The sequence below is a fragment of the Vitis riparia genome, chromosome 3 (genome assembly GCF_004353265.1).
Source record: "Vitis riparia cultivar Riparia Gloire de Montpellier isolate 1030 chromosome 3, EGFV_Vit.rip_1.0, whole genome shotgun sequence".
NCBI lineage: Eukaryota > Viridiplantae > Streptophyta > Magnoliopsida > Vitales > Vitaceae > Vitis > Vitis riparia.
The window spans coordinates 9,053,916-9,126,004 of NC_048433.1; the positions used below are offsets into that span (position 1 = coordinate 9,053,916).

The 72,089-nt window shown below is 35.1% G+C and overlaps 1 protein-coding gene and 1 long non-coding RNA gene across 14 annotated transcripts; one reads left to right on the top strand and one right to left on the bottom strand.

Annotated features, from left to right (window-relative positions):
• The first annotated feature begins 4,422 nt into the window (after positions 1–4,422).
• LOC117909352 (MADS-box transcription factor 23-like) lies at positions 4,423–44,224 on the top strand. 4 transcript variants are annotated; one of them, XM_034823388.1, is made up of 10 exons: positions 4,423–4,517; positions 4,694–4,925; positions 19,901–19,979; positions 39,967–40,028; positions 43,167–43,266; positions 43,376–43,417; positions 43,502–43,585; positions 43,681–43,713; positions 43,813–43,862; positions 43,968–44,224. In XM_034823388.1, the coding sequence occupies exons 2-10, from the start codon at positions 4,744–4,746 to the stop codon at positions 43,981–43,983; spliced, it is 648 nt and encodes a 215-aa protein (XP_034679279.1). In that variant the 5' UTR covers positions 4,423–4,517; positions 4,694–4,743; the 3' UTR covers positions 43,984–44,224. The 4 variants fall into 4 exon arrangements, with proteins under 4 accessions (XP_034679279.1, XP_034679273.1, XP_034679256.1 ...); XM_034823382.1 differs by having other exon boundaries at positions 43,681–43,894; XM_034823365.1 differs by having other exon boundaries at positions 43,681–43,862.
• On the bottom strand, positions 19,737–58,600 carry LOC117909375. Of its 10 annotated transcripts, XR_004650351.1 has the most exons (7): positions 58,413–58,600; positions 58,230–58,283; positions 45,926–45,998; positions 44,759–44,846; positions 43,145–43,218; positions 24,860–24,956; positions 19,737–20,006 (listed from the first exon to the last, which is right to left on the bottom strand). It is a non-coding gene; the product is annotated as an uncharacterized LOC117909375 (long non-coding RNA). The 10 variants fall into 10 exon arrangements; XR_004650356.1 differs by lacking the exon at positions 43,145–43,218 and having other exon boundaries at positions 24,860–24,946; positions 58,413–58,599; XR_004650347.1 differs by lacking the exon at positions 24,860–24,956 and having other exon boundaries at positions 58,413–58,596.
• Positions 58,601–72,089: the final 13,489 nt, after the last annotated feature.

The window sequence follows — 72,089 nt, forward strand, 5'->3', positions numbered from 1 at the left end:
AAACCCTAGTATGGTCACATATTCCTTATGGATTAGGTCATTGTTAATGGAGGTATGTGGTAACAAATATTCTTAATAGAGGCATAATGATGTCTTAGGCAATTGAGACAATGTGTCTTATTGGGTGATCTTAAGAACATCTAATCAAGAAAACTATGGTCATGGTAATTCCATAAGCAAAATTTGACATATGTTTTTTGTGATCTAAAGTATATTAGTTGATTGCATATTAGGAGGATATGTAATTCAAGGATTGGCGAGGGAATCTTAAGAGGTTGATAGCACGAACTCATTAGATTATAAACATCAAGTCATGGGTAGTCCACATGCAATGGATAGTAGGTTACGAAACCAAGCTTTACCTTGTTGTAATTACATATGATATTGGAATGCAATCAACTCTCTTTAATGGAGTGTTAAGTTAATATCATAATTGGATTATAAGGGAACCAATATTTTCTTATGAGTCCCAACGTTCCTTGCTCAGGTTCCTATTTCATGATGATATGTTGTTTAAGGGATTTTGGGTTTTTAGTTTATAAGTGTGCATAAGGGCATTGTGGTAAAAAGGTAAGGTTGCATTAAATCTTATGAATGATCTTTCTAAGTTAGGTTAATTAATCAATTGGAGCTCGATATGGTTAATTAAATAATTAGGACCTATGTGGACTAGATTAGATGACTCATGCCTAAGTTGAGCTCAAATCACTTAAACCCATAAAGAAACCTATAAATACCCTCTTAGGGGTTAGAGCTTTAGACTTTCACATCTTGTCTTCCAATGAGACTTTTTCTAGAGAGAAACCCTAGCCACTCTTTAGAGAGAGAGAAATTCACCCTTCTCATTTGTCAAGATCTAAGAAAGGAGAGATAGAGTGAAAGATGGTTGAATAAATGAGATCTATGACAACTATCGCAGATTCGACATCTACTTCATATTGGATTCAATCTGGGAACATCCAGATCGTATGTATAATTCCTAAACCTTTATATCTAGGCTTTTTAATGGTTTCTGAAATCATTGTTTTCTGTTGCATTAGATCTAGAGAAAATTAGGGATAGATAACATGTGTCCTAATGATCCAGGACTTGGGAATGGAATAATCCAAGGTTCCCATCAACACCTTGCTCTTAACTACCATGTTGTGTGATAAGGTCTCTAATGGCTCTCTTATTGTAACTCATGTTTCCACTCACAGTTAACTTGCCAACGTTCCTACCAAGGCCTTGGCTAAATCAAGGTTCCAACTTCTTCATTCCATGATCAATGTTTTCAATGCAAACATGATATTGCAAGGGCATATTAGGAAAGACAACCTACTCTCCCAATCAGGTTCGACAAACACCGAATCATCTCCTTGATTTATTGTTTTAAGTATATCAATCAATTTATTTCATTCTTTACCCCTGGAATTTGTAAATTTGACTCTTCTTTTACGATTTGTATTTTTCTGTATAAATATATGTTCATAATATCAATGGAATACACAGCCTCTACTCAAAGTTTTCCTTGATTCTTTAATAGGGTTGGTGATTGATAGTTGCAACTGCAACCAGCTTGTTAGAAACAAGGAAGAGGGAAATTGCCTTTTTCTCTTTCCATGCACCATGCTATCACATTACCTGTTTGAGAAACTTTTGTCAAAACCAAGAACAGACCATTAATTTTCTCACTTCACCACTAGTCTTTATAATAAACTCTCTCCCATACTTTGGGCCACCATGGATTATTCTTGGAAGAACTCGTTGCCACTGTCACAACCCACTTAAGTATCCATCCCCTATCTAGGTTTCTTAATCACCGTAACCTTAAGTAATTGAAGACAACACATTGATTAAGACTAACCCTCGATTCCCTTCATGTACGTATTGGGCAGCAGCAGCAGTAGTACTGTGGATATGGAGCCGCACTCCACAAATTCAATACTACTAGCTGGCCTGACTTCATGCCATTTAATTATATTAAGGCACCGACCACTACCCCCTGGTTGAGCCTTCTAAAATAGCTTTTGTGAAGCAAAAAAAAAAACGGCACATTCTTTTTGGCTGCCTTTTGGTAAAAGGCAAATTGACACAAATAGCTGTCTATTAAGACCCCTGATGTGCACGTCCACAGATTCTCATGTAACCAAAATGGTGTGACATAGTATGGTGTGACCAGTGACGGTGGTATAGAGAGGACAGAATGTGAAGGATGGTGGGACCGGTTGCTCTTTGTCTGTTTTAGGGGACGGCTGTAACCTTTCATCCATACAACAACCAACTATTGGATATTGGATATCTAAGTAGAACTGGTCATTTTTTTAAACTTCGATTACACTTTTCAAACCCAAGGATTCTGAGCTCTTTAGATGAAAAAGAAACTGGGAATTTGGGAATTTACACTTAGATTGTAGTTCTAGAATTTTTGGATCATTATGTTATTTGGTAGGCAATGTTTGATAGCCCGGGTAAGCGGTCCGAATAGGACACAGATTAAAAAATATCTTGGGATATTATGTCTCCTGAATGGGATATAATATGTTGTAGCTCATTATGGAATATTTCGCCTACCTCCTAGTTCAATATTTTAAAAAGACAGAACATTTATTTGATCCCAATGTTTGTGCATTTAGAAAAAGTATGAAACTTTTCATTTCCATTGAATTTAACTTCTATTGAATAACTACATTTCTTTTTTCTTTTTCTTTTTCTTTTTTCTCCTTAAAAATTAATCAAGATTCTCTTTAATAATAATTTTAGAAAGCGTTTTTAACCTTTATAATACTTAAAACGTTTTATTTTTCAAGTATTAAAAAAATAAAAAACGCTTCATAAAATTATTGTCAAACACATTTTAAAATGAGCAACTAAGAGATCAAACAATTAGATGAAAAAAAAGTGTTAATTCCAGTCATCTTCTCTCAAAATTTGACTCAATATACTTAATCTCTATAAGTTTGAAATTTTATCAAATATATTTTATTTTTTATAGTAAAAAGGGTAATAGGTGAAAATAGCAAATAAAATGATAAAAGAGTGTTTTTGGAAATTTCAAATCAATACAAGTTATGTGTATTAAATTAATCCGAAAAAATATTGTAACTAAATATAAGAAAAATAAAAATATGATTTTTAAATATATTGTCATCTTAATATGACTTTGAAGGATAGAGGATGGATTTGTCAACTCTCATCCAAAAATAAAAATATAATTAAGAGAATATTCAAGTCTTGTATGAATTTATTGGGTATCTTTGGAAATGCCAAAATAAATAATGAGAATAAAATGTCCCAATATTGTGTTTAAAATCACTTTTTTAAAAATAAAAATTAATAATTCATTCTTATAGAAATCAAAACTTATTTTTATCAATATCTCTTTTTCACACTTCATTATCATTTTTTTTTTATTAAATATCAAAATGATTGTATTATTGAATTTTTTATTTGAAAAAAAGAAAATTAGGTAATCATTAACTCGAAATCTCACTTATGAGATTCTGTCATGAAAGACATAATTTTTTCTAAAAAATTTATCATGATATATCTAATTCATATATAATATCATGAAAAATGGATACAGAAAAATGAATACAAATTTTGAACTGCAATTGAATATCTGCAATTTGATCATATTAATATTTGCCCCTATATATTATAATGATTATATCAAATTATATTATTATATTTTCATTCCTACTGTTGTGGATGAGAGGAATCACATTATTATTATATTGAAAGCGAAATTTCAAGCCACTTGGTGATAAAATATAAATTTGTTGAACCAAAAAATTGTACGGAGCAAAAAAAAATTGAAAAACAAAAAATTCTAATAACAATGGGGTTATCCACAAGCACCTTCTCGGGCTTCTCCCAAGTAATTGTTTGGGATTATACAACTAAGAATTTTTATTTTTTAAAACGTGTAATCACCCTATTGGTGGTTCCAATGAACCCAAAAAGTAAAACCCACAATGGAGAAAAAGCGCCCTAGGTATTCTCTTCCCACGTGGCACTCATAAAAATGCACCAAAATAATGCTACTTCCACACCCCTCGAATCAAGGGAACTCTGAAACTCCGAGGAACGCCACAGCCACTCCTCGCTCGAATACATTTTCATACTACTCTCTATATCTATCTGACACTTGTCCCTTGCTCCCTCCGACAGGTGACTTTAGCTCACTGTTTAGATCCTCACAGTGGTCAACAGGCACAACAACGCTTCCCTCGATACACCCTGACAAATGTCAATCAGGCAGAGCGAGTGTACAATTTCCACACAGTCTCCGCGTGTGGTCGTGTTGGATTTAGGGGTCTGAGCGATGAAACCAGTAACTGGAATTGGGTGCACAGAGTGCTCCATGTTTCCTTAGGCATTAATGAGGTGTTTTTTGCGTTTTGTTTTTTGTTTCATATTTTTTTCTAAGTTGTCCAAAAACTGCTTTCAGCTTTCCATATAAAGCAAGAATTGCATCATAAACCTCTCTGAAAAAAGGAACTTCTCTCCATATTCATCCATCAAAGCTGAAATAAGTAAGTTCCTTTGCTTTATTCTGACTCATTTTTCATTTATTTGTCATCTTCGTACTTCTTTCTAAATTTCGATGCTTTATTGTTGGAAAATAATTCATTTTCTGGTTGATTATTGCTCCATCCCTCCATATCTTGGCAAGTTTTGAGCTAATTCCATTGTTTTCCTATGGATCTAGAAGAAACAATTTAGCTGAGGGGAAACCCTTAAGATCTTGAAGAAGTAGAGATGGGGAGAGGGAAGATTGTGATCCGAAGGATCGATAATTCAACGAGCAGGCAAGTGACTTTCTCGAAACGAAGAAATGGATTGCTTAAGAAGGCTAAGGAGCTGTCAATACTGTGTGATGCAGAAGTTGGCCTGGTCATCTTCTCCAGCACTGGCAAGCTTTATGATTATGCAAACACTAGGTCAGATTATCATCTCTGATCTTTTTCACTACTTCTTTAAACCTAATCAATTTGTATTCATATGGTTATGTGCCCTATTATTTATTCATTGAAGTGTGTATAAGCAAGCATGCCTTTATTTTTATATTTTCCCCAGAAAAAAGTACTATTGAAGTTCCAGAATTTCAATAATTTCAGTACAGCTTTATATTTGGTCGATGGAGTATAATTTATGTCTGCATTTTTGCTTTGCATTCACTACATAAAATTAATTGAACCCTCCATGAGAGTCCCAGATGAATTGTATGTTGATTTCTTTGATATAAGAACCAATCTGGTTCGAATATGTATTCACAATAATAATTATTCTTATACGACTACTTCGAGATGATATTATCGAGTTTTTAGCCGAAAAAACCTTAAGATATTTTCTCTGGGTCGATCAGAATCTGTAAGCAGGCTCATAGCCCTTGAGATTGCACCCATGGTGTTCGAGGAAAGGAAGATCAAAGCATGTTAGCGGTTTAATTTTAATTTCTTGAATGGGTATGAGGAAAATCCATTAGTTTGAAATCATAAAATGAAAAATTAGAGGGAAGCGAGATTAAGACTATGCAGTAGATGGTGAAATATAAATTGGAAGTCAAAGGTAGATCACACGACCCTTAAGTTCTTATGTTTGAGGTTTTAGGTTAGCTTCTTAAGATTTGATCCTCCACCATCAAACTAAAAAGACCCACAAACAGCATGTAGATTAAAAGTGCTGGAATTTGTAATCTAAATGGTTAGAAAAAAGACTTTTTCATACATAGCATGGGGCAATGCTATCAGTGGCCCAGTTAAAAGAGGTTCAGAGACTGATCCATGTACTTAAAAGGCTAAGTTATTGGAGACCACCACCTTCTTCGTAGTTTGGGATATCAACTTGCATGCATGGGTGGACTTTATTTCTGCTCATGCGATAATGAGTAACGCTGCATGCTGCTACCCTATTCTTCTACTCAGTTTTTTCTTCAATGTATTAAATCTCATCAGTTTTGTTTGAGGATTGCCTAGTTAGTCTTAGTCCTTCATGGAGAAGCTGGATGTAAAAATCAACTGCTTAAATAAGAAAGTGATCTAGTTAAATGCCTGTCAATATATTGTAGGATTTTGGTCAATTTGAGGGGAATGATATTGAAGATAGTCATATAGTTGATCCTAGAAAGGTTTATGAAATTTCATATTTTAGTCACTTTCACAATAAGATAGTTTTCTTGACATGGTACCCTTCATATTGCATTATTACGATAGGATAGTTTGGATTATAATTGACAAATCCCATATAGCCGAGTTTCTAATGCTGCACTGCACCTCTTTAGTTTGGTGAAGTAGGATGTATCCTTCTTTTTGTTAAAAGATTGTAAATATATTGAACCAAATTTTAGTAAGGCTTTTGCTCCATTCCTAAATTTAATTGGTGATACGAATTTATTTGTTTTCTTCAGAAAATGAAAGTGTAAGATATATTAAACCAAAGTTAGGTATCATGGCACAACCAATGTAGTATTCTTTTGTTCATGGAAGCCCAAGGAATTGAAGAAAAAAAAATATACAGACTCTCTCTCTCTCTCTCTCTCTCTCTCTCTCTCTCTCTCTCCATAAGTCGTAAACCACAATGAAAGTGAGATTTAACTTGGGTATCCAAAAAAATTTTACCCAGCAGGTCAGTTAGCTGCTTGATGTCGAATCATCTCTCATACATTTTGCCTTCAGAAGGAATGGCTTCTTCCAATTATAACTTCAATATCTTTTCCAATACAGTCACTCGTTGTGCATCTAAGTAAACTCTAACGAAGGTATAGTGTACTGTCTCTAAAAAATTGTTTCTTTTCCAGTACACCAAGGATGTAATCTTGGTGTCTGGATACTTTTGGTTTCGAGTCATGACAATTTGATACCCTTTTTTGCATAAGAGTGGGAGTGACTGCATCCCAATCGTAACTTTAAATATTACTCTTTTTTGCACAATCACTCACCATGTATTCAAGTGGAATTACGCATTATGTACCTTACAAAGGCATGCAAAATTTGTCACCAAGAAGGGAGTTTAGCCTTTAAGAGTGCTTGGAATAGTTCAAGCATGCAAATTATACCAAAAACTTCGAAAAAGTGTTAATATACCACAATTCAATATAATACGTGGATATTATCAAGTTTAGGCCTTAAAAGCCTTTTGGGTTTTAAATCTAGATATACATTTTAATGTATATGATTAGAAATTCTAAAGGATTCTACGTCCAACGTGTTCTAATTAGAAATTCTAGTGACTTAATCACGCTTCATCTTGGAGTAAATCTTTTGCATCAATCCAAAATTGAATCAGCCCACTATCGTGGACTTGAAGAGTTTCAATCCTTTGTGCAAAACTTGGTCACTTTCAAGGCCTCGTTGAAGGACTAAGTTAGCCAAAACCCACTAGTAAACTAGCTAAACTTAGCTACTTTGTCACATCCTCCATTGACCAATCAAAGGATGCCACCAAATCTAACCATTGATAATGCGCTATGAACCAATCAAAAGGTACAACATTATAACCAATCACGTGTCACCTCCTTAGTGATCAATTAGGTGTTACATCTTTTACCAATTAAATGCAGCCTTATTTTGACCAACTATATATTGCCTCCATCTTAATCAATGAGGTGTATCCTCCATTCTAACCAATCATAGCCTACCTTATTCATAACCTACCAATGATGCTTTTCATGAACCAATCACACTAAGACACCTAAACCCTTCTTAACCTCCATAACAAACCAATTATACTATGACACTAAGAAGTTTCTAGAATCTCCCAATGCCACTATAATTTCCTATAGTGGTGTCATTTTAAGTAGAGCATGACACTCTCCCCTACTAATTTTGTCAACATCCAAGTTGCATTTTCTGCATGGAACTCGATATCTTATCTTGAACTACCAGGTCCATCTTCAATTTCCTAGCTAGCTTTGCTATCAAGGATCCCTTCCACTTGATTAACTACTCCCTTGATGTTGGTCCTCTTACCTTCCATAGTGCTTAATCTACTAAAGCCTCTTTAACCTCTTTATCATACAATACAACCATTGTTATCAGTATTATATGAGATATTCCTTGACTTGGGTCATTGTTGTCTTCATGGCATGGTTTTTAAGTGGCTCACATGGAAGACAAGATGGATCTTTAACCTTAGTAGTAGCTCCAACTTGGAAGACATTTTGCCAACTTTCCTATGATAGGTAAGATACCTTAGTACTTTCTCACTAAGCCTTTGTGTACATTTTTATGGAACTCATATGGGGGTTAGTTTTAGTACTATCAAGTTGCCCGCGTTGTGCTCTATTGGTCACCTATCCTTGTCTAAGGGAGTGTGCTATGTCAACTTGCTCGTGTCATCTCTTAGAAAATTTGAATATTGCCTTCTCTTTAGCATCCATCTATATCCCATGAACAAAACATAGCTACTACTTATCCATGATCAACAGCCTTCCCAAGTGTGCTAGTACTGCCACCTTAACTTGCACAACCACTCACGCCCTAAAATCAAGTCATAATCATCTAAGATAATCATAACTTGATCAACATCACCATGACAATCACCTAACTGCATAGGTAACCTTGACGGTCTTTCCTTTGCTAGTCTTTTCCTTATTGTTCACTTACTTGACCTTCTCTTGGCTTTATACCAATTTTAGACCTAACTTTGTTGTTATCTATGCCACAACAAAACTGTGCATGGCCCTTTTATCAACTATGGCTTGAACTAGTTCCCTATTTTCTTGCACCCAAAAGTGCACCAATATTATATGAACCCTCTTCATGGAATTGATTGGTTTTACAATTTATAGTACTAGATCGAAGTTAAAATTCCCTTTATCTTTGTCATCATTAGCAACTAAGGTCGTTAGTTTCTCATTCTTAGGGCAATCTTGAGCCTTATGGTACCATTGTAGATGAAATGCCTCAACACTACCTTGGGCTCATCTACTTTTGGTTTCTCTGTAGCCTCCTTTTCCCTACCAACATTACCATCCTTGGCCTTGCACTTGTCTTATTCCTTGGATGTCTTCTTAAGCTCTTGGTTTAAAGTTGTAGAAAAGGTATCTTTCTTCTAATCAACTAGGTAATTCATTACTACCATGGATGAGGGCAAGTCTTGCATGTTTTTCCTCCTAGTTCCTTTAAGGACTCCTTCATAACCATATTGTCTTTATGGGTAAGAATTGATTCTTCAATATACCTCCCATGTTTCAATTTAGGGATGACTTGTCTTTACATCATTCCATATCTGAGTGTGCTACTAGAGTTTACATCTTTTATCATATGCATGTGTAGGACTATGACGTTCTTATTACATGGAACGTGAGTAGCTTCCATCAGTTGCTTCCTCTACTCTTCTACTTTTGGAAATGTCATCTTGTAGATTCCTATCGGAGGGGGCTTTGCCCTTGGTTCCAACTCAATTTTGTGACCTTCCTCTCTTTTAAGAGAGAGTTTCTTGGGTCTCAAGTAGCATCATATCTTTATAAAGGCTTGATTTCTATGTTCATCACCTTAAGCCAAGCTTCCTTCTTAGTTGCCTTAAACCCAATTTCTTTCTTAAACTATTTAGACAAAGTTATAGGTCTTGCCATTGACGAGGGCTTCTATATACATCACATAGGAAACACTTGTCCCTAGGTTGGAACCCTCAAGGCTTTAACTCCTTTCCTTTGTATTTCCCTTTGCCCTCTTTGTTAGTGAAAGGCCTTAAATGAAGTTATAGGTGGATCATGTTGCCACCATGGCATGAGTGGGTTGTCTATTGATGAGGGGTTCTACATATATGACACAGGAAAAACTTATCCCTAGGTTGGAACTCTCAAGGCTTGAACTTGTTTCCTCTATATTTTACCCTCTTTGTTAGTGAAAGTCTTACTAGATCCTTTCGAAGTTGATGTCTTCGATTTAAAGGAGTTAGTTTCTCTTATAATCTACCAATGACTCTCCTATGACCATGGTTGAGGCAAGGTCTTAGACCTCATGACACCTCAACTCTTACTCAACCTAACTTTGCAAGTTGTCTGTGAAGTTGAAGAATAACTCTTCATCCATCATATTAAAGATTTCAAGCATTAGAATAGAAAACTCTTTAACATACTCCCTAGTAAACTCAGTTTGTTCCAACTATTTCAAGTTCTTCCTTATGAGGTAAGCCACATCCTTAGGGTAGAACTACCTCTTAAGCTCTTTCTTAAAATCATCCCATGTATCAATAGAGCATAACCCTCACTTTATGCCAAAAGATCTTTAAAGCCACCTAGAGTAGAAACTTATTAAGATATAGGGTGGTTGTGAATATTTTAGACTACTTGTCTGATAGTGTCAGACTCTCAAAGCACCTCTCCAAAACCACAAGAAGTTGTTAAGATCCATTGCATCGCTCTTACCACCAAACCACATGGGCTTTGGCATATCCACCCTTAATGTGCTCAATGTAGAGGTATTAGCTCTTGTAGAAAGGGCCCTCTTGCACATGGCCATAAGCACATGTCTTCCCAAAGGGCCTCAAACTTAGCTTCCATGTTGGCTAGTAAGTACAACATCATAGCTTGGAAGGACTAAATCTCTTTACTCACCTCTTCTTGCATGGGGCTTGCTCCTAGTATGCCTTCCTTGAGCTCTTGGATTTATTCTTTCATATCCTTCATGCTCATTTTCATACTTTCCTCCACCAAGACTTGCATCTTCTTAGTATTAGCCATGGCTAGTTCTATCCCAACTAGCCTTTCCTCCACATTAGTGAGTGCATCCCGAGACTTCCATTCTTATCCCCATGAGTAGTAACCATGAGGTTGCTTAACAATAGTAACCTCTTGCACCTTGGAGCTTGACATGGTACCTACAACTTGGTTTCTTTAACTATGCTATGATACCACTCATCACAAACCTTGGAAAGCTTCAAGGCCTCCTCAAAGGTCTAAATTAACCCAAACCAACTAGCAAATTGTCCAAGTACTACTTAACTACTTTAGCCCCAATGAACAATAACAATAGAACATTGAAGAGAAAGAAATATTATTGCTTGTAAGGAATCTTTACAATCTTGACATTGTTTTATAGCTCCCTAATTTCTTAAAACTTCTACAACTAAGACCCTTACCTTATTTATAAGCTCTAACACCTCCTAAAGTGAAGAATATGATGCTGACATTCAAATCCTCTGCAACCTCCTCAACCAACCAATTAAAGGATGCCACCAAACACAACTAATGGTAATGCGACATGTGGACTAATCAGAATGTGCCAAGGTACTAACCAATCATGCATTGTCTTCCTAGTAACCAATTAGGTGTAACCTCCTTCTTGAACAATCAGATGTTGCCTCTATTATGACAAATCATATGTTGCTTCCATCTTAAACAATCAAGTGTAGTGGCCTCCATTCTAACTAATCATAAGCTCCCTCCTTGAGAACCAATCACATCATGACACCTAGACTCTTCTTAAACTAATAACACCATGATATTTAACATCTTCTAAAATCTCTTGGTATCATTATAAATACCTATAGGGGTGTCATTTTAAGAATGGTGTAGCATAGGTGTAACCTCCTTCTTGAACAATCAGATGTTGCCTCTATTATGACAAATCATATGTTGCTTCCATCTTAAACAATCAAGTGTAGTGGCCTCCATTCTAACTAATCATAAGCTCCCTCCTTGAGAACCAATCACATCATGACACCTAGACTCTTCTTAAACTAATAACACCATGATATTTAACATCTTCTAAAATCTCTTGGTATCATTATAAATACCTATAGGGGTGTCATTTTAAGAATGGTGTAGCATTGTGGATACGGAAGACTGTTTTGGTCATTACAGTCTTAATATCTCATCTTCATGAGACAAAAAAGTGGTAATGAAACTATAGGTTATGTTTGGTTCTTGGAAAGCTTTTAAAGAAAAAAATGTTAAGAAAAATGATTTTCTCATATTTGGTTTACTAGTGAAAATATAAAAGAAAATCAAATATAATTAAAATTAGTTGAAAACTTATATATTTTAAATTATTTAATATTTATGTTAAAAAATTTAAAATAAGTAAAATGAGTTTGAAGTAGCATATAAAAATGTTTTATTGACTTTAAATTTATTTTTTATTTCCTTCTTTTTTTCTTTCTTTTTAATTTTCCTCTCTATTTTCTTCTTTTCACATTTTCCCTCAATTTTTTTTGAAACCAAACATAGTTATAGGAAATATTTTAGGAAAGTTGTCTGCCTTTTTATAAATTAAACTTCTTGAAAAAAATTAAAGTTTTGGGAGTATGGACTTTTATGTGCTTCATTGTGAATCAAACCTTGGTAGGTTTTCTAAATTGGATCAATCTATATAAAGTCTGGATCAATTTCAAGGGCTGTTATAAATTCATCTTTAAAAGTTTCCATACCAAACAAAAGGTTTTATAAAAAGTCTTTGACATTGCAAAGGTCTCAAATTAACTGAATTCTTTTCAGAAAGTTGAATTTTTTAGAATTTGAAAAAAAAGAAAGGATTTTTCCAATAATTCCAGCAAGGTAGGGGTTCAATTTCATTAGGTTTACTTGGCCCAATTGATGCCCAACTCAACCTTGCCACAGCCTTGGGCTGCTATCTTATAGATCATTTCTGTTTGGACTGAAGTTTTTAAACTGGATTTCTTTTAGACTAGGGCCAAGAGAGAAGGAAATGTGAGCCTAACCCAAGCCCAATTGAATGTTGTTATAATTTTATAATTTACATTACCATATATAATATTATTTATTTTATATGTTTTTTTTTATATTTTAAAGAAAAAATTTATCAACTTATAAGTATGTTAAAGTATCATGTGGCTTAGAAAGACAAGGAAATTTGTGTATTTTTGTCCTTTTTTATTGATTTATTGGAATGATACTACGAATGGTTAAACTTTGATGAAATATATAGAAAATGAGGTTTAAATAAATTATGGTGGGCTCAACTTAGTCCAACCTCATCTAATCAAAATTTAATTCACACAAACTCTATCTAACTAAATCAACTCAAGCATAGTTCAACCTCAATCCAAATTTAGAAACATAAGGTTAAGTTAAATTCGAGTTAAGCATTATAACTAAAAGTTCAATGGGATCAATTTTTTAGGTTAAGTGTATTAATTTTAGGTCTAACTACATGCAAACTCGCACGGCCCCTAAGTTATTATTGTATGCATGTTCTCCTAGTTATCAAATCCAAATTAGACACAACCCCATAAATTGAGGGCCTCATAAGAGGAAAACATTTTAAAGCCTTTCTTTGGATTCAAGTGATCAAAGAACTTACATTCAAGTATCATACTTGCTACACACATCATTCACTGGTTTTTTCGAATCATTCCTATGTTCTCATCCCTTTCCTATCATTGACTTGAAAAAATTGTCGTGAATTAGCTAACTTGAGGCGATTTGGAGTAAATACCTTTGCTATAGGATACAAAAGTCTTGTTTGGCAATTATTTTTTAAAATTGTTTTCTATTCTCCCAAAAAAAATGTCTGATAATAGGATAAATATCTTTTAATTATTTTAAATCATTTTTACTTATTTTTAGAGAACTATTTTAAGATATAATTATCGAAATATGAAGAACAATTACAAATAGAATATTACAAATAAAAATTATTTTTAAAACATATTTAAAAACATAAAAAACAAATTAAGAACGTTTTAAGTTCCTAAACAAAGTTTTATTTTACAAAACATTGGAGAATGGTTTTTAAAAACTGATCTAAAAAACTTTTTTCCAAAACACTTCTCAAAACAGAGCCAAAGTGTCATATCTTCGATTTTGTGGAGAAATATTCGTTAATCTCAAATATTTCACTTTCTTGCAATAAGCAAATAACTATAATGAAATTGGTTAAATCAAAAATTTTGGTTGTGATTAATTTTTCCTCTTAGTAGTGAGCAATACATAGGGCTTCTACTTAAATGTTGTACCACATGCCACATCTTCATTTAATTCCATTAACTTTCCTACTTCACAATTTCATTTTACCAATTTCGGAAATTGGATTACTAAGTATCTCTAGCACTCCTAGTGCCCTCAATCTTGATCTATGTATATGTTCATGTAATTTTTTGTGTAATTATTTCTCTCTTGGTGATGGATGGTTAGTTGAGTAGAGTTTTGAAAAACTAAAGGGGGAATAGATAATCATAATCATCTTCATTACTTCACATCTATACACTAGAACCAACCGATTAAGGGTTTGGGATAGTTGTTTACTAATTTCTCGAATTGGATCATATTTTAGTATTCATCATGCATAAACATTCTAAAGATTGCATCATAAGCATCTAAGCTGCACAATTTGGTGTGTGTGTGTATTTTTTTTTTTTTTTAAATCTATTCTTGGTCGTGGTTTGCACTTTTATTTAAAAGAAGGTTTTGATAGCTGAAAAACCTTTGTAGCTAAATTCTACATAGGGCCAAGGTGGAATTAAAGCGAATTTTTGTAAGTTAATTGCAATAGTAGTTAGGTGGTTGAGTTTAATTGGACTTAGAATATTAAATTGCTAGATAATGATTAAGGTATATTAGACTTAGATAGGCTAGAGCCCTAAGACTTGCCCATGGTAGTTTTCTTTGAAGCTTGCACAATAGATTTAATAAATAGAAGCGAAATAATTAGTAAAACAAAACTCAAATTTGGGTGAGTAAATCAATGTCACCCAAAAAACTTAGTTAGACCGTTAAATTAATTCAAAAGCTTAAGCTATCAAGTAATAAAATATAAATAGCATATATCAAGTTAAAACGAGTTATAGTTCTAAAAATCGTTAGTTCTTATTCTACAAAAATTTGTATTTTAAGTTTTAATTAATTTCATAAGGTTCCATATTTTATTAACATGACTCCATCATTGCCTAGGTTTTTTTGCTTATAGACCCTGTAAGGAATATCTATAATCTACACCATACTAATAGTTTCTTTATCTTCCTCTCAATTCTTTGGTAGTTTTTTTTTTTTTCCTTCTCCTCCCTCTATATCTTTAAATCATCTTTAGACCCTTCATATTTAGGTCTTCTTTGACAGGGAAAGCTATTGTAAGCAATATTCAAGAAGAGGTTGGCTTCTAGGAAAAGAGAATATTTGTCCAAGGGAGTAGACTGACACCACTAAGTATCTTTTCTAATCTCTTAATTTACTATGCCTTCTTTTGTGAAGGATGAATAGAGTTAAAAAAGATTTAGAGAGATTTCCCATCAAAGAGATGATCTATGGTTGCAGAGATTGATCTGGTCTAATGGAAGATCAGAGGTTTGTTCATAAAAGGTCAAGAGGTCTTTGGGCATTGGAAGACTCTTGAGAAGTGGCTTTGAAAATTACCCAACAAAAGGTACAAATACAATAGGTGGAGAAATGTTTTGGTAGGAGCATATGGGAGTAGAAGAAGGCTGCAGGAGTGTGGAAGTGGGAAAGAGCATGCCTAAGAAAAGCTATTAGATATGTTTCCAAGAACTTCCACTTCACTCACTTAGAACATGCATTTTGTTGGGGCATAAGCTGATCATGACTAGGTTTAGAGATCATTTATGAAGATAGGAAAATTCCTTTTGAGAGTGCTTAATGTTATTTTTCTCACATTTTTACACTTTCATGATAGGTAGTAATTAGATGCCAAAATGCTATTGTATTTAATTATATTGATTACGTTTGAACACATTCAATCACCACTTGTCCCATAAACAAGATGATAAATATAGATGGGAAGAAAAGCATTATTATTAAGTGTATGTGCTACAAAGTTTTTCATCATATTACTTAATAAAAATGTCTATATGGCAAATTTTTAGGTCGACATTGCATTAGAGGTAGTTAGTAGCCTTAGCTTCAAGAGGGTCTTTAGGAAATGGAATTTATTTGGCCTGCTTTAACTTAAATACTCGAAGTTAGTCTTTAGTGATATAATAGGATAATAGGTGTTTAAATGCACATTTTTATAACAAGATTTTGACTCTTGACAATGTCCTTACCGGCAAAAGATAGGCAATGCCCTAATGTAGCTCCCAAGGCTTTTTTTTTTTTTTTTTCAATTGCTTTAGAGATGGTTTGGTAGCAAATTCTAATAATTGATCACCTTATGAAAGAAAAGTGAGTGTTGTGTTTCAGTTCACTTTTAAGTGTGTTTCTAGTTTGTGGTCCTTGGTGTTCTTGATTGAGGTGGCATAGGCTCTTTCTCGAACAACTAGAGACATTGATTAATTGGTATGATAGGATTGATGAAAAGATATATGTAAAACAATCTAGAGATCTTATATCCCCTCCCACTCTTACCCTGTCTCTTCCTATATCCCCTTCGTCCCCCATTCTTGAGCTCCTATATTCCACTGCTTCCTTGTTTTTTATCCAGCCCTTCTGCTTCCTGTTGCATGGATGATCCTGCCTCAACTCCTGAGATCCCACCATGGCTGCTCTCTCCTCTCTCTTCCTGTTAAGCCTTCTCCCTCATGTATCTCTTTGGGATTATTTCATGTCTCAAGGTGGCAATTGTAAGCTGAAGTTCTTTCTATTGACTCACCACACCCTTCACACTGCACTCATTTCCTTTCAAGTCTCCTCTTTGGCCATCACTTGAAAAAAAGATTCTAAAAGTCCTAAATGGCCGGCCTCTACTACTAGTAAGTATAAAGCACTTGGCTGTGACCTACTTGGGTGATTACACTCTAGCATGCCTTCATGTAAATAGTTGGTATTAAATATCAAAGTGATGCTACTAATGACCATTAAAACACATGCCAGGTGAGTAAGGCTCCATCACTAACCTTCACTAACCTTCACTCATGTCAAGCCTCCCACCATTCAAGCCGTTCTCTCGGTGTCTATGTCTCAGCAGAGGCCATTCGGAAATTTGAGGACAAGAAATGTTCCATCCTCGTATTTAACAGACATTGGTTTGTGTCAGCTAGCTTTGTAAGGCTACCAGAAGGCTTCTTCAAGCTTCTAGACCTGGTTTGAATGCTTCGGAGTATTGAACCTCTACAATGTATTATTTGCCTTGGTGTGCAAACATTATTCTATTGATATGTCTCTGCGAGATTACGCTTCACTAACTGATGCAACAGACTATCTGTCTCGTTAATGCTCTAAGATATTTAAGTTATTCAGTGGATCAAGTTTTTTTGGTTCATGCATCTTCTACTGTAATATATTTACCTACAAATTTCTAAGAGGTTCAATAGCTCAAATAGTTAACTACCTTGTCCTACGCTCAATAACCAAACCCCACAATTCTTAGCCCTAATCTTCATCCTTGGGTGCTTTTAAAGGTTAAGGCACCCTTCCTCGCTCGGGTGCTGAAGCCTAATATATATGAAGACCTTGTTATAAACTCTGTTGATCTTACGGGGCTTTCTTACACAACTAGGGAGCTTCAGGTTCCTACAAAAGTCATACATGGTTCTTCATTGTGATTAAGTGCAACTTACGCAGCAACTGATAATCCCATTCATGCATGAGAAAGCACATAGCAGTTGATCAGCGTTCTGTTCATGATGTTCTCATTGATGGCACTGCTGTTATTCATCTTGTTCTCTTTAGATCACTCGGGCCACATTTTCACCAACAATCTTTGGCTACCTGCCGTTGAACCTCTATGATTCTAAGTGATGTTAGCATAGCGAAATCCCATTATCAATGAGGGAAATCACAACAAAGAGTTCACATCCTTACCTGGACGTATTGACATTATGCCCTTCCAAAAGCTTCTAACATTAGCAAAAACTCAAAACCTTTGTAATGTGTCTTGCTCAGAGGAAGCCTTCAACATTCTACACTAACATAAAGTTCTTTTCGACCACCATGTGGGCGTCATCTAACATCATGCCAACTTGTACAAGCTGTGAACTAGATGTCTATCACGTCAATTGCAGAATTAATCTGAAGAACTCCTGCTTGTTAAATTTGCAACTGCCCTAATCAAATCCGGAAAGTGGAATCAAACTCTTCAATTATTGCACATGCCCATATTGGATTTGTCATCAATATTGAAAATTCAAGAGGACGGATGTAATGGGTTGCCCATCATTTATTCCTTTATCTGCTTCACCATGACATCGTCTCTTATGTAAAAAAAATAATATAAAAAAAGGCATGGGTAAACTCGTTAAAGGATATGAGAAGGCTCAGGTGCACAGAAGTAGGCAAGCTATAAGTCAAAATTTGAGGTGTTTGATCAGGGAGAAACTTAACAGGCCCGTCACATAACCTACTTATCACTTACATGGGGGTTACAAATAGACACTTCCGAGTTCGAACAGCTGTTCTTTTATCTCCAGGTTTCCAGAGAATTTTTATTTATTTATTTCCTAATTTGCCTTCTGGCTCCCTCTTCCCTCCATAAAATGCTTCACAGAAAACCTCTCTTCCTTGCACTCTCACTATCACCCTCTTTCTTCTGTTGAGTTCCACCAGTGATTTTCTCTTTCACCCTACCCTGGAAACGGGTTCGAGCTAGCAATTCACTCATCCCAGGCTTAGAGAGTGTGCATTTGTCAAGAGCAGTGGAGGTTAGCTGGTAGACAGGCCACTATCCCATGGTACCTTCCGGCAGCATATCTATTATTAAGGCGAACATAACCAATAAGTTACTTCAAATTCCATTGGTAACCATTAATCTGAATTATTAGTGGCATTTTCACTTGATATTTTCATAACCCACTTTTTCAGCAGTCGCATATATCCTAGAAACATTCTTAATTGCACCTCAATAACTCCAATCTGTACTTACCTGTAGAACGGTTCCCCTATTGAAGCTTTAGCCACCTTAACACTGCCTAGGGCTGCCAGACACATATATGTTAAATTTTCCCTCCAAATCCATAAAGTTGATAGCATGCTTAATCCTCCAAACAAAGGGCCCAGCCTCATGATAAACTATTTGAGCTTCATAGCCATACATTTTTCACATCAATGTCTAAGGCCCAAAAGTAATCACTTGCTTATCAGAGGCCCTATCATACAGCATACGGAGTTTGTATTATACGTGTTAAGAATGAACTCAATGAGTTGGTTGAGCCAACTAGAATATGCCCTCAATTGAGCCTGTTAGTGCACCAGAAAAATCAGCGTTTAAGGCTGTGTATATAGGAGTTTTCCAGATATAAATCAGTACTATGTCCCACCAAAAGGCCAAGTACATTCATAACATGCTAGCATTCCGCGCTTCAGCATCAAATAGGTTCTCAGTTTTCATGGAGCAATTAGAATGCAGATTATGCTATCACATCAAAATTACTAACGATGGATGGGAATCAGAAGGTTAAAACCATATAGTCAGGATGGTTTCTGATATGGTTTATCACCATATAATCACGACGGTTTCTGATATGTTTTATCAAGTGAATGAGAAGTATCCTATGATAGATACAGTTCATTCTTTTCTGCAAACAACAGACAAGGGGCAAAGAAATGGGCAATAGAAATTATTCAGAAGAAAGATAATGAGAAGATGAAAAATGCACTAGAATATGCACTTCTTTTTTCTTTCTTCCTTTTTTTCTTTTCTTCCCCTTTTTGTGGGTGTGTGTGTGTTTGGGTGCTGGGGGGTAAGTGTGTAACTTCACAAAATCAAAATGGATAATGGCATGCTTTAACCTAATGAGTATTCCAGTTCAACTGCATGATTCACTGTCATCTTTGATGTAATACCAAAACGAAGACATTATTTCGATACCTAATGGAACATCATTCTTCACATTTCTCTTCTTTTTTATTTTTTTTTCTTTTTCTTTGAAATATCAACCCCAATGCCGTCCAGCAGACCTTATGACAGGAATAAGGGTCTTAAGATTTGTTTATTATAATGTTATTACCAACGCTCTCTTCAGTGACCGTGACAGTATCGTATGAAATTTCTTTGTGACAAATGATAAATTCATAATAAATCAGCAAGGTCAAGGAATATGATGTTCTGACTCTATTTTTTATCAGCGTGAATTCCGTAATCGATCGATACAACAAATTGAAGGAGGAACAGCACCAAGTGTTGAACCCTGCTTCGGAAGTCAAGGTAATCCTTTATGAACCACTCCATTTCCTGCATCAACATAGACTTATTCGATTGGCATCACTTCAAATATGAGAGTTCTTAACATAAACAGGTACCTAAAATAAAGACCAATGCTGACAAACTTTAAATAAGATTCTAGTAAGAAAGTCCTACACCACAGAAGATATCACATTCATTTAGAATACAAGAACGTAAGTTTTAAGCTGTTAGTGTCACAGACCAAACAGAAGCACAAATGAAGGAACCAGTTTAACCAAAGAATTTTATTGCAAACTTCCATATCACTCAGCTAAAAGGTTTCATGTCCTTGCAGGGCATCAATCCACACATGTAGACCATGAACCTAGTTTATGGTAGAGAACACTATAAGGGCTAATTCTACAATATTAATTATGAAACAGGACCATTTGGTAACAATGAAAAACTATAAAACTATACAATTGATGAGTGTACTTCACCATTCTCACCATACATCTCCCCATTCTATGCTCTAAGAAGCAAGTTTTCTCTTCCAGACAAGACCTCTTCTTTGCTTACTTTTTCATGAGAAAAATTGAACTTGGAACTTTGCACATCCAGCAATATATAAAAGAAGGTGGTTTTTAATAGTCACGATCATCATCCTCTTAATTCTTGTAATCTATCAATTTCATCTCAAGTAAAAATAATTGAATCTTAATTTCTTACAGAACAAATGATAAGGCATACTTTCAGAAATTGTCATTTACAGAGATATATAGAGTGGAGAATAAACCAATATCACATCTCATTCTATAGTATGCATTCCTTAGATAATAGCTTTCTTCTTCAAATTTCATTCATTTATTGGAACTGTGACATTGCAAATTTGAATATTAAAGAAATCAATGAATCTTTTATCAAAGTAATGGTTGATAACACAATTGTGTATGCATGTATGCATGTGCCTGTCTGTGGAATCACTAAGCACCTGGATTATGTATCTATACCTTCTATGATGGCTATGTTTTTTAGTCCTTCAATTCTTATCTATTATTGTAGGCTCATTATTAAAACCAATTGATTTTGCTTCTGTTGTTTAAGTTGGGACGAACTAATTCCATATAGGAACTACTCCAACCACATATCTCAAATTGAGGTTCCATGAAGTTCATGCTTATGCATAATTCTTTTTACTCAAGTACATCTTCCTGTCATTTGAAGTTCAAATCATCTATTTACACCTACACACTTAGAGGAAAAATAAATAAATAAACATTCCTCTTGCATCTGTTAAATTGTCAATCAACTTTAGTGTGAAGTCTAAAAACTAGAGACTGAACTTAGGACTTGTCGTCTTGACGTACCCTGGCAGGGGCTCAAGTTAAATGTAAATACCGCAGGAGGGATAGCTCCAATAAATAGGAAATAGATAAGCATGGTGACACCAAATACAACTACAAAATGGCAGATTGGCAACTGCTTTAAAGGCAAATATAACCTACAAAATTCTCAATACAAGTATGAGAAGCTTCAAATATAGTCAGTTTGATTGTTGAAGAATTTGTACTTCTTATTAGTAGTTTGAGCATTTCTTTCGGTAAAACTCAAAAAATAAAAAAAAACAAAACAAGAACAAACCATAAAAACTCAAAAGGACAAGCAACAAAATCAATGGTTCAGGATAGGTGGGAAAGATGGTTTATTGAGAGACTATTGAGCTTATGTTAAGGTTTTCGGTGGCTTTGACCAATGGGTAAGATCCTTAGGTGGTCATACATTCCTTATGAATTGGGTTACCATTGATCAAGGTAGGTGGCAACAGGTATTCTCAAAATAGGCACAATGATATCTCATGGGTTTAAGATAGTGTGTCCCCTTAGGTGATCATAAGAACATGTAATCATAAAACCTATGATTGTATTAATTCTTTAAGTGGAATTTAACATGTACTCTTAGAGAGCTAGAATGCATCAATTGATTACATAATAGTAGGATCTCAAAAGTCAAGGATAGTAAAGGTAATTTTAAGAGATTAATAGCATTCACCTTCTTAAATTACGGATACCAGTTCATGAGAAGCTTGCATTCAGTCATTATAAGTAGGTCATAGACCCGAATTTTTTGTCTCAATCTAATATCATAGAATACTGAAGTGTAGTTAATTCTATGTAGTGTGATATTGAGTCAACTTTAAAATTGGATCTTAAGAGAGTCGGTGCTTTTCTACGGACCGTAATGGTCCCCACTTGAGCTCATATTCCTTGATAACACATTATTTAAGGGATAATTAGGTTTTTTATTTATATGTGTGCATAAGAGAATTTTGGTAAATACCTAAGGTTACATAATATCTTATGAATGGTTTTTCTAGATTAAGCTAATTAATTAATTGGAACCCAATAACGCTAATTAGTTAATTAAAACCTAGTGGGCTAAATTAAGTATCCTAAGCCTAAGATGGGCTTAAGTCACTTAAGCCCATGAGGTAAGCTTAGTATAAACCCCATTAGGGGTTTTAGGCATAGAGAGTTTTGCCATTAAGTTTTCCAAAGAGAAACCTTAGCCTCCCTCCACAGAGGATTTCCACCATCCTCACGTGCCAAGATCCAAGAGAGAGTGATCTAGTGGAAGATTGCAAGGTATTCAAGATCTGCACCATCCACTAAGTAGAATTGATCTAAGAACATCCATATTATAGGTATGGTTTTATAAGCCCCTAGATCTAAGGTTCAAATTTTTTAATGCTTCCATTGCATAGATCTATAGATCTCTAGGATAATCTTACATGCACCCTAATGATCCAGGGCTTGGAATGGAGTAATCTGGATATTCCAACACTAGCCTCACTAGTTCTAGTTAATCAGCCTTGGGAAAAAAAAAATAAAAACAGAACTCCCTCATTGAATAAAAAACCATAATGCTAAACATCTGTTTCAGTTTTGATGACTTAACATGAATCCAATAGCACCAAAAGTCCCTTAAATTTCATAGCACATGAATAAAAAAGGCCATGACACAAGCTAAAAGTTTTTCAGCTATCAAGAAGGAAGTACTATAGAACAATCAATAGAAGTACAACAAACACATCAGACAATTAAAGATGCACAAACTCAGAGGTAGCCTGCTATATGAAAACCATCCAACTAAGGCCATTCTTCATGGCAAGTTCTTAAGACTAAAGAAGTGAAGATCTTAGGATCTAAAATATAAAAGGAAAATTTAGTGGTCCAAAGGTGGAAACTGTATAATATTAAGATCCTTGCAATTTTACATCACTAATTACAGCTACTGAACATACACCCCTGCCATTACATTTTGAAACCACATGCCATCTCAATTAATATAACAGTCAAAAGAGAACATTATAGATAGAAGGATGAGACAAAAATAAATAAAAATAAAAAATAAGGAAGAAAGAAAGAAAGAGACCTTCATCACAGCCACCACCATATTGAGACACGAATTTGTAGAAATTGCTATGACTCCAATCAATACATAAATTATAGCATATCTTTACGGCTTATCATGCTTGTGTGCTCTTTCTTTGTCAGCCAAAATGCTTTGATTTGGAAATTAAAAAAGGATTTCAATCATTTATGTTTTGGACCAAATTAATGGTCTACTATAGAATTCTCAAGAGGGGTTGGAGTGGAATAACATCCAAAAGGAAACTCTGTTTTCTCTTCAAATAACCAACAGGACCTTTGCTGTAATTGCATTGCACTTATATGATTGAAAATGGCTTCTTGGAGATGCTACAAGTTGATTATCATTTGATTCCCTACCACAACGTTTATCCATCTCTAAAATACCATTGAAATGGCAATTTAGGAAGGTCAGCTCATTATACTCTTAATATGAAATTTTGAGAGATGCATGAAGCCAAGAGAATCCAGTTTGGTGTGATAATGATAACTGCAAGGCCATAGGTGGAGTTACTATGAAGAGGCACAATACAGCATTCAAGATGATGTTCAATCTTCAAATAGAACAATTGAAGCTTTATTTTGATGAAACAAGAAATAATATGGTAAGATTGTCTGGGAGTGAGGGTAGGAGACAGAAAGTGTAAATTTATTTTATTTATTTTTTTTTTTTTTGATAGGTAAAATTAGAAGAAAATATATAAATGTAGAAAAAGGAAGCCCGGAGGACAACCTAATGCATACAGGAAGTATACAGTATGCGCCATAAGGCAAAGAAGAACAAAAAAGAGGGGATACAAAAAACTTCACCCATCCTCACCTAGAACCCAACCAATCAAAAATGTAGATTAAAGGTAAAGGTCCAACTTCTATATACAACTTTGTCTAAAAGACCAAAAACTACACAAAATAATTCTTCAACCTATGAACCGAAAACTCTTCATTGTCAAATGCTGTCCTGTTTGCATTACAGAAAGTGTAAATTCAACACCAATAGAATCCTAGTGTCTTGTATAGCATTCTATTTGCATTTCCAACAAGCAAGATTTTGAGTTCATGCCCTATTGTTTGCATGGCAGAAGAATGGAAGTCCTAAAATGAATACATGTGATGCTAGGAAGAAGCTCCTGATGCCTCCACCAAGTTGCAAGTTGCTAGTTTAAGCATTATTACATTAGAAGATAGTTCATATGTATAGGCTAATTGCAGTACTAGAATATTCTATCTTTTAGCTTTTGATGAAAGGACTTCATATTTGATGGCGGAAGTATGTATATATTATACACTAGAGATTGCTTAGAACTTATTAGCAGAAACAGAATAAGACGGTATAATATATAAAGGACTGTTTGTTCTTAACTATACTTTGGCAAGATATGGTATAAGCGTATGAAGTTTATGATAAAATCCTTTACATTAAAAAGAATGTTTATGTACTACTAGGAAAAGCTACCAAATACATGTTCCGAGAGAGCAGATTAAGGACCTCTCTACCTGAAATTTAGCAGGTGACACCAGATGCTTTCAAGACATGTTTCTCTATCCAAAATCAATTCCCAATGAAGTGAGTATCTACTTGTCCTGCAGCTATCTTTGAGAAACACACTCAGTGACAAGACATCAGCCTAAGAACAATTCTTCTTGATGTTGGACATACAGCTGCTAAAATTCATATAATTATGAGACTCAAAAGTTAACTAAGGCAACAAGGTGTCTCACATTTTACGTATCCATATAGCTAATTCCCATTCTACAAGGAAGATCTCTGGTAACCAAAATTTCTTTAAACTGCCAGTTACTCCAAAAGCTTAAGGTTGTAGGCATGAGTCAAACAATGCACGTCAAGGTGCCAATAAATAGACAGAGAGCTTGGAGAGCCCCAACTCTAAGAACTAAACTTCTAATACCATATGCTATACTAACATAGCTTTTGGCTAACAAGCCATTGAACTTTGAATGGTGAGGAGCAGGGGCAACAAGGATTCGGCAAATAAATCAGCATACAACGTATGCAGTTTAAGAAACCATTATTGTAGGAAAGTTTCATTGGAGCAGCAGAAACAAAGTTTTCAACGCATGCAGTTTTTCATGTTCAATGTTCCTTTTTTACCTCTCAAACATCTGTGCATAGGTATGATAGAATAGTAAGAAGGCAACCAGGGATAAAAGAAAAGGATAAACTAACACAGTAACCAATTATTTATGCATTTCAAGATTGTATGGCATTATGATTTGTAAATATGGCACAAGCACAGTTTTTCATGTTCAATGTTCCTTTTTTACCTCTCAAAAATCTGTGTATAGGTATGATAGAATAGCAAGAAGGCAACCAGGGATAAAAGAAAAGGATAAACTAACACGGTAACCAATTATTTATGCATTTCAAGATTGTATGGCATTATGATTTGTAAATATAGTACAAGCACATTGTCTCCTATATAAATTCAAAATTTGTTCTTAATTATATCAAAACACATGGAGTGAATCGGTGTTTTATTTCTGTTGGACAACCAATTTTTCTCAAGTCTTATGTTTGTAGGATTTAGGCTTTCAGTGCATATCATGCACTCCAACACTTGCCTCACATGCGACCTTATACCCACTCGTGAAGAGAAACATAGGTACACATGGGCTCGTAGATAAACAAACCACAAGTAGCCTCCACTAGGCTTGATTAAGTGGGGAAATAAACATGCAATGAGGTTCAAACACATGACCTCCCGCCAAAGGAGTCTTTGATACCATGTTAGACAATCAATTTTCCAAAAAGCTTAAGCCTATAGGATTTAGATCCACAAAGTATATCATGCACTCTTAAGAATTTCTTAGTTTTGTATGTAAATTTCTTTGACCATAACCCTAAATTCAATTCAAGAATTATCCATTTTCTCTTAAATGATTTAAATTCAACCACAAGATGAATCACAAAGAATGTAAATCATCAATCAACCATGAGAACACTGAATTTACATGGAAAACCTCATTGAAAGGACAAACCACAAGCCTCACGCTGCCACAAAACCCATTAAGGAAAGCAAAAGATGTATAAGAGCATTACGAGATCTAACATCAACAAACCAATCCTAGACTTACTCTACTAGAGCTCTTTGTACTTACCAAGGCCTTGCCAACATCACAAACTAGTCCTGGACTTACTCTACTAAAGCTCTTTGTACTTACCAAAGCCTTGCAAACAACTTCTTAGAGGTCCTCATTGGAGTCACACCAAGGCATTGTACTAGAATGCTTCCTTACTTGCTTCAAGATTGAATTTGAAAGACAATTTGAAGTGGAGATGAGACAGGATATGGATTTTTGGAGGCAAAAACAAAACATCTTTATTCATTAAATGATAAATACAAAAAGGAGAGCAATTCTCTGAAGATAGACCAAAGTTGGTTAAAAAGTGATCAAAAACAAAACTAGCCCCGCCTCATAAGGGATAGAACCCATGTGCACTGGATAGAAGAACAATATACACTCAAGAGGGAAGAAAACCTCCAACAAAAGAGGCCAAGCATATCACTCCTTGTTTGGCTAACTAGTCAACGACTTGATTAGCTAAACAAGGAAACCAAGAAAATGAGCAACCTAAATCACTAGATGTTGTGTGAAGCTTAATCATATTGTACAATTTTCCCTGCAACCACGGATTGACCTTCACTAGAAGGTCGATGAGGATGGGTAGTAATAGTATTGCCCGCTTGCTTGGGGATTCGAGGGCATGAACCCCTCTGGTGAATTTGGCGTGAGCCCCATAGGCAAATTTTTTTATGGGTACTTTAGGTATTCCACCCATTATTAGTCTATCTTTTTCTACATTATATAAATAATTATTAGGACAACCGTTTTTCGAGAGAGGAAAGGAAATTATTTTAAGGCGCGAAGTAACGCAATAATTTTTTTTTCAATTATAATGGAAAATCTATAGTGGCAAAGTGGACAGAGCTGTCACATTGAAGGTGAATAAAACATGCATATGTTTTGTCTATTTTTTTGTTTCTTATGTGTCATTGCTCTCACAAATAAGGATTTTCACTTAACAAGTATTTCTTTGCATTACTTTTGTTCATGTAAAAGATTTTATCTCTTCTGAATGGCATAGAAGTATGCATGTTGTATACAAGGATTTCAATCGGCCAAGAAACCAAAATGCGAGGTACACAAAAAACACCATCCATGAGTTACATAGAGCCTAATCACTCCATAAAGTCCAACATGGACAAGAGTAGTCACCTATTATTAATGTTGGCACCAATATATCCATAAAAAATGTTTGGATTTGGGATCTTGACATGTTCACCCACATGGACATATAAAAATTTGTAGTAGTTTTATTCTTCTTTTTTTTTTTTTTTTTTTTGATAACAGATGAAGAAAAGTATATTAATAGAGGAAAAGATACAGGAGAAAGAAGAGATACAAGAGAAAGAGAAGAAACCAAAAGAAGGATGAGAGGACCTTCCCACAAAACAAAAACTGAACAAAAGAGAAAACACCTAACTAAAGAAAACTAAAAACACAAAAAAAACCTAACACTCTCAAACTTTTGAAGCGCAAACCATAGTCTAGTTGAGTTGTAAAACACTTAAGAGGAACTCCTCTAAAAGCTGCAATACAAGAGGCCCAAAGAGAGAAAAAGAACAAAATCAAGTCCCATAACATCTCTTCCGTTCTCCCCTTATCCTCAAAGATCCTATTGTTTCTTTCTTGTCATACCATCCATAACAAAGTAAGGCAAGCGATTTGCCAAAGTGTCTTGCTTCTTAATGAGTTCCCCAAGCCTTTAAAAGCAATAACCAACATGTCCTCAATACTCCTTGGAGGAACCCAAGCCAACCCTGCTAGATTGAACAACTTGTGCCAAAGTCCAATGGTAACAGGGCAATGAAGAAAAAGGTGGTCTATCGATTCTCCATTTCCTTTGCAAAGAATGCACCATTGAGGACAGAGGGATTTGTAAGGTCTTCTCAATTGCAACTTGTCATTCGTGTTTACCTTCCCATGTGCTACTAACCAAGCAAGGGTCTTAACCTTTGAGGGGGCTTTTGAACTCCACAAGAACTTAGCCGGAAGGAACAAGATAGGATTTGAGACTTTTGACAAGGCCAAGAAAAAATATTTTTCTGAAAATAGACTTGATGATGACAAAGGCCACGCTCTTGAATTTGTCAAAGAAAGAGGGAAAAGCACTGAACTAAGGGAAGACATTAAACTCTAAAGGAGATCAATTTTTGAATCAATGAGATTGTGGCGAAAATTAAAATTCCAAGACAGTAGAAAGGAATTGCCAAGGACATTTGAGACAGTGAGATTTTTCACATAGATAACTCTATAAAGACTAGCAAATTGAGAGCACAAAGTTTGGTTACCCACCAATGATCTTCCCAAAAACGAATTCTCTCCCCATTCCCCACCACTAGGCAGACAAAAAGGGAAAAATCCTGGAAAACTTGTGCAATAGCCTTCCAAGGACATCTATGTGACCATCTAACCACCATGTTGGCGTCTCATCCATTAGGATGTGTCCCATAAATACTCGTAATAACCTTATGTCAAAGACCACTCCTTTCTCTAGAGAACCTCTAAAGCCATTTCCCTAAGAGAGCAATGTTTCTCAGAGAAGTCTTCCCAAAACCTAAACCTCCCAACTCTTTTGGTCTACTAACAACATCCCATCTAATAAGATGATCTTTCTTCCCTTCCCCCTCCCCAAACCCAAGAAAATCCCTTTGCAACTTCTCAATATTTGAGGCTATTGATGTTGGGATTTTGAAGAGGGAGAGGAAGTAGCTAGGGATGTGAGACAGACTTGACTGAATTAAAGTATTCCTCCCTCCCAAAGACAAAAAGGCCTTTTTCGAACCATCCAACCTCCTCGAAATTCTCTCAACCACCGAATCCCAAAAGCCTATTATCTTTGGGTTCCCTCCCAAAGGAAGGCCTAAATAAGACAAAGGTCACTCTAACACTTTGCAATCAAAAACCGAGGCCAAACTAGACAACAACTCCTGCCCGATATTAATACCTGAAATGGTGTTTTTTTCTAGGTTGATTTTTAACCTGATACTTGCCCAAAATCCAAAAGAATAATCTTTAGGTTTTGAAGATGTTCCAGAGAGGCTTTAGAGAAAAAGATGTGTCATCTGCAAACTGTAACAAAGACACTTTAGTCCGATTCCTCCCCATAAAGAAACCCTCAGTTAGCCCAGTTTCTTCTACTTTGATTATCAACCTACTTAGAACATCTACTACTAAAGTAAAAAGGAAAGGAGAACGGGGGTCTCTTTGTCTCAAACCTCTAGAGGCCTTAACCCAACCCTTTGCATTCCCATTAACTAGGATTGCAAAACTTGATGAAGACAAACATCCCCTTATCCAATATCTCCATTTCAGACTAAACCCCTTCCTTTCTAGCACATGATCTAAAAAGCCCCAATCCACATGATCATAGGCCTTCTCAAAATCGATTTTGAAGACTACCCCTTCCTCCCCTGACCTTCTTTTCTCATCCACCACTTCATCGGCTATCAACGCAGCATCCAAAATGTGTCTCCCTTCAACAAAGGCTCCTTGAGAGCCAGAGAATATTTCATGGAGAACTTTGCGCAAACGCTTTGATAAGACCTTAGCAATTATCTTATATAAACTTGTAACCAAGCTAATAAGTATATAATCTGAGATTTTAAAAGTTTGGCTTTTCTTTGACACCAAAGCAATGAAGGTCGCATTTGTACTTTGATTTATTATCTCATTGGTGTGGAACTCAATAAACACCCTCATAAGATCCTCTTTGATTACATCCCAACACTCTTGATATACTGCAATAGTAAAACCATTGGGACCAGGGGCCTTTTCCTTATTCAAATGGTAAACTGCCATTCGTACCTCATCTTCAGAAAAAGGTCTGTCCAGCCAAACCGCACTCTCACCATGAATAGGGACTCAATCTAATCCTTCAACCCTCCAAGAAGCACCTTAGGGTTTGGAATAGAGTTTCCCTAAGAATTTACAATCTCCTCAGATATAACCTCAATGTTGCTTAGAGCCACCCCCCTCTCAGAAATCAGAGACTTAATGAACTTCCTGCTTCGCCTTCCATTGGTCATTCTGTGAAAAAACTTAGAATTGCAATCCCCTTCTTTAATCCACTTGACCCTAGATTTTTGTCTCCAATGAACCTCTTTCTTTAATAACAAATCCTCTAGCTCCCTTCTTCTTAAGGTCCTTTTTGATACCAAATCAAGATTCAAATTCCCTTCTTGTTCAATTAGATCAATTCTACCTAAGTCCGAAAGAATGAGTTTTTTCCTCTTTTTTAAATCTCCATAGGCTACTTTATTCCTATCTTTCAACTTTGATTTAACACACTTTAATTTCTTCATGAACTTGTGACCTTCCCAACCTTCAACCATACACTCTTGCCACCAATCACTAAACTTCTCCTTAAACTCAGGATAGAGCAACCACATATACTTAAACCTGAAAGGAGTCGGACCCCATTTTAAAGGATTTGTTTCCAAGCAAATTGAGCTATGATCTGAAGTCCATCTAGGAAGCGCCTCTTGAAGACTTTGAGAGAAAAAGGAATCCCACTCAGAAGAAAACAAGAACCTATCCAACCTCTTGCAAATAGGATCAACTTGCATAAAAGCCGCATTTCTTAGAGGGGGATCCAACAAACCACTCTCACTTATAAACTCGTCAAAACACCTCATGTTGAAAGTTAACCTAGAATCACCCAGTTTCTAAGAGATCCTCCTGATTACATTAAAATCCCCTCCTACACACCACATTGGGAAGGTCAAACCATACAAGTCTTGAAGCTCCAGCCAAAAGTCCTTCCTCCACAAAGGCTTATTCGGGACATACACTGAAGTTAACCAAAAAGACCCTTCCTCACCAGAGTTCAACTTCACAGATACAGAGAAAGATCCTAACACCTTCTCTATACACTTGAACTTATTTGAATACCACATAATCCCAACCCCCCCGCCCGAAGCCTCACAAGCAGGAAGAGCAGCCCACTCCATACTTCTACCTTTCCAGACATTACTCACAAACCTCCTATTCCAAATTTCTCTCTTTGTTTCCTGAAGCATCACAACATCTGGACTTTGAGAACTAAAAAATCTTCTGACAATCCTCCTTTTCTTATTGGAACCTAATCCGCTTGTATTCCAACTTAAGATCTTCATGTAACAAAAAATCGGCACAAACTGCAACCAAAACTAAGCCTCTCCCTGGGTTCCATGATCATTTTTCCTCCTCTTTCTAAAATAGACCTTGTCCGCAAAAAGAGTACTCTTGCTCCCTACTTCCGCACTTTTTCCATTATCTCTGACAATTCTAATCCTCAAACTCTCCAAAAACCGACTGAACCTTGACCATCTTCCTAGGCGTGAGGCCCTCAATCTGAAAACCTTCCAACAGAAGAGTGGGAGGTTCTAGCTCTGGGGACGAAGCCTTGCCTGAGACGCAAAGCTCCTCTGGGTTACTGAGTGATTCCCTAAGGACAGAACAGTCTTTAAACATTCGGTTAAAGGCTTCTACGGGAAACACCACACCTTCAGAATAGGACACGCCAACACGACGACTAAGCTCACCACCAGGAAGAATCGAAAAGGGGACACCCTAAGAAGGAAGGACTGACTCCATCAGAAACGAAAAAAAAGGCTGACACTAAAACGAATGAACAGCAGAAATAGAGGAGATGGGAAGAGATTTTGGAGCAAAAGCCCCAACCAAAGGATGGCCCTACTCAAAGGAAGCTGAGAAAGGAGGACACACCTTGTTATCCAAACTGCAACGCGAAAACCCATCGCCTCCCTCTATCTCGCCGATGAAAACTTGAAAGGTTTCTGGAACAGGAGAAAGAACGCCCTTATTGGAGATTGGTTTGCCCCGAAAAATTGATAGATTTGCTTCAGTAGAGCCACTCCCATCTAGGTTACGCTTCGGAGCAAAAGGCGACACCTTTAGGCTCGGAGGCCCGTTTCTCGCTTTACGCCTTGCAGAGATTGAGTGGGCTTTTAACTTTGACAACTCTTAAGAGTGATCGATCGACATAACCTCCTTTGCGGAGGATCCTGAGCACTGGAACTTTGAGGACGACGGCGCTACAAGGCCACCATTAGAAGATTCTGCCTCTGTTTCATGGACTGGACCAGCAGGAGGCCCAAAACTCTTCGCCCCAAACTGGGCCTTAGCAGATCAGGCTTTAAAAGAGGCATCTCGATTTGTTGGCCCGATACCTCTTCCCACCACTGGGCCCAAAAGACTCCCTCTCCTTCCTTTTTCCGCTTTGGAAGCCATATTTGAAACTAAGGAACGAGAATAGGAATGATGACGAGGCCTCCAATTGTAGCACTCATTCTCCCTAGCAGTAGCTCGTAGCCCCGCAGCGTTGTTTGGCCTCTAAGAGATGCAACCTCCCACTGACATCAACTCGTCCCTATTGCGAGTTGACTCAGGCCTGATAAGGCCGTCTCTTTCAACTTCTCCGACGACTGAAACTGCAATCATAAAAGACCAGGTCCCATCTTCTACCTCTAGCAATGCAAGTAGCACCACATTTGAAAGCATCTCCACCCACAACTTTACCTTTGACAAGTCGACAACCTTTAGGGATTCCCGTGACCTTCGTCACCTTCCCCCACTTTTGCAGAATGTATCTCAATTGAACCTCGCCCCACAAATGAAAAGGAAGGTCTCTTAGTTCTAACCAACCCCTTCTAACTTTTCCGGATACAACAATATTTCTCTTGGCAACCATCTCCTCAGAACAACAGTCCTTCCTCTCACTGTTAAAATCCCCTGTTCTTGAAACCAATCATCTCTCCATGTAGAATCCACGAAAAAGCACCCCTTGTAAGCGGAAATAGGGGTTACAGACACCATTCCTTTCGTACCCATCATCCTTGCAATAGCTTTTCCTACATAAAACCAATCTAATACTTCTCCTTTACTTTCACAAATTACAACTCTAACCCATTTTCCCACTGGCAACAGAGCTCCATTCCCAAGTCCTTCCTCTGCAACCACATCTGCATAAGACTAACCTTCTCTGTAAATGCCCTTGCTCACTTGAGAATCTTTAATCATCTCCTTCGAGGCTCTTACAGCTTAATCAGACAAGTCTTGTACTAAAGAAATCGCCTTCCTGAGGGCTTCCCACCCATTGCCTTTAACACCCTCAAGAACGACTAGAACTAGAGGTTTCCTCTTTGTAACAATTTCTGTAATTTTCATAAATCTCGCTCTACTATTGAAACAAATCTTCATCAAAAGAGTCCTAGTCTTGCCCCTAATCTTTCAAATAAAACCCCTGGAGGCCTTCAACTCCACAGCTTTCCCTCTCTAAAGCCTATCGAAACAACAAAACCTCAACTTCTCTCTGTTATTGAGATTCATGTTCCCCCATTGGAGCCTTCAAACTTTATTTGGAAAGCCTTTCTCTCCACTTCAAAGAGATACATGGCTCACAAAGAGAAGAAAGTTCAGATAGATGCTACACCTTTTGTTTCTTTGAGCAACTCGTAGTAGTTTTATTCTTCATTGCCCCTTTTCCACCCACTATATGAAAAATGCTTCTTAAAATTGAATCTGACCTCCTTTTGGTAGAAGAACAAATATTCATTTATATTTGACCTCATCTTCACATTTTTTAAAAAGGGGGGAAAGGGCAAGAGATTTATTAGATGAACTAGATTGGTGATTTTCCACTGATGATTTGAAATAAAAAAAATTCTGCCAAGATTGATTTAGTATTCTGTGGTCAAGAACTCAATAAGTCCTCAATAAGCCTAAATTATCTTCAATTCAAAGAATAGTTCAGATATTTGTTGATAGATAAAAGCTATCCAACACTCTTGCAAGGAACTAATGATCAGAAAATATCTGAGAGTTGAATAGATACACCAACCAAAGACAAATAAAAGACTAGATAGATATTTATGGGTGAGAAGTATCAAGATTCCAAGTGAATTTCCTCTTTGTATGTACAAAGGCCATCACACAAATACCAGAACTAAAGAAAATATTCTTCTTTTTTCTGTGTCAAAACCGAATACCAAGTGACCTATATATATACAAGTGGGATTCCTAATCTAAGCCATATAATATGCACAATCACTATCTCTAAGGAAACAATAACTAATTAGGAGAGATTCTCTCATCCATAAAAATAGAAAGTATCCTAACACAAGGAGAGATTCTCTCATCCATAAAAATAGAAAGTATCCTAACACAATCCTTCTAATCTTGGCACTTAATTACAAATCATAATCCCATATTTCCACACTCCCCCTCAAGTTGGGTAGTAGATGTCTAGCATTCCCAACTTGCTTTTCATGTTTTCGTAGGTGGCCTTTGGAAGTGCCTTTGTCAGAATGTCTGTTGTTTGACGACTTGAAGGAATATACATAATTCTGATTGTTCCCCCTTCAAGTTTCTCCTTGATGAAGTGACGGTCTATCTCCACGTGCTTGGTTCTGTCGTGTTGAACTGGATTCTTTGCAATACTTATGGTAGCCTTGTTATCACACAAAACTGTCATAGTGGAGTTTGATATAATTCCAAGTTCCTTGAGTATTCTTTGGAGCCACATTCCTTCACATATCCCATGAGCCATTGCCCTGAATTCTGCCTCTGCACTGCTTTTCGCCACTACGGACTGCTTCTTGCTTCTCCAAGTCACCAAGTTTCCCCACACATAGGAACAATACCCAGTAGTTGACCTCCGATCTGTCAAGGATCCTGCCCAATCAGCATCTGTGAATACCTCAACTTCCCTACTTGAGGTTTTCTTCAAGTAGAGTCCTCTACCCGGGCTCTTTTTAAGGTACTATAAAATTCTGTATACGGCTTTCATGTGTCTTTCAGTGGGATTGTTCATGTAGCGGCTTACCATGCTCACAGCGAAACCAATATCGGGCCTTGTGTGAGTTGAGTAGATCAACTTTCCTACTAACCTCTAGTACTTGTCTTTGTCAGTTGGATGACTGTCATTATCTTTATCAATCTTACCAATAGGATCCATAGGCGTGTCCACTGGCTTACAACCTAGCATTCCAGTCTCCTGAAGTAGATCAAGGACATACTTCCTTTGCGTGACCACAATTCCCTCCTTAGTTCTACCAATTTCCATGCCAAGAAAGTATCTGAGTTGTCCAAGATCTTTGATTTCAAATTCTCTTGCTAGCAGCTTCTTGAGATTCCCTATCCCTTCTTCATCGTCTCCGATAATTATAATATCATCAACATAGACAATGAACAAAGTCATTTCACCTTCCTTAGAGTGCTTCATAAACAGTGTGTGATCTACTTGACATTGGATGAACCCATGTTTTTTCACAACTCTAGTCAGTCGATCAAACCAGGCCCTAGGTGACTGTTTTAGACCGTATAGGGACTTTCTCAGTTTACACACTTTTCCTGAATTTTCTGGAGTTTCCATACTAGGTGGAATCTTCATGTAGACTTCCTCTTCTAGTTCTCCGTTGAGAAATGCATTTTTGACATCAAGTTGGTGCAGATTCCAGTCCAAATTTACTGCAACTGACAATAACACTCTGATGGAGTTGAGCTTTGCTACTGGTGCAAATGTCTCTTCATAATCAATGTCATAGGATTGAGTAAATCCTTTAGCTACTAGTCGAGACTTGAACCTGTTTATACTTCCATCTGGATTGTGCTTCACGGTAAATATCCACTTACATCCAACAGGCCTCTTACCCTCTAGTAATTCTGAGATTTCCCATGTCCCATTTTTCTCCAATGCTTGTATTTCTTCCTGAACAGCAGTCTTCCATTCAGGTTGCTGAAGTGCTTCTTGGATGTTGGATGGGATACGATCATCTTCAAGAGAAGTGATGAACGCTTGGAAATTCTGTGAAAGCTTTCCATAGGACACATGATTACTGATTGGATGCTGAGTGCAGGATCTTACACCTTTCCTTAAAGCAATGGGTTGATCAAGATCATCAAGGTCATTATTGGAATTTAGATCATAAATTGTGTTACCTGATTGTGAGTTTGGGTTGCTTGGATCCTGGTCCAATTCTTGGTTCTGCTCAGGTGAAGTGCTGTCCTCGGGCTCCTTTTGAGGAGGTTTCTCGGGCTTTTCCTTTAAATTTTTTCTAGAATAAACTATTACCTCTTTACTGTCTTGTGTAGTTGACTCAGGTATGACAGAAGGGGCATCCAAGGAATTGTTTTCGGGGACAGAAAGAGTAGTATCTGTTTGAGGAGGCAGTGATGAACTCAAAGGAGAAGTAGTGCTGATTTCGGTTTCCCAGAATTGGAATTCATCTGTGGACCAGTTCTCCCCCTGAATTGCAATTTTGGGGTAGAATGGTTGATTTTCGAAGAAAGTGACATCCATGGAAGTGTAGAATTTCTTGGTTGTTGGAGAGTAGCACTTGTATCCTTTTTGGTTTGGTGAGTACCCGAGAAAGATGCATTTAGTGGCTGTCGGATCAAGTTTACTACGTAGGGACTTATGGATGTGAACGAAAGCAGTACAACCAAAGACTTTGATTGGGATAGACGAGATTATTCGAGCAGATGGATATGCAGCGAGGAGGATTTGACACGGGGTTTTAAATTGAAGAATCCTAGAAGGCATTCGGTTAATCAAGTAGGTTGCTGTGAATACAGCTTCACCCCATAATTGTTTAGGCACGTTTGAAGCTATCATGAGGGATCGTGCAACCTCCATCAAATGTCTATTTTTCCTTTCTGCAACTCCATTTTGCTGTGGAGTATCAATGCACGAGCTTTGATGTACAATGCCATTCTCCAGAAGATATGACCCAAGAGAGTTGTGATAGTATTCTCGAGCATTATCTGTCCGAAGGACTTGAATTTTTGCCTGAAACTGCGTCTGAACCATGTTGTTGAAGTTTTCAAATATTTCCCTCACTTCTGATTTCTTCTTCATAAGGAATACCCAAGTCACTCGAGTGTGGTCATCAACAAAGGTGACAAACCATCTAGAACCTGTAATGTTGTTGATTCTAGAGGCCCCCCAAACATCACTGTGAATCAAGGAAAAAGGATGAGATGGTTTGTATGGTTGAATGGAATAGGAGTTGCGAGTATGTTTGGACAATTGACATATTTCGCATTGAAAATTTTTGGAATTTTTATTGAATAATGATGGATATAGTTTTTCAAGATAGGAAAATTTTGGGTGACCTAATCGGTAGTGCCATAACATAACAACACTATTCGTCTTGGTACTAGGGTTGGAAACTACACAAGCAGTCTTCATTGGTAGCCTTCGAATTTCCTCAGCTCTCAGAAGATAAAGTCCAGCACGCACCTCAGCATTGCCAATCCTCTTCCCAGAGTTCAAGGCCTGAAATTCACACATGTGAGGAAGGAATTTAGTAACACAATTAAGATCCTGTGTTAGTCTACTTATAGACAATAGGTTGCAATCCAATTTCGGAACATAGAGCACGGAGTGAAGAGTAATATCCTTGGAATTTAGTAACACTGAACCTAGAAAGGGTTCCATCGGCAATTCGAACAGAGGAATTGTTATGGCAAGGAGTATATTCATGAAAAACCATGAGATTCCCAGTCATGTGATCTAAAGCTCCTGAGTCCACTATCCATGTAGTGTGATTTTCCTGTCTAACATTTAGGGCATGGGAAAAAATACCTTTCTGGGCTACAGATGCGGTACCAATAGTTGTTCCAGTTGATTGAAGAGTCTGTTGGAACATTTTCTGTAGTACCTCCAATTGCTCTTTGCTAAACAGTCCAGGATTTGAGCTAGTGTCAGATGTGTCTTCTTCGGCTGTAGTGGTGTAACCCCGACCTTCTCTGTTTTGCTGTGGCCGAGAAGGTTTCCAATCAGCAGGTTTACCATGTAGATGCCAGCAAGTCTCTTTCATGTGTCCAGGTTTTCTACAATGGTCGCACCATGGATGATTCTTCTTCGTTTGGTGGTGGTTGTTGTTGGATTGGGTTCCTCGTGCAACTAGGGCTGAGTTCTCAAGATTTTTGGAGGAATTTTGGGTTCCCAACATCACTTTTTGTCTGCTTTCCTCTGCGAATTTCAGAAAAAACTTCCCTAACACTAGGTAATGGCTTAATACTTAGAACTCTTCCACGTACCTCATCTAAATTCTTATTAAGGCCAAGTAAAAATTTGTAGATGTGTTCCTTTTCAATGACCTTCTTGTATAGGAGTCCATCTTCGGGACACTTCCAAACCAATTCTTCATAAATATCGAGTTGTTGCCAATACCGTGTAAGGATATTAAAATATTCGGTAACAGTTGAATCTCCTTGTCGAAGATCCTGGAGAATACTCTTGATTTCGAAAATCGCCGAGGTATTATCGATGTTGGAGTAAGTCTCTCTAGCTGCATCCCATATCTCCTTTGCTGTGCCATAATACATGAAGTTTTCTCCTATGTCATTGGTCATAGAGTTAATTAACCAAGACATCACCATACTATTTTCCAACTTCCAGGTTCGGTATCCTGGATCATCTTCCTTCGACTGAACAATGGCTCCCGTAAGGTATTCTTCCTTACCTTTCCCGCAGATGAAGATCCGAACAGACTGAGCCCATTGAATAAAATTCTGCCCATTGAGTTTATGACCTGTTATGGGAAGAATGATGTCGTCTGTGGTGCTGGCACTGCCGGAGTGAACTGCTTCAAGTCTGGACGTCACCTCCGAGTTTGATCCTTCCGTTCTGCTCTCCATGGAAAAAGATGATTTTTTTTTTTTTTTTTTTTTTATACGTGGTTCAGATCTGAATGCTCTGATACCATGAAGAAAATATTCTTCTTTTTTCTGTGTCAAAACTGAATACAAAGTGACCTATATATATACAAGTGGGATTCCTAATCTAAGCCATATAATATGCACAATCACTATCACTAAGGAAACAATAACTAATTAGGAGAGATTCTCTCATCCATAAAAATAGAAAGTATCATAACACAAGGAGAGATTCTCTCATCCATAAAAATAGAAAGTATCCTAACACAATCCTTCTAATCTTGGCACTTAATTACAAATCATAATCTCATATTTCCACAAGAACTTATATAGGAGTTACAGTGACAATCCAGTGTGTCAAACAAAGGTTTCAAATTTATCCTTCTGAATGATTTTTGCATTAATTCAGAACTCACAAGCTTAGCTAAGAAACTTACACGGATTATATATGGGTTTGCAACCATGAAAATGATTACAATCATTTGTTCCTAGAGCTACTTGCTAATTGCCGAATCTGATAACAAAATTGCAGTGCATGAATAGAAATTTTCATGAAAAGCAGTTTACAATTCTTTAGTAAAAACGTCATAATGAGAAAAGATAAAAATGATATTTAGTTGAATGAAACTTACTTCAAGTTTATAAGATTCTGTATTTCCTTTCCTTTCCTATCACTGACCACCAAATTTCCATAAATCATGAATTTTTCTTTCCCGATTTTGGACTTAATGTTTTATCCATAAGCCATTACTAGAAAATATCAGTTATTAGGAGCTATTCCTTCAATTGAATATATTGGTCCCATGTACCCTACATTATATTGGATAAATTTAAATTTGATTTTTGTACATTAGCTTTGGCAAAGGGAGGCAGCAAGCTTGAGGCAGCAACTACAATACTTGCAAGACACCCACAGGTAAAATTGTGTTTCTATTTATAATGGATATAAAACATTACTTAGATTGGCCCAACAGTTGTAAAATGAAGGGATGCATGATCAAGAAAACAGTGACTCTCCATGTTTATGCTTAGTAAAAGTCCTTAACATGTTGAATAGAAACATATTTTAATGACTAAAAGCCTAAAGCATATTCAACTAAACTCACATACATGACTTAACACAACTTATTCCAATCGTTTGGCACAATACTCTTTTCATAATCCATTCTGCTCTAAGGCCATATCATCCACCCAATCACAATCTTTTTTTTTTCCACACAACTTTAATTCGCATTCTCTGTTATTGTCCAATTTCACACTCCCTATGTGGACTTGTTCACTAGTTCCACATGCTCCAATGCAACACATTAGGTTACTTATTAACAGCCTATAACCTGTTGCCACATAGTCATTGATCCAATGCCATGTAAATCAAATGACCCTCCATTCATATGATACCTCATATCTTGCACCTCCACAAGCACATTATCTGTAAGTCTCTTCACTCAGCATGGTTACCAACTCCTTAGATAGACCTTTGTCAGTATTGGATACCCATATTATGTGAATGCCAGCACATAAGATGTCAAGGAATAGAAGTTATCTCCTACATGAGGTGGGCCTCTTCCACTCAATTTTAGATACAAACTCCTTTGTGACTAATAACACTTCAAATAGCTATCAAGAATATTACTGAATTAGCCTATTCACCTCCAGATGATTCTACCTTTAACATTTAAGATTTATCAGAATATTACAAGGGTTTGACACAAATTCATAAAAAGGTTTTCTTCCACTCTAAGAGTATGATGCAATGCCAATACAGCAGCCACATTACTTCCAAGTGGAACCCAAGATGTCCTAGACTCGAGTTCTTGAATTTATGGAGTAAACCAGTAGCTAAAAACTTATCAAGTGTTGTGTCTAAAATGACCTTTGTTATGAAACTTGGTTCAAAATCAAACCTGGATGAAGGTGCAAAGTAGCCCTTGAGTATGGAGTACATAATCAATTAACTTGACTAAAGATAAAAGGTTAAGAGAGCATAGGGACCAAGATGAGACTTTCACATAAAGGATGCTATATATTTAGGTCTTGCCATTGATTGTTTATTGGAACCTTTCAATTTGTTCAAACTTGCATATGTAAGTTATCCATGAAGAATTTCCTTTGCCATCTAGTAAAGGCTCTTGTAGGACTGTTTTAGTTCTTTTGTTTCACCACAATGATAAAAATCACTAACAGAAGCCACTAGTCCACCATACTTTCCACATCTTTTGGCCATAAAATGGGAAAAAGAAAAAGAGGGGATAGCATAGAGTCTTGAATGCAGCTGTCAATGCAGACAGACTTCAGTATCTTTGTCATATCTATATGTAGAAAACTCATATGGACAAGTTGCATTCTTGCAAGTGCATTCACGCCCACATCAAATGTGCCATAACCTATTCTTGATTGGAGTAAGCCACCTATTTTTTCATAAAGAAACATTAATTATCAAAAACAAATTTTGTCATCATATGGGTTTTCTGCAAGAAAATGAGCAAATCCATGATAGAAACATATTACAGGGTGTGTCCAAAATAGCCTTAATGAAATTTAGCTCAACATCAACCTTGGATAAAGTAGCCATCAGCTACTGTGGACCACATTAACTTCAATTGAAGATAAAAGGTTAAAGAGAGCATACGTAGTACATTATCAAGATGATTAGTTTGTCCACATATTCGATGCTTTATATTTGGTCAAAATTGAGTTCCTGATACTTTAAATAAAACTTATCATGCATATAAATATAATTGAATAACTAGGTCATCTTAGTTTCTGCTCGGCAATGATGTGGCTATCACTTTGGCACTGCATCACTCCTACATGTGTTTAGTCTATCCATCCCATCAGTATATATTTATGATTTATTCAAGGATTTGGATTGATGAATAGTGCTGGAGGTATGTTTAGACAAGATACACAGAGCATGTATTGGACTCATTTCAAATTGATCGAGAGGGAGATTAACCAGATCCAAAAGGCACATGTCATCAATTCCACATCCTGAGTCAAGGAAATCCTAAGCCTTGGACTTTACAAGCCTCCTATCAGTTGGCACTTTCCTCTCAAAAATGGCTTGTCCCCCTTAAGCTTCATACAAAGACCTCAAAGGCTTTGCTTTGAAGGGATTGACTTTTTCTGTTTTGAAAGAGCTCTTGAGCCCATCATGTGGTTCTCCAAGAATATGTAAACTCTCCTCTTAGAACTTTGATCCTCCAACTCTCTCCAATCCCTCTCTCCTCTTAGGCTACTCAAACCTTGCCTCATACTTTGACAATTCACAATTCTCATGGCTTACTTTCTTTCTTACTAAAAACCCATCATCAAAACTCTTTAGTCTTTATTTTTCTACCAATATCTTCACCTGAACCATATTATAAATGATGCATTACAAGTGCAGATAGATAAACTAAGAATCTCAGTTAATGCTTTCCAAAAGCCTTCATTAGTGCTACCCACAAGTTCTCAATATTGCACGAAAATATTGTTAAGCAAGCATAATCAAACTAAAAAAATTAGCTTCTATGGAGTATTGAAATACAATGAAGAAGAAAAAAAGGAAAATAAATAACAGATAGGATGATAAAAAAGATATGTTACAACATATATCAATTCAATTGCATGTGTGTTTGTCTTAATGACAAGCATGTACCTATTTCAATGAGTGTTTAAAGCATGATTCATGAAAATTTTAGGCATAGAAGCAATCTAAAACCAAAAGAATTCATTAGCCACAAAATTTTTAAAATTCCAACTTCTAGTATTCACCCCATTTAGTAACTATACAAAAGGCAGTGGAGGCAAGGGGTTGAAAATTGATGAAGTAAAATAATTCAATTTTGACCTTCAAAAATTATCCAGTCATCATAGCTTCACTTTTAAAGTATACCAATAATGTCCTGGTCAATGTATTTTCTTCTATAGGAATATGCAGTACAAACATGATAAAGCAATGAAGGAATGGTACCCCATCTATCACAATATAAGATAACCTGATATAAAGTTTTAAGGATACATGCATAAAAACATGGATAGTACACCTACATTTAGACTGTCATAAATGCAGGCAATTGCTGGGAGAAGAGCTTTCTGGTTTAGGCATCAAAGACCTACAGAATCTGGAAAACCAATTGGAAATGAGTTTGAAGGGAGTCCGAATGAAGAAGGTTTGAAAATCTTAGCAACACCACCAAATGCCTGCAACTCTTAGTCTTTAATATAACAATTCATACCCTCAAGATACAGCATCTTTAATACATTTATTGTTTTCTGCAGGAAAAAATTTTAACTGATGAAATAAGAGAATTAAACCAAAAGGTCTATCAAAAATTGGATACCTGTTTCAGTTTTGTTGTAAATATTAAATTGGCACTTATACTTACATTTTTTAATTTATTGTAGGGGAGCCTCATTCATCAAGAGAATATAGATCTCTACAAGAAGGTTGACCTCATCCGTCAAGAAAATATGGAATTGCAAAAGAAGGTATTTCTTTAGCTTTTACATATCTAAAGTAACTTGAAAATCGCTTACAAAACATTAGGTATCCCCTAAAGTCTATATGGTAATATGGCTCTCAGATTCATGGAGCAAGGAATATAAATGAATCCCAGGTATATCGAGCCATAAATTTGAATGAATCAAACAGAAGTTCCCAGGTCTCACATGGTTTCAGCAATGGATTTGACTTACACGTGCCTATCAATCTCCAGTTAAGCCAGCCTCATAACAATGAAACACCAGAGAAAGCAATGGAACTAGGGTAACTTTTCTCTTCAGCATCCTTGTAAAGAAGTAAGTTACAATTTACTAGGGTTACAGAATTTTATTCTGATATTAATCCTATCAATACACCCATTTGCTGCAGACTACAACTTCGTTAACAAAGAGCACTACCAACTGAAGGGATGTTGATTGAATTCCAATAAACAAGAGCCCAGACAGCTACAAAACCATGATTCTAACAGTAGGAGTTTGTACATGGGCTACTATATAAAATACAGTCCGCTTGAAGATTTGGTATGACATGATCTATGAAACCAACTTTAGAATTGATGTGAATGATAATCCAAACTAGCTATTCATGTAAATGTATGTGATAATACAAAAGTATTGCATGTCCCAGGTGTTATTCTCGTTGTCCACAAAATTTATCATGACAAGAAATATTCTGCTGCCTCTAATTTGTGCACTAAACTCGTTTGATAAGAATCTAGACACAATCACTTGTCACACATAAAATTTAATCATTAGCATATTATTCCAATTTACGGAGAACACCTTTTTTCAAAGTAATTTATGGGAAACACCCTTAATAGGATTCAAGTAGAAGTGAGAAAATATAGTTTCTAATTTCATCCTGCTTTATTGATAATGATGTGAACAAATTCATTGACTGATAAATTTAGTAACACAAATGATTGAGGGTACACAACCATGATGGCAGAGACATCACCCACTCACATAGGCACTGGTTTCATTAACTCAAAAAATAAATTATTAAGGAAGTTCTTCTATTGGAAAATTTCCTTCAGAAGGAATCTTCTAAGGGGAAAACCAACCCTAGAAAGTTATCATATCAGGAAGATTTCACACTAGAGGATGAAACTTCTGGAAACAATATGAAGATGGATAGCTAGAGATAATGGTTAAACTTACATTTATTTAACCAGTCAGGATCAAACACTGTAGGATCTCTTACTAGTGAGCAAGCCTAGCTTCCGATTGATGTATCCTTATTTCGAACCTGTAAGAGTATGGAATCTCAAGCAATAAGGGTGAAATTCAAACACACACGTGTTCACAACCAAAATAAAAATAATGGGGACTGCATCTAACTATTGCAATCTCATCCAAAAAGAAAAAAGAAAAAGAAAAAGGAAAAATGAAAGGAAGAAAAAAAAAAGAAAAAAAAAAAAGGCCGGGGGGTGGGGAGATGACGGTAAAAGTTATTCTACAAAGGTAATTTTTTTTTTTTCTGTGACACGGAATTCAACCCAGAATCTCCTCCATCACCATGTACCTCAACCCCTTGCCACTTAAGCTAGGCCCCAAGACTCAAAAAAGGTTGCAGCATATCAAACATTAAGTAGATTCTGAATATGTTGATTAGACATGGTGCCGTAGTAAAAAAGAGGATTCATTATTCTCTTCTTGGCTTTGTCTATGAAAAAACGAAAGACGAATTGAACATCAATTATTTTTATTATCAACCATTAGACGTGAAATAAAGGGAGCTTTTAGTACTTCTGGTAATTAAAGTGAGCTGATGGTTTCTTTTTGTAGATTCAGAAAGGCAGCAAAAAGAAAACAAGGCAGAAACTTCAAGAGGAGATAAATGCTATTTACAGAAAAACCAATGAATGCATAAACATTCACTCAACCATATTATTTTACATGTTCAACATGTTGTCGTTTGCAGGAATATCTCAGAAGTCTGTTTGGTAACAAGACATTACCCAGAGCCTGTATTCTGAAGGTAATGTAATTTTCAAATTCTTTTCATAATTAGGGGATGATCTCAAACATATTATAAGAGGAGAAATATGTAAGACTTTCACCAGCCAGATGATACAACCACTGGTCTGTACAACTCAAAAAGATGTTCAATAGTATTTTCAGAAAATAAAATATAAGTTCAATTACAATTGAATTTGATTGCATCAACATTAGAATATTAAGAATGCAAAATGGATTACAAAAATGGAACTTGACTTCCTAGATTGTCTAGGAAGTCGAAAATGGAATAAGTTATAAATGAAAAATAATCTGATCAAAAAACCTTGAAGGCCCTTCACCATCCTTGTTTTGGTGATAAAAGCATACCTTTAGAGGGGAAAAGGAGAGGAGACCTAGGATTCAAAACATCATGGCATGCACATGGAGTCATGGGATATCACTGCTGTCATACACACAAAAAAATGAATAAATTAATTAATTAATTGATTAAATTTAAAAAATAAAAATAAAAAAATCAACTCAGGAAAGCATTCATCGGAATTATTTTGGTTTTGAAGGGTTAAGCACGAATCGAAACCTACTTTTCCAGACTCTAGATATCATTTTCCACATCCTAAGTATAAACTGGAGAGAAAGAGAGAGCTACATAAGAAGGTTGTGCTGTAACATCAGTAAGAAATTAAATGCTGTAATATCAGTACCAAATATTTAAGACATTTAAGTTCCTTCAATGAAACATTGTTTGAAGGTCTAGCTATGCTGAACCAATAACTCAGGAAGTTGCTTCAACAAAAACTTGAATTAAGGTCCAATTTGCTGAAGAACCAATAACTCGAGTATCATTACCAAAAGGTTGAAGTCGTTGTCAATGTATAATGCACTTAAAAACTAGTATTTTAAATCAGATTACATCGAAAGAAAGAGGGTGACCATATCCTGAGCAACTCATGTTTGTAACCCCACAACCCCCCCTCCCCTTATTGGCAAAGTAAAAAAAATAATAAAATGTAATTAAAAATAAACAACTGCTTAAGCATCATAATATATTTATCTCCACAAATGCACAAACACAATCTGGAATAAGCATAAAAATATATTCCCAAATGGAAAAAACAATCACATCAGCTATAAGGAAGGCAACTTAGGCTAAACGAAGAATAAGGAAAATGCTCAAATGACAAGATCTCCCATAACTGATTAGAGATCTAAGCAGCAACCTTGGTATCAAAATCTGTTGATAAGATACACAGGTATCTCCATCAATTAACTCCTTATTTGTGAGTAAATAAAATATTTCACAAATCTTCACCCTAAGTTTCCATGTTTTTCTATGATTCATATCATTTGTCTCAATCTGAATCCTATCTCTGTACTCAAGACTGTATGACCACTGACATCAATATTTTATTCCTCAAATATTTTAACTAATACGAACATTCTATACTGAGATGTTGCTTCTATACAGAGAGATGTCGTTTCCTACTGAGTCTTGATTAAGATTGAAGCACAAGCTAAAATTAAAAATTGAAAATTAAAAAATTAAGGAAAAAGATAAAGAAAAAAAAAGGAAGACAAAGCAAAGTCAGAACACCTTGATTTCCTTTCAGACCTCAAATATAGCATATTCACTGGCATCATTGTATCGCCAATACCACTACCATACAACAAGAATACAATAACTCTATGCAATAGAAATTTGACTATGTTAACCAATATAAAGTGAATGGTCCAATGGTTCATTATAAGGGACCTAGATGATACTTTGGAAAACAGACTAAGTAACTAAATGAGAAGAGAATGAGAAATCCTCACCCAAATGAGGTTTATTCTACTCTTAATATGTTTTTTATTCCCGTTGTTCATTACAAGGACCTAGATGATACTTTGGAAAACAGACTAAAGTAACTAAATGAGAAGGGAATGAGAAATCCTCGCCCAAATGAGGTTTATTCTACTCTTAATATGTTTTTTATTCCTGTTGCTCAGCTATATTCATCCATCTCAACATCTTTATTCTGTTGCAATCATTGATGGATACATGTCCTGATTTCCTAGCTTTTAGCACCATAAAGCATGGCCTTTCTTATAACCATAATTGAAATTTTCCCATCGGTTAGACAGGTAAGCACCAATCAACATTAATCTGGAAGTGGATTGCTTCATGCAGACTATGCTAGCCACTCTAAGTATTTGGCTTCAGATAAAATTTTAGGATATTTGAGGGATAGGAAACTTCTTGATGACCTCTAGCATACTCCTGTTGGAAAGAATCCCAAATTCCTATTGGCTTGTAATTCCTTTTAATAGAGGATAATAGTATAGAATATTTTCTATCTTGGTATTTCCTTGTGGAAACAAGTTTTAGTATTGGATAAGGAAATGTATTAAGAATGCCAATATAAATTTTCTAGGTCATGAGGCAAAAAAGATTGTGAAATAGAGATGAGCTTGTAGAGGCCATACCAGGAAATGGTGTGGGGAAGAGATAGCAGATTGTGCATGGAATAAAAAAAAAAACATGGGATATTTCAAGGCTCTAGTTCATGGTATAGATACATGAGCTGGGAAACACACCATTGTTTCAGTAATTGGTTTTTGCATCTCTTTTCTGTTTTGCTCTATAATGTTCCCTATGGTATGTTATTGATTAATTCTCTCTTACACGGTATGAATGGTTAACTCAACTATGTTAAAAACTCATGTCACTCCATATATAGATTTATTTATCATTATGTTATTACACAACAAAATAAATGGAATCAAGGGCTTCTACTGCAACAAGTATTCCTCATCTAACTTCTTTGCAGATCTCTATGTTATCATTAGAACTATCAAGCTAGAGCAGAGATTGGTTAACCTTTCTTATTAGAACAATGTCATTATAAACGCCTTTTGGACTCATTCATATCTAGGTCAATCAATCTTAACACTGATGGGAACTCTTTTAAATCCCAATTAGACAGGTATTGAGGTCCATTTTAGAGACCAAGGAGGGAATTGTTAAAGCCTTGCTCTTTGCAAAACCCAATAGGCGATGGAAGTGAAATAATCTTGATCTAGTGGCTAAAAAACTAACTTGGGCCTACCCAAATTTCAAGCCCTAGGCTTGTCTACTAGGCTAGCTCTTGATCCCCCTCACTCCATATGAGAATTTTCCATAATTCATAGGGGATACTAAGGGGTTGCACATCCAGCTAAGCTTCATATGAACGTAGTAAGGAGATGAGCTGCCCAACTTAGCCTAATATTCTAGAAATAAGCTAGGTGATTAACTTAACATTTTATTTAGCAAAGTGCCTTCTACCTAGTTACTTAGTAAGGGGTTTTCTACCTAGTTGTTAAAGGTTTAGTCTAAACCAGCTTAATACACATTGGTTGTCCCCTAATAGTTAATAGCTTAAGCTTTTGGATCAATATGGTGGCTTAACATGATACTAGAGTCACCTCACTAGATGTTTATTTCCTTCAATTTACAAAGTCCTCATGCTAACGAAAAGAAGGTTGGTCATGAGGTCAAATGTTAATCCTTTAGCCCAAATCAACTTAATATACATTACTGGCCCATCATTACTTATTTGCACTAGTGTGGAATAGCTATAAATGAAGTGTAGACCGACCCAGTAAAGAGACTTGTCCTGCAATGGGTTTGTAGGAACCTTTTCCCCCATGAGTCTATTGGGTGTTGATGTTGTCTAGGTGTATGGGTTGTGATGTTTATAATTGCTAAAAGGTACTATTTTAGGCTTCCATTTTGCTCCTTTGTTTTGGTAGAAGGATCTCTTATCCTTTCTTATATATTTTTTTTATATCATAATCAGATTTTGATTCCTATCCAAAAAAATTACTTCATCCATTTGCATTCCACCAATGCCATATATCAAAATTTGTTAACTTGGTTTAGGATATTGAAAGTTTTGAATACTCTAATCAAAACATCATATCTGAAAAGAGTTCATAATATAAATGGAAGCAAATGATGTTTGTTACTGTCGTAAATTGTTATTACCTTGAACAACCCTCATACATCACAAGAAGATAATATTTTATTATATATATTGGTTTTTGACTGACTCTTATTAATCATAGATGATTTATCAATGTGGTTATATGATAAAACAAAAGTTAGGTATATATCTATCACATATTACTTTAGTATTCTTTTTTCTTTTTTTTTTCTTTTGATAGGTAAGCAAAGATATATTAAAGTGCTTGCAAAACAGCACAAAAAAGTACACATGGAGTATACAAATTAGGCCCAAAAGCAAGCCAAAGAAGGAAAAGAGGAGAAATACCCACCACCCTCACAACAAGCTGCCCTAACTAAACAGAAAAAACAGAACCAACAAGAGAACCCTACAACCAGAAGCACCCTCTTCCCTCTAACCCCAGCCCACTCCCCTTTCCCCTAGCAGTGAAAGGAGAGCTATTATAACTAACTGAGCACTCTCGACTTTTGGATTTCCCGAAAATGGGAAGAACACCTTTTCTTACCCCCTGACATCCTTATCCCCCACACTTTTCTTGACTCCATTTTTCTGATTAGAGCACAAATTTCCCTCTCAAAGCCCGCTATTGGCATCCCTAAACAATTACTAAACTCAACAAAACCACTAGGAAGTTCCATCTCCTCAGCCCTGGCAACTAACTCCATACTACTTTAGTAAACTGTAACCACAAACAAGATTCTCCAATATCCTTGCAACTAAATCCTTTGCTCAGTTGTACCATGGCCACTTAACAAGTCTTTGAGATGGATTCTGTCAATGTACTCTTAGACTAAGGATACAAAATATTTAATAAGAGCGCTAGTGAATATATAGTTGTTTGACTCTTTCGTTTAATGTTGCTTATCAAACTGTAAATGAAATCCAATTCCATTAAGAAATAATAAATGTTGAAGGATCTGAAACACAGAAAGGTAATATTAATCTGTGGGAAGACATGAAAAGGTAACAAACAAACATAATCATGATAAGGTAGAGGTATCAGCAATTAAGGATACAAGAGTTACTCTTCTAAGTGTGGTCATGAGTGATTTTGGTGCAACAGGGCACAAGAAGCCAAAAGGAAAATCTAAAAAAGAAAAGGGGTACAGGCCACGAGAGGAAAGCTGATGGCCTCTAAATAATCTAACGAAATATATGGCATTAGATAGAGAAAAAAAAATCCCTAAAATATGGCCTCTAAATAATTTGACAAAAGGTATACTCCTACAGCATTTTTGCACCAAGAAAAAACCCTAAAATACTTAAATCCTAAGCATCGAAATAAAAATAACCTGATTATCAATTATAAACTAACAACAAAGTCTAATATGGAAAAATAAAATGAAAAGGCTTAATCACTGCTAAAGCAGTGTGAACTCTACCACTGCAGCAGCATGAACAATAATTTATAATAATAGCATAAATATACTACTAGAGTCCCTGAATTTCTGCTAAATTTTACAAAGTCTTTTGTCTTAGTAGCACCAAAGACAAACCCCACATGCATGTCTCTGGTTAAACTTTAAACAATAAATTAAAAAAAATCAATCAGAGCATCAGTGCAAAGGAGATAAGAATATTAGCTTGTGTTCGACCCATCCCATTTATAATCATCCATTTGTAAGGCTTCAAAAGGCAGGGGAGCAAAAAGGAATTCATTTAGTTTATCCCACCTCCTTAAAAATTGAAAAATAGCCTTACTTTCAAGGAGTAGGATACATGAACACTCATTTCTGCCAAAACTATATAGCTAAGGCTATGCTTCTTTATCTTAACTATTCACAAGGCACCTCTTCTCTGCTCTTCCAGCCCTTCACATGGAGGCCTACCACCTAATAAGCTAACATATTTTACCACATGATCACTGCCTTTCTGCTGAACTGAGAAATCCATCATTTTGTCCAATTGAAGTGTTAACTAATTAACTACTCCATCCAAAGTTTTAAAATTTTTATCATTTTTTGATCTTGATAGCAAATGATTCTCTCTCCACTTACATCACATATCTCCATTTTACATCAAAGGGCCAAGTCACAATTTCTTTGACCAGTTGGCCAATTCTTCATTGCATTACAGCATTTATTTCCTCATACCAGATCATCAGATCTTGGCTTTTTATTGGACCAGATCCAAGATGGTATTGCTACGACTTCTGCAAAAAAAAAAAAAAAAAAAAAAATCGTGACTGATTCCAACCACTTTTGGGCTTATTTTATCACGTACAGGCTAGTCAAACCAACAAATAGTACTTTTCTTCTAACCATGGACACTTCTACATAGACTAACTGGAGTCCATGAGAACATTAACAAACTTCCCATAAGAGACCTAAAAAGACAAAAAGATAACAGCAACAAACACTTTCATAAACCATCTATAATATATGAAGCTAGAATTTTTTTTTTCTTCAACAACTGAAATCATGGGCAATGGACAGTCAATTTTTTTATTTTTTTTTGGGTATCATGGGAACATTCCCCATTACCACCAGTAGGGAGATGAAACCTTCACGTTTTCTCTATCCTTCTTGCCCATTCTACTTGCACTCGTGATGTCAGAGAAGGTTATGAAGCCATTCTAATACCTCACGAACACAAATTCTAAAACAAGGGGAAAAGGCAATGCTAGAATTGAAGGTTAAAACAACTTTAAAACCAATACTTATGAGATTAGCATATTATCATTGCCTTTCAAAGGCATTAATATGTCAAAAGAGATAAAGCAATCAAGTATCACAGCATGTCTAACTTTCCATGACCAACACAATCGGAGAGTCAAGGAGAGAGAAAGATTTAACCTGCTTCTTGATCAAAACATGCCAGAAACTTGGAGATGGGAACTTATGCAGAGAAAATCTATATGATCTCTTACCAGGCCATGAACATGCATCAAAATTTGCATCAGGGGGTCTGACCTCATGCAGGAATAATATCGGTTGGTCAAGATGTTTGGACACATAATTAACCACACTTGGCTTTGCTCTGAATAGTTCAATCACCACAAGTCAAACCTGGCCCAACTCAAAGCGTGTTCAGATTAAACAATTACAAGCTTCAAAGAACTTAAGCAGGTTAACTTCCATTTTAGTACAAACAATATTACTTAACTAATTTTGACCATGGTTTCCATGTTTTAACTCTCAAAAGACAAATTTGACAAGTTTATACAGAAACATAAATTCAATTTCAACCGGCACGCCACTATACACACTTGACATATCATTAAAACAAAGAGTCGATGAACAGAACTCTATCCCATTTACACATTCAGTTTAGTAACAGCTAGAAATCCACTCAAACATCCTTGGATTGATCAGTCAAAGCTCTAAACAGTAAAAGCAACTTAGTCTTTAATGCTACATTTCATTGGAGTATCATAGTGCCCTTCCCAATTGCATGAGCAAACCTACCAACTAAAAACTCCTTGTCACCTTCCAATCCTCCAAAGTTTGGCTTTCACATTGTATGTTTAAGAAACTCTCAACTGTAACATCTTAATATCCCTATGATAAGTAATAGAACTAAATTGGGTCCATCAAAGCAACAGGTGATGATTTACTGATCCTATGCACATATAAACATTTTTTTTTTTTGTTTGATAGGTCCTATGCACACATAAGCATGAGCTCCAAGTCATCCAACCCGACCATTGTTTTTGTAAATGAGAAACAATATCAGATGAGGAACTAATGACACCAAATCTAGTGGTGAATAGAATATGATTGTATAAGCATAACCTTGCTAAAACATTTCCCTAAGAAAAGGAATAGCATCCTCTAAAGTAATAGTTCTACAAGTAAGGAATGTAAATTTATCTTAGAAACAAATATTATCATTTACTTTTGCTTGCTAAAGATCCCTCAGTCAAACCAAAAATAAAAAAGAAAAAGGAAAGAAGAATGATATTGTATCACAAATAACTTGGACTACCCAAAGGAAAATTACTTGCTTGGCATAAAAATAGTATTCATATCATACATCTCAACTTCCTCATTTCAGCACTGCACATTCTTTTTTACTGCACTGCATTATACCATAACCATTTTCAAAAGTTTTTCCTTTGACTATGCAGGTATCTAGAAAGAATTTAACACTCAAGAAACACCTCCCCACTTCATCCACCTTATCATAATTGATTGCATGGGACAATATCTTCTTCAATCTCTCTCTCTCTCTCCCTCCCCTAGTGAATGATTGATCGAAAAAAGAAAAATGATCAAGTTGGATCAATCCTAGCAGCAAATTTCATTTTCCATCATTCTAACCAATTTTCAGAATTCCATTTCATATGTCAACCAAAAGATATGCTTAAATATTCTTGTTTTACTCAAAACCATATTTCTTAATTAACAATGATGTGAGATATTCAAGATCTTCCCAACAAATATATCCACTCTCATTTGGCACAAGCTAGCACAAAAACAAAGTTGATAGATAATAACAAAGTTAAAACACGTACATATGATATGCATAAATATAGAAAGTTCTAATGTCTTATTTATTGTTTATTTAGGGTTATTATTATTTAATGGTAGAGTTTTATAAGAATTAGGATTGTTCATATCATTATTAGAATTAGTTCCCCACTAGAGTAGAATTGTCTATCAACATATAGGCTCAGTGATATTAAAAACTTTAGACATTTTATTACTAATATTGTGGGAAAGCAAGGTTTTCCTATTTTAGGAGTTTGATTTTGTATTTTCTGATAAAAAAGATTATGGGTAGTTAAATCCCTAATTTATAGGGATTTGATTTAGGGTAGTTTCCTATTCTTATAATATGCCTAAAGTATAGCTTGTATAGCCTTTAATATAAAAGTCAATTATTGTATTCTATCGAAAAAGAAGTGAATAAGATTTTCTTCAGTTTTTTCCCATAAATATTTATAATTATTTAGAATTTCTCACTTCAATTTTTATCTCTATTATGTACTCTTTTTTCTCTCTACTGTCCTATACAATGCTATCAAAGAAAGGTTGAGTCTTGGATGTGTTTTGCAATGCAATATTCTCACCACTAAACTATAAGTGCTAAACTACCGTCAAGGTCAATCTTTGGATGTTTTGCCGCATGGAATTTTCATGATTAAAAGACAAGTACTAAATTATGGCCAACGTTGATTTTTGAACATGTCTTTACCCATAGCTAAGTTGCTTATTAGATTAATTCGGTTAATCAATCCACAAGAAAAAATTCCTTTTAAAGTAATTAATGGCCTTCCACTTCACCCATCCATTGATCTTGTTCTGTTGCCTATTGATTACCATTCTTGTGATTCTGCTCAAGTCTTTACTGACCATATTTGTGACTTTCATGTTGAGCTATGATAGAAAATTGCTTTGAGTAATGTGAATTATAAACTAGTTGTTAATGTACATCATAAGTATTCAGTGTTAACCTAAAATTTCCAACAAGAAACTTCGTACCCACTCACTTGACCCATTCTCTATCATTTAAAAGTCTAGATCTAATGCATATTTGCTTGATTTTCCATCATATATAAATATAAGTACAATCTTCAATGTAGTAGATTTATTTCCTTACTAAGGCATATTCAAACCTCCAGTTTGCCTTCTTCCATTTCTATGGAACAATCCTCCATTCCAGCCTCTCGTGCTCTCACTTCACTACCACCAATTAATGTGATTGTGGATGTATTGGTGAATAAGTATATTACTTTCCCATCTGGTGGTTTTTAATGCTTCTTTGTTTGATGAAAAGATCGTCCATCTACTGATGATACTTGGACTACTAACGAGGAGTTCCATGACCGTGATCCTAATTTTTTAGACCAATATTTGCAGCACAACTCACTGGAGTCAGGCCCTTTTTAACCTAGGAAAATGATGGAATAAAGAAATTAAATAACACACTTATCTTAAGCATTAAATATGGGAATGATGATTTTTTTTATTTTGTTATTTATTTTAGGGATATTATCATTTAGTGATAGAATTTTATCGCAATTAAGATTCTTTATATTATTATTAGAATTAGCTTTCTACTAAAGATAGAATAGTTTATCCATATATAGGCTCAATGATATTAAACACTCTTCTACTTCTATTTCTCTCCCCTATATTACTACATTAAAAGTACTCCTTGGTGCCTTTGTGTAATAATATATCAGGCGCTATTCACCTTAAGAAGAAAGAAAGAAAGCTTACTGAGGCATTATCTGCCCCAACAAAGAAAAAAAAGCTTATCAAAAAAAAAAAAAAAAAAAAAAAAAACAAAGAAAAAAAGCTTACTGAGAGGCATGCACTCATTTGAAAGACTTAAATCTGCCTGGGACATCTGTATCATACACTCACATGCAAAACAATTTTCATAGCATTTTGACTATATCAGTAAATAAACAATAATGATTATCTTCTAATCCATCTACTTTCCACAATTCAAAAATACAAATTTCTTTTTTCTTTGAGAAACCATTAGAATTCACTTTGTAAAGATTTATGGATCAAAAGAATCAATCAGCAGCCTTAGTTTTCTTCTATTAGGATTGAATTTTCATTTGGTTTTTAAGCCTATTTTTTACAAGAGAAAAAATATTGTCGCCCCTATAGCTCACGATGTTAAGAAAGAAAGCTTATTGAGAGGCATGCACTCGTTTGAAAGACTTAAATGTGCCTAGGACATCTGTATCATACAATCACATGCAAAACAATTTTCATAGCATTTTGACTATATCAGTAGATAAACAATAATGATTATCTTCTAATCCATCTACTTTCCACAATTCAAAAATACAAATTTCTTTTTTCTTTGAGAAACCATTAGAATTCACTTTGTAAAGATTTATGGATCAAAAGAATCAATCAGCAGCCTTAGTTTTCTTCTATTAGGATTGAATTTTCATTTGGCTATTAAGCCTATTTTTTACAAGAGAAAAAATATTGTCGTCCCTATAGCTCACGATGTTAAGAAAGAAAGCTTACTAAGAGGCATGCACTCGTTTGAAAGACTTAAATGTGCCTAGGACATCTGTATCATACAATCACATGCAAAACAATTTTCATAGCATTTTAACTATATCAGTAGATAAACAATAATGATTATCTTCTAATCCATCTACTTTCCACAATTCAAAAATACAAATTTCTTTTTTCTTTGAGAAACCATTAGAATTCACTTTGTAAAGATTTATGGATCAAAAGAATCATCAGCAGCCCCAGTTTTCTTCTATTAGGATTGAAATTTCATTTTGGCTTTTAAGCCTATTTTTACAAAAGAGAAAAAATGACGTTGTCCCTATAGCTCATGATGTTACTATGCTTAAACTATGTAAATACAAATATCCAAAGATTCTAACTTGTGATGTGAATTTGATATAAATATTGCTAGTTCAGAAAAAGTGGAGCCTGATGAACTTGACAGGCCTACAATTTACATTATCATTTCACACCTACATCTACAGCCTAACAGATCCAAACTACAGGTAAGAAACTGTACTTACATTGCTTCTTTATATCAAAGACTTGAAAAAGTTGGCCAACTGGTGATCATAAGTTTTGTTGGAATCAATGGAATAAAACATTACTGCTTGATAAATTTATCTGATCTGGTTGATAATTTTTGTTTCATATGATTAAACATCTTTGCTACTCAGCTTTCCACACACAGGATCATTATTTATTAGCATTCAATATTTTCATATGGTATTTCTAACATGCCTACTAATTGCATAAAAAAATTCTCGTTCTACTGTATGATACCACTCACAATAGATATGACCAAGTGAGCAACATGAGAAACAACTACACACGCTAACACATGCTGATTGTAAATCAGCTTTTCATCCAAGAGGGTAATCGAAAGAACACAAAGTAAAATAAATCTATGATAGTTGTTGGATTCTAAAGGCAAACTGAAACTCATTAAATCCCCATAGTCATTATAATCAGCTGTAGACAAATAACTGAACCAAGTGTTTTGGCATATATCTGATCATGACCTATGAGTAGTCCTTAGTTTTACCGGTAGGTTCAGTTCACAATATCTGTTAAGCAAAGGTTTAGAATTAAATATGAAATCAATCAACTAAATTTCTAAATGGGGTTATTGCAAATCCATTACCTTCTGTTGATTTCCACACCTTTGAATGTACAAAAACAATCACATAGGTTTAATGTGTTCCAAGAAATAATTATATTCTAGGGAAAGTTCATTGAGAAACAAATTAACTGAAGTCAATGAACATTTTTCCCCAAATCGTTCCCTATCTTAAGAACAATATGAAGGAATCCACAACATTACTAAATCAAGCATAGCTTTTGTCTATTAAAATTATAACCTTCTGTAATCTGGTTTTGCCCTACAAGAATTCAAAATTCTGAAGGAGGACAAATCATACAAGTACTTCGATGACATTTGCTCGCATTATATACGAGACATTAGCTTAAGAAACTTAGAATCCAAATGAATGGAGGGTCAGGGATTCCCCAGAAGGAAACAAAAAGAAGAAGGGATGAGGGCAAAAGAAAAAGGGATATGCCCAGAAAGAAGGAAAAGTGAAACCGGCAATTAAAGTTGAGAAAACAAGACCAACTCATGATCAAACCAAAAATAAATTTCAAAACGAAAATAGAAAAGAAAACCCATCGAACAAAACAATATAATGTAACGAATACAAATCAAAACAACGGTTGAACAAAAAGAAAAAAAGAATAGAGATTCTTCACCTCTTCACCTTTATTTGGGAGCGATGGCTTCTGGTTGTGGCAACCAAGATCAGTCTGTACAGAAATAACAACAGACAATGCATTAGAATACGAACAGTCAAAAGGAAAGAAAATCACAGAGAAATGGAAATTGAAAAAGATGAATGCGAGTGCATGAACTGGCAAATGCACTTGTATTCAGACCATAGAGCTATGAAGAACGGCCATGAAAAGCCAGTCCATGGGATGGAGGACGAAGAAAATGAACAGAGACTGAGACCCAGAAAAGTGTGGAGGCATAAACGAGGAGAAGCATCATTTCAAATGAAGAAATCAACAGCGGAGACAGCGGGTTTGATTCTGAGAGAGACACAAATGGGCACAAAAGAAGTGAGAGAAGAAAATATCTGAAGAGAGAGAAGAAAATATCTGGATGAACATTCATGTACTGATGTACAACCGCATGTGTGTGGGGTCTAGAATAATCCAGAAAAGAGGATTGCCTGCCTAGTATTTCATTATTCTGCCTCCTCTTTGTTTGACCGGTTGTTACCAGCTAATCAGGGGTACTCATGTCACTTTGGGGAAGAATAAAGGGTACTTCAGTCCATAGATATTATAAAAAAATAAATTTCCAAAAATTATAAGGCTAATTTTACCGCTGTTTTCCAAAATTGTCTCAAAAAAAAAAAAAAAAAAAAAAAAACCCGTAAACAAAAAACAATTTTACATTCTTCAAAAAAAAAAAAAAAATCTTCTCACCCGATTGTTTAACTTATTTTCTATGAGTCGTTTTAAAAAATAATTATAAAGAATTTTTAAAAATAAAACTTTACATATAAAATTTTTAAAAAAATATAAAGAATAGGTTAAAAATATTTCATATTTTTTATTAAATATTTATTTTACAAAATATCTTTAAATTGTTTTTAAAAACTGATTTTTAGAACTATTTTAAAAAATAATTGTGAAACAAAATCATATATTTCAAGTATTATTATATTAAAATCAACTTTAAACTAAAAAGTAACTCAAAAAACAAAATATAAAAATAAATCTGTATAAAAATATCCTAATAAAAATATTTCAATCATTATATTGAAATATAATAATTAATGTCATGTGAAATAAAATATATTTTAACATTTTTTTTCAAATATTTCATTTGATTAAATAATATTTCTTCTTTTTTTTCACTTATTTCCACAAGCATCACGTCTTTAAATTCTTTCAAAATTTGGATCACTTCATCCCGCACTTCTAATGATTGATCTATCCTATTCTCAACTAAGATTGCGACATAAGCGATGTTCCCACGCTTCAATTCTTTCTTTATTTAAAAAGCACCAATCATCTCGGTTTGATCGTTCTTTATGATCTTCTCTCTCGTTGTAGATTGTAAGTAAAAACTTGAAAAATATTTTTTAGTGATTATTAATTAGTTAATAAAAAAAAGGTTGGAGAATGGTAGGAATTTAGGAGAGTAGAGGAGTGAAAGCAAAAAAGAAGTGATATGGGAAACAAGGTGGGATTTTGGATTCCCACACAATCTTACTACTAATTCCACGTTTGTTTTAATATTACTTAAGGGTTTGTAGACCAAATGGGGCCATCCACTTTGTTTATTTGGATGCTTACGTCACGGCATACGCAATCACCTCCTATTTTATTTGATGCCCACTTGCAACTGCGCTTTCTTTATAACTTCAATACTTTATTCCATTCCACTTCATCTATAAAGTAATGCTTGTTTTTCATTTTTCATAAAAATAATTCAAGTTCTTAGAGTTTGGCCACAAATTATTTCCACGTCAAATCGAATTTAGATTGCACTAATTCTCAAAGAATCGATATAAACCCTCTACATCCACCACATAGAGTGGGATTGGTTAATAACCTTTTTCTTTGTTGTTGTTTAGAGGTTTTATCAGGTAAAATTATTAACGTCTATATCAATTAAGTCTAATGATAAGAGTAAGGTGATGTTTGTTTTTTCACTTTAACTGTAAATAAAACTTAAGACTAAATATTACTTAATTGTATTAAGTATTAAATTGTTTATTTTTTTAATATTATTTTTCTAATTCTAAATAGAACTTAATATTAAATACTATTTAATAATATTAAATATTAAGTTATTTATTTTTTAATATTATATTTCTATTAAGTATTATGAAGTAAAAAAAAAAAAAATTCATTTTAATTATAGTAGTTTACTTTTAGTGTTTAGAAACAGTTGAATATTTTAATTTTTTCTATTCAGTAAAAAAAAATTAAAATTCACCGCTTGTTTCACCTTTAATTATTTCATTTGTTGTTTCTAATTCTATTTTTTTGTATTTCTATAACCTCTCCCAAGGTAAAAGAAAACAAAATTTGATTAAATTTAGTTTCATTTGACTTTTCTCGATTTGAATTTTCTTGATTAAATTTTTTTTATTTAGATTATATGTTTTTATTGCTTCTTTTATGGTTAAAGTTGCTATTCTTTTAAAGGGTTTCATAAATTTAAAAAACCAATGGAAAAAGAGAATTGTCATCCTAATTTGTTGCATATATTTTTCATATTACTTCCTTAAAGCATTTCTAACGTGAGGGAGAAGTTATTTAAAATAGTTTCTTCTAGCATTATTATAAGGAGAAAAATAATCTAATTTTATACATTCTACATCATAAACAAAAGGATGAACTTTTCTTTTAATATTTCGTTTTCTATAATATTTATATTTAAAGGAGGATTATTAGAATGAGTAGAAAGTGTTGACTCAAATTATTCTTCAAAAATAGGAATTTTTGGAATAAAGTTTGACAAATTTGATAAATTTTTTAATTGATTTTCAATTTAAATCATTTATATGTCTAATTTTGAATTATTAAATTTTATTTGATGAGATAATGTTGACTCTAAATTTTGATTAGCAAAATCATGTTGATGCAGCTAATGAATCTACAGTATTTGCAAATCTATCTAACATGCATGAATAACTGTCTAAATTTGTAGGACTATCTAACTTGTATGAGTAATTGGCTAAATTATATGCACTACCTAAATTACATGCAAAATTATATGATGCAGAACTATTTATCACAAGAGATCTAGATGAACTAGCTCTACTCAATTGGTAGACACTTCATTTTGTCCCCTTAGCACATGTCTTAAGTGTTTTTTCAGTACTCTATAACAGTTCCCTAGTGGCCCATTGCTACCCACACAAGCTTACTTTTTTAGCCACTTTATAGACTCTGGTCAAGGGATTTATCTGGTCCCCCATTGTGACCCTCGACAGTCTTGATTTAGACTTAGGTTTTTTGCTTCCTTTTTTAGGATAGCTTATTTAGGTACACCTTTAGGATAACATACTTAGTATTGTTTAGGTACACTTTTTGGGTCACTTAGTTGCATCCTAAATCACTCAAGTTCACTTAAAACACTTTTTAGGCCCACCTAGGCACCTTTTAGCTTGCACGCACTCGCTCGACGTCACCTAGGCACCTTTCAAATTACACACACTCACCTTAGGTCATTTAGGATCATTGAGTCACACCTTTGGTCACTTAGGCTCACCCTAGATCACTTAGGCACATTACACTTCACCTAGATTCACCTAAGACACATTTAGGCTCACCATAGGTCACATTTATGCTCACCATAGGTCACCTAGGCATATTACACTTCACCTTAGGCCACTTAGGCGCATTGTCTTGATCATCTTACATCACTTAGACAGTTTCATGATCGCCTAAGGTCACTTAGGCACTATCCTGATCACTTTAGATCACTTAAGCACTATCATAATCACCTTAGGTCACTTAGATACTGTCTTGATCACCTTAGGTCACTTAGACACTGTCCTAATCATATTAGGCACCATCTTAAGCCCATCTAGGTCACTTAGGTCCACTTGACCCATTAGACATTCTTAGCATGAATTGTATGACTTGCATGGTTGCATAGCTTGCATGGCTTGCGTTACTCATTTTTTATTTATTTATTTATTTTTGTGTGACTCATTATTATTATTATTCAGGCTACAACTTGTTTAAGAGAGTCCATGCCGTTTTGGAGATATTTGGGAGATTGACTTTAACAGATATTTTTGGGAAGAGGACTTTTATGGTAGTGGGGATTTGATTCATGCCATAGGGGAAATGGGAAGGATCTTCTTGGTATTGTGAGCTAGAAGGAGAAAACATGATTTTTTGTTCGGAAAATGGGGATAGTCGGCTGCATATATTAGGAATTATAGGATTTTTTGGGAGTTTTTTTTTTTTTTTTTGGGTCATTCATGAGGGTTCACAATCAAGTATTGGAGGGAGGGGTTGCAACGCACTTAGTGGAGGATTATGCACAAGATGCCACTTTAAAACCTTCTCCGTGCACAAATATTTGGAGGCTGGGATTTAGATGTTGCTATAGTCTGCAGTAGGGAAGGGGAATTAAGGCTATTGTTAGGAGAAAAATCAACGTGTGAGAGAGGTGGAAGATCGACTTTTTGGAGATCAAGGAAGCATTATTTTTATTTGGAGAGAGATTCACGTCTTTGGGTGGGGGGAAAACACACAGTTTGCCTTAAGAATTCTCCACTACCAACCGCCATACAAGATAAAAGGTACACGGGCTATAGTGGAAAAAGTAGACACGACCCATTCTAGGATCTTCAACATGCAATAACTTCATGCATAAAATCAAGGAACCAACCACACCATTCTCTAAGGAAGGAAGAGCGCCGTAGCCAATACGCACCATAGGGAATTTTTTGGAGAGAATCTGAAAACATCACCACAGGTTGCCATTCGGATTGAAGACAAAAACACTCTAAGGTGAATTAGTCTACATGTAGGCTGCCTCTTTGGATTACATGTAGCTCACATAATAGTGGATTCCAGGAAAAAGATAAGGGGTTGTCCACGGAAAGATATAAGTCATCAAATTCTTTTCAAAGATCGAGCCGCATACCATTGCATAAGGAAACACAACTCGAACCTTTTTTAAATGAGTCATACCACCAGCCACATAGAAGGGATCATCCACCTTGCACTCATCCATTATTTAAAACACATACAACCCACACGTGATTTGTTTTGGGAGGTAAGTTAATTTTTTTTTTATTTTTTATTTTTAGTTTAGTTTTTGATTCATCACATAGATTGGAAAATTTTGATTTTTTATTTTTTTGGTATGTTTGTTTGTCTTTTTATTTTTTTTATTTTTTTGTTATTAAGTTTAGATTCATTACGTTAACTCATAAAAGTTTTAAATTTATTTAATTTGGTTTGGATTCTTCATATAGGTTTGAAAAATTAAAACTTGGTATAATTCAGTTTTACATTCATTTGTTGGTTAATAGTTTTCTTAATTTTGAAAGTCTTTGATTCCTTTTTTGTTTTAGTTGAAGTGTTTTCATGAATATTAGTTTGTTGATTCTATGTGTTGAAAATCTAGTTTTAAATTTGTTTAGTTAGCTTTAATTTATCTTAGGGTTTAAGACGTTTCATAAATTTTTAGTTTGTTAATATAATTGATCCTATGTGCTAAAAACCTTGTTTTAAATTTGTTTTGATTGATTTTGATATATTTGTTTTAGAAATTTAGTTAATTCAAATAAAATAATTGCTTTGGTTGAACCTTATTTATTCGTTTTAGAAATTTGGTTAGTTCACATCTTGCATTCATTAGCATTCGTTTTGATACTATTTATTTGTTTTAGAAATTTAATTGGTTTATATCTTGAGTTTGTTTTGATATTATTTATTTAAATTTGGAAATTTGGTTGGTTTACGTCTTAAGTTTATTGATAATTATTTCAATTGAATCTTATTTACTTGTTTTAGAAAATGAACCTTTTTGAATAAAACAATTATTTTTTATTGAATCATTTTTATTTGATTTAGGAAAATTAATTAATTCAAATAATTGTTCAATTCGCGATCCTTTTAAAGATTATCCAATTGTCATTGAATCAAAATTTCTCCACTTGTCAAAAATGAATTTTCTCCATCACAGATGAGGCTCCTTGATTCCAAATGAAATGTAGCCAAAAAAGGGATCCAAATTAGCATTTTTTTTTTCTTTCCAAATCTCTTTAAGTTAGAAATTAAAAACTTTTTTTTTTTATGTGTCTGGTGCTTAGGATTTATCACATCACTTCGTTCCTTGCGTCTCCTCTAAAATAGTTTTCAAAAGTATTTGAACCAATAAAAGGCTTTAGAAAATCATTCATTCTAGGTTTAGGCAAACAACACATTTTCTATAAAAATTACGCAACTCATTCCATCTAAGTTGCATTCTCCTTTGTTGGTTTTCAAAATTTTGTTTTTTTATTCACGTAAGTTTGGACTTGTGCTCCCAAACTAATGAAAATACATAGGTAAAACTTATGGCTATTGAATGGGGAATTGGTGGAACCCCTGCATAAAAATCATTTATCAAAAACCTTCTTTTGATCAACTTATTCAATTTATTACACACCTGAAAATAAAATTTGATTTGACCTATTTATGATTTTTTTAAAAAAAATTCAGTGATTGTATGATATTGTAGACATCTTGAATGTGAATTTAGAACTTTGTTTGAATTGAAACGCAATTCTGAAATAGAAGATATAAATGAGCCTTTTAGGGATTCTGTTTTCACCTGATTTTGGATATTCAAAATATTTTTGTAAAAATAAATTATTAGGCAACCTTGTAAATTTTATTTGATATTTTTAATTGATTCTAGACTTTTTGAAAACTTTAGACTTATAAAATATTGAAAATATTTTCCCTAATTGAAAGATATATTTTTTCCTTGTTGCATTCATTATATTGTCCTAATTTGAACAGAGGAGTTGTTTGATTTTTTAAAAAATTGATCCATGTATTTTCTAACCTTGTATTTATTTTTCTTGTAAAATAAACATTTTAAACATGTTGCATGATTTTTTGTATAATTTTTTGGCACTTCTATCTTAGATTAAAAAAATCAGTTTATGCATGTTTTTGAATTTTGTCCTGGTCTGGACCTTTAGAGATGTTTCTCTAAACTGGAATCAATTGAAGCTTTACTAAATTTATTGGCCTTTTGGTTGATAATCTATACATATAGAAGAGTTCCTCTGAAAATTCTTGTAATTAAAATCCACTTTTATATATTTTTTTAGTATTTATTCTTTAAAGGCTCTTGTTGTGATTGCATGCTGGGATTTCTATATAATGTTTAACTTAACTTTTAACTTGGAGTTAATTGATATATATTTACTTGATCTTGGCTTTGGTATTGTAATATAGACATAATGAGGATTTCGTATGATTCCTCCCATGTTAAAATGATATCTCTAGTTATTTGTTTAGGATTTTTCAAATGAATGCAATTGTTCTACCCATTTACTGCATGTTTTTGTATTAGTTACTAACTTTTTTCGGATATATGTCCTAGGAGATAGATGATATTTTTTCGGATATTTTTTTGTTTTTTTTTTAGCTACACAAATGTGTATATATATATATTAGTGTTTTGCACCATAGTTATTTATTATCATGAATTGTTCTAACCCTATTTCATCACGTATAAGCATGTTGTAAGTTATGCATACTATCCAGGTATGTTTCTCACACCTTTTATCCCTATAATTATGCAAACATGCAAACTTTCAGTGTGCAAATTTGGATATGTGTTGTTGCTTTGTATGTTTTGTTTGTTACTTGATTATTTGCATAAGATGAAATGCATGTTGTATGCTATATTTGTTAAACTAACTTTGATACTTTCATGAAAGTGATTCGGGACGCAACTTAGGTACACCAATCCCCTTTTCCTACATGAGTGTTTCTTGTGGTATGATTGTTTGGTTATGAATAACATGTGGTTTATTCTTAAGCTTGATCACCTTTACTTCCTTGGTACCCTCAGTCAATTAGTTAATTGTCATACTTTCCTCAACCAAGTCAGTAGAGATCTTTTTAAGGCTTAAAGGGGTGATACCTTTTAAGGTACCTTCCCAATAGGTAATATGATCCCCAGACCTAAACTTGGGTTTTTCAAAGACACATTTTTCCAAGAGTTTAAGGAGTCATTTTTCTTAGGGTTTTAGTTTCTTATTTTATTTCCCCTTTAAAGAATAATTATAATAAGTGGCGACTCTAAGTTTTTATAAAACACAAATTTTCACCTTTAAAAAGTGAGTCTCGCTGGTGAATGGGAACAAGCGTGAAAAAGTGGGTCCACAAATTGGCGACTCCATTGGGGGTTTTGAGGATCAAGCTTGAACACGAGTTGAGGAAAATATGACATTTAATTGGCTGATTAAAGGGTACCTCCGTTTTAAGGTAAGGTGATTTAGTTTGCTTGCTATTGGTTTGCTATTTTAACATGTCTTTATATCTATTTGGCTTGCATGATCACATGATTGTTTGTTCACATTTAGCATGATTTAGTCTCATGTATGTTAGATAGGACTTTGATTGTTTGATACTTATTTGTTTTGCATGACTGCTTGTTGCATGAAAACCCTTTCACTTGCTTGATGAGTGATTGTTTGTCTATGTTTACTTTCTCGCTTTAAATCTTATGTTTTTTTGGATGCTCTCACGCCCTTCACGGTGCACTTTAGATTATCCCTAAGTGTTGAGAGATGTGAGACCCATTTGGAAACCCCCTGGGAAAGCGAGTAAGTGCATGTGTGGAGGTGATGACCACCTTGCATGGAAGCACCCCATCTCCCTAGAGGTGTGCAGAGGATTGCGTATTGTCGGAGAGTATGATCGCTTCTACTAGGGATCCCTTAACCCACCCATTTTGTCTTATAGAGCCACATTGACATTGTAGGTTAGCCTAGGTTTAATTAGGATTTCATTCCTACACGTGGGTGAATCTGGGGGCCTTCAAAGCTACCTTGGTCACAAATTTGAGGCTAGTAATTCCCTCTTTATGGTTTTTTTTTTTTTTTTGTGCTAAGAGATCATAAGTTTGAGTGTTGCTTGGGCTACCTCTATGCATTGTGATTAGTGCATTTCCACCTCTTATGAGCTTTTTTTAAATCATATTTTATCTCATCCCTTCATACCTTGTAGAAGTGTTATTCCATTTAGATTGGACTCAACTTCTAAGATTAGAGTTGGAGATAGATTGATCAGGGTTTCAAAGTAGTCAGATCTAGATTCTAAGCATGTTACAATGGATTAACTTACCACAACCATGGCCTCGATTCAGGAGGCAATAGCAAGTTTGAGTCAAATGATTGATGAGCAGTAGGCCCAACAGGTTCTTATTTAGGATGGTACATAGTTTGAGTCAGTACCATCACCACCTCCTTTGACCAGTCAGTCAAATCCACATCCCACACCTTTTGTTTTTCATGGTGAGACAAAGGTTTTCTCACCCCCTATTGTAGTACCCACTCCGACTTCAGAGGGCACCCATGCTCGTATGGATAGACTTAAGCATCATATGAGATAGATGAGGGGATTAGAGAGGATAGTTGATTGGGATGACTTTGATGGAGTACCATTGGTCAGTTTGTCGGCCAATTTTAAGATGTCAGACATTGAGAAATACACTAGCATTGGTTGTCCTCACATTCACCTTTGTTTATGCGATACAGTTCTGAGGGTTCATGGACTAGATGAAGCCTAGATAGTCATGCTATTCCTCATGTCCTTGAGTGGTACAACTCAATATTGGTTTGTATCATTGGATTCCTTTCATCGCAGGACTTGGGATGATTTAGCTTAGGAGTTCTTGAGACAGTTTGCCTTTAGCATTGTTGTGGATGTATCCAAGAGAGAGCTTGAGACTATGAGATAGGAACCTAATGAGTTAGTTACTTCTTTTATCTTCCATTCGAAGGAGAAGTTTGCTCAGGTTGTTGATTGTCCTTCAAAGCGAGACTAGGTCAGTATGGTAGTGAGGAACTTGTAGCTTAAGTTTGCCAGACACTTGATGGGATTTCCACACACAAACTTTGGATCTTTGGTGCATGCACTCTATGACATAGATGATGGTTTCTCTCAAGGGTTGTGGCTCGATTCTTCTCTTTTTGACTCCAGGGGGAAGAGACCAGTAGGAAGACAAAGTACAAATGATGTTAATACTATTACTATGGAGAGTTAGAGATCTCCCAAATGTTATCAGTCAACCCTACATGCTACCAGAGTATATTTTTCTTACCTGCAACATTAGCATAGATAGTCAGTTCATCCTCGACCTTCTACTTAGACGTACCCCTATCATACTTCATCATAGCCATGTTATGCTACTCAGTTCACAAAGACACCCCCTACCTCATTTCTTAGAGCTAGACCTCCACATACTCGTACTTCCTTTGCTCCAAGAATATCACGATGTTTCTCTCAATTAGAGGTGCCATTGAGTCGGGCTTTTCAAAAGCTTGTGAGTGTTAGGTTGTTGACCCCATTAGAGCCTAAGCCACTCCTGCCTTAGTTTAGGATGGATCTACATTGTGCTTACCATAAGAGAAAAAGACATGATACAAACCAGTGTGTTGCTCTTTGACATGCCAACCAAGATGTTCTTATTAGGGTTTGATTAGCTTGGATCAGCTAAGTGAAACCCTTAATCCTTTGTCTACTCATTCTACCCATTTGGTTTCTACTTCTATAGTCGATCTTCATTCCATTAATATTGTTGAGGGTGACAGTATACATATGATGAGTTTAATGGATACTAAGCTATATTTGTTATATTGGATGAGAGATCCCATGGAGGTTATTAGTATTTTCTATAGGATAGTAGCTTTCATAGAGAAGGTTTTTCTTTATGATGAGCTTGAGTTGGATGTATTGGATGTCAGTTAGATGGTCAATATAGATTCACCAAGATAATTTACTTTCTTGATGTGTTTGAGGTCTTCGTCATTGAGAGTTCAAAGGAGATTCAACTTGTTAATATTTCAGAGTTGTTAGGGCATCTTGCTTATGTGATGATGTATTTAAGGGTGTTGTTAGCCCAACTATGGTAGAGTCTGATCTTTTGGGTTCATAATTTTTTTTTGATGCACTATTGAGTTTTATCTTTTATTCTGATGATGTACTTACCCCTTTATATATGGATTTGAGTATTTTCGAATATTTGTTTAGCTCTTGTGATGACATTATTCTTGTGCATCTTATACATCCCACACCACATGTCATTAGGGAGTTGACCCTAAAGGGGACAACGTGATCGATGTATTTAGTTGAAGATCAGTTCTCAAACCCAACTAGCATAGATCAACTGAAGAAGTATTACGTTTGAAACCATGGTCACAGGATGGGTGGCCATCATTTTGGTTAGCCTTATACATTATCACCCTTATCGATATATAGATCGTTGCTAGCCCATTGAGCCTCTTGTGGTACATTATAAGCATTTCCTTCTTATAGCCTTGCTTACCTTTTTTAAACCAGGGTTGGGGCCCTTTTATGTATATGTATGCTTTGCTAGGAGAGTCTCATGAGCTTTGGACTTATATGCATATCTTCATCATCCTTATGATCATCATCTTATCACCTTATTTCATTACATTTCTTCTATTATCACTTTTTCATCTTCTTCCTTTGTTTTGACCATTGTTTGTTTCATTCTTTTTTTATTCACTTATTCACTTGGATTGGTGATTCTTCACATTTTGGAGCATAAATGGTAGTCATATCATCCCTTTCACTCCATTATTTGGTGTTGATTCAGGGATTCTAGCTTGAAAGGTTATCTCATGGGTGGGGGTTTCATGTGTTCATTAGTGATTTGAGAGAGTTTGTCCATTCCTTATGGTTTCTCATTGGAGAATGATTTATTGATGATCAGAGTATGTGCATTCATTTGGAAAAAATAAAAATAAAAAGAAAAAGAAAAAAGAAAAAATAGCGCAATGATATGTTTGTTTATAATATTCTACTCCATTGAGCACTTATATCACCCTTTTGAGGTTTTTTATTTTTTTATTGGGTTTATCTATCATTGGGGTTCAGGTGAGATTCTCATGAGGGCATTTCACTTTTTGGGTTACTTTTGTTAAGAGGTTATCTCATGGGTGGGGGTTTCACATGTTCATTAGTGATTTGAGATAGTTTATCCATTCCTTATGATTTCTCAGTAGAGAATGATTTATTGATGATAAGAGTACGCACATTCATTTGGAAAAAAAAAAGTACAAAAAAAAAAAAATATTGCAATGATATGTTTGTTTACAGTATCCTACTCCAATGAGCACTTATATCACCCTTTTTTGAGGTTTTTTTTGTTAAGTTTATCTATCATTAGGGTTCAACTGAGATTCTCATGAGGGCATTTCACTCTTTGAGTTACTTTTGTTATGTTTTTGGAGTGTTGAGGGTTCATGTGAGAGTTCTATGAGATCTTTCACTTTTTAGATCATGATTGATATGTATTATGGGTATGAGAGATGAGTGGCCTTTTACTAAGGTCTCTGGATCATTGTCATTTCCATCATTCCATCATTGGTGATATGACTTTCCTTTGTTGTACTGATATGGGTTGATCATCATCCATTCTACTTCCTCTTTGCTAATCCATGCTTTCCTATCACCTCTTTTTTTATATTGATTCCTTCTTTTATTCCTTTCCTACATCGATACACATTTCTTATATGAAACCTTCTTCTCATCATTCACATGTTTCATTGATAGCTTGACTATTTCTCATTTTTCTCTCTCCTTTTACCATCGAAATTTCCTTTGGTTACTTTTAGGTTTACGGCTTATGAGATTTTTCCATGCATTGCGTCTTATACACGAGGGTATGGGTTTGATCATTAGGTATTTGAGCCTAATTTCCCTTTGTTTCTTCACCTTATCGCCCTAGCCTATGTTACATCCCGTGTCTTAAGACCACCTTAAGGCCACGAGATCAGGCGTTATCTTTGACAACCTCTACTTAGGTTGGTGTTTGAGATCTGGTTGATATGTAGACATCATCTTGTTTCTTCTTATGGAAGATACATTTTTTTTAATACTTGGAGGTGATTAAGTGATGGGTGTAGACAATTGCTTCATCTTAGGGTGGACGTTTGATGTTACCTAACCTTATGTTCTATTATGCATTAGCTATCATACATCTCTTATTTGTTGAGATTACCATATTGTCATTGGTTTGCATGGTCACGTTGTTTATGATGATGGATGTAGACTTGATAGTTTGGTTTCATCATGATTTCCTTAGTGGAGTTCATCTTGAGCCATTGAGTTACACTCATACTTTATGATATCATCACTATTCTCGATGGACTTACCCTAGTGAGACATGTTCTCAGTGGAATAGATCAGCATGATTAATTTCGATTCCTAGTGGGGTATGCTTTTGAGCTAGCATGATGGGTCATTGCGCATCTACCTTTTGAGTTGTTGATTGTCTCACCCTTGGACACAGAGATGATGAGTTAGTGTCATTTGGGAGGTCTTTAAGACTTTGCATCAATTACTACATTGGGGCATATTCCCTTTTCTTTTGGTTGAGATGAATCTTTAGTGTGGCATTTTCTTTGAGCTTGGGCATTTTCACTATTTAGAGTTCCCTAGTGGAATGTATTGAGATGGTATCAGTTCTAGTGGAGCATTTCTCGAGGTTTTGATAGTTTTTATCATCATGATTCCTTAGTAAAGAGATTTTGAGAGGGATTTGTTTGATTGTTATGCATCTAGTTCCTTAGTAGAGTGCATTATGAGTTATGGACAATTTTCCTTGAGATGCAAAGATAGTTTTCAGTGAATCATTTTGATACTGTGCCAGATCTTATTAGAGTACTTTTGAGATGGATCATTTTTTCCGTAGCCTAGTGGATCGTTATTGAGATAGAGACAGTCCCTAGTGGAGTATTGTTGAGATCATTGGTAGTTTCCTTGATTTTGGGTTCCACTTATGGAATATTTCCGCGATAGACTAGTGGA

What these genes read in the sequence shown, in the direction of transcription:
- LOC117909352 (XM_034823365.1), top strand. Translation starts at nt 4,744, where the DNA reads ATGGGGAGAGGGAAGATTGTGATCCGAAGGATCGATAATTCAACGAGC. An exon ending in AGGGAGTCCGAATGAAGAAG is followed by an intron (nt 43,267 to 43,375) that starts GTTTGAAAATCT and finishes TGTTTTCTGCAG; the next exon opens with GAAAAAATTTTAACTGATGA. An exon ending in ATATGGAATTGCAAAAGAAG is followed by an intron (nt 43,586 to 43,680) that starts GTATTTCTTTAG and finishes TATGGCTCTCAG; the next exon opens with ATTCATGGAGCAAGGAATAT.